General features: G+C 46.6%; 1 long non-coding RNA gene across 2 annotated transcripts; it reads left to right on the top strand.

Annotated features, from left to right (window-relative positions):
* The first annotated feature begins 11,974 nt into the window (after window positions 1-11,974).
* On the top strand, window positions 11,975-62,883 carry LOC119437119 (uncharacterized). Of its 2 annotated transcripts, none has more exons than XR_007464853.1 (3): window positions 11,975-12,093; window positions 16,843-16,979; window positions 62,745-62,883. It is a non-coding gene; the product is annotated as an uncharacterized LOC119437119 (long non-coding RNA). The 2 variants fall into 2 exon arrangements; XR_005189228.2 differs by lacking the exon at window positions 62,745-62,883 and adding an exon at window positions 38,684-38,785.
* The last annotated feature ends 9,206 nt before the right edge of the window (window positions 62,884-72,089 follow it).

Here is a 72,089-nt window from a genome sequence, read left to right as displayed (position 1 = left end):
TAAACCTCTTTTTTAAACCTGCACACAGGAACCTTACCCGTTAAAACATGGTTAGAAGTTAGGGAATAATTTGTTCCGTAGGGTACCAACTGTTTATTATGTCAAAAACCAGAGACCATTGAACACGTGTTTTTAGATTGCTGGAGCGGGGTGTTCTGGGACATCTTACAGAGAACTCAGAAAAAAGAGTTGCCGTTAAATCCGCATGGAATTCGTTATCTCACGGTTGAAAATACGATGACGTGCCTTTTTATCTTGTTATGCTCCTGGGCGTGCACAGCATATGGCGAACGCGGACGGCTGCATACAATGCAGATATTGATGCAGACCCGTTCGCGAACATTGTTGCGAATCTGTGTCCCATTTTATCGAAGTTCAGAAGGTGCAGACGTTTGTACCGGAGTGGGTTCCAATATTGGAACTTTTGTTGCACATGCCGAAATACTGATGACGTGTAGTCAGCAAACAGCTGACGGTTCACCGATATATGATTCTGTCATTCTGTTCTTCTGCGCTCGTAAGATCTGTGACATGCGAGACAATAAAGAAACAAAAAAGGTGTGTATAGCCTAGTGGGTATGACGTCGCCTTCGGCCCATGAGTAACCGGGTTCAAATCCCTCCCCTTCAAGAAAGTTTATATTGTTTTTTTTCTTTCTCTTTCGCTCTTATTTTCTCTTTCTCTCGCCCATAGCAAGTTGTGTTACAATCATCGGTACAATGCAAGCATATGGTCCCCATAAATGCATGTTCTGCAAGCGTGGGTGTATAACGCAGTGGTTGTGATGCTCGCCTTCGAACCGTGGGTATCCGGGCTCGAATCCCGCCTCAACAAGAAAGTTCATTTTGTTTTGTTTATTTCTATCGCTCACTGTTTGTCTCTCTTTCTCTCTACATCTCCTCTCTCGCCACTCTCCAGCCACCTGTGGCTGGCCCTGAGCAACGCTCGGCACGGTTCAACCTCGGTCTTAAACAGCTCCGCTGTTAAAACGAAAAGCAGTAGCCTTTGGGAAAGAAATGAAAAGTGCTGGTGTCAATAAAGCAAAAATTCAGTGTAGTTGTTCAAAATGGGCAAAAACAGCTCCTGAAGCAACATAACGGAACCAGGGCCCGTATTCATAAAAACGTCTGACGTTAGTGAATCTGATAAGAACAAAACTATGCAATAGTGACAGCAAACATATAGTTAAAAGGAAAATAAGGTCTAAAGTTCTAAAAAAGTTAACGAAAGAAATGCGGGGGAACCCATCGCACGATGGCTGTCGATGGTAATGCGTTATCATTGAATCACAATATAGTCATACAACGTATTACCACCGGCTAAACGAGTTTTATATGAGGCGTGTACAGCAGCGAGACTCCTCTTTCGCACCTTCCTAAGAACACTCGGCGCCATCTAGCGCCGCCGCCGCGAAGCCTGGAGTGGCATCCGAAATGCATGGCGCACCGATGCGTGCGAACGCTGAGAAAGGCGTCATGCGACAACCGGGCTCCTCTCTCGCGCTTTTTCTTCTTCTTCTTTCTGGGGTTTTACGTGCCAAAGCCAGTTCTCCTGGACACGCTGCGCCATCTAGTGGCGCCGCCGAGAAGTCCGCGCGTGGCCTCCGAGACTAGAAACGTGGCGCACCGGTGCCTCTGAACGCTGAAAATGGTTGCCTCGCTTGTCGCGCACTCACTAGCACATAGGCAGTGGCCCAAGTTGGCGAGTCATTCATTGAAGAGCGGGACACACACATCGCATTCATGGTGCAGCTCGCATAAATTATTTGCGGGAAAGGCGCTAATTGAAAGAAAAAATGGAGGACGCTTAAGCTTCTCCTTTAAGAGTGGAACGCGATAGCGTTATCGGGCCCCGTTCGCATCGCATTTTTCTTTATGAGTAGGCTTCACTGCAGCACGCAACGTGGGAAAGCTATAGCTTACAAAGACCAAGCTTACACTGATTTCCTTAAAGTCGGTTTCACGTTTAAGCACAAATGCATTGCTTGGAAGACATTTCTACAGGGGCAATATAATCCGTCTTATATCAAAATGTGAAGGCCATAGGAGCTTTTATTATTTTAGTGTTTGCTCTTGCCCCGAGGCGCGCGTGTTTCCAAAACGCATTAGGCAGGCTAAGTCCCAGGTTGACCTGCCGAGGAGGCGAGCGCCATCTGGATGATGTTTTTGCAAGTAAGCTACCCGGGCGCATCGCTGTTCTATAATAGAAATGCTGGAAAGGGGGTTTGTGTGTGAGTTTCCTCGTAACAGAATTATGCTTTCTCGTACATTCTCTTTCTTCCCTCTTTCTTTCACTCTTCCCCTTCCCTCAACGCAGAGTTGGCTAGAGCAATGTACCTCAGGCCGACCTCTCTGCATTTCGATTTATTAAACTTCTCTCTCTCTCTCTCTCTCTCTCAAATTACATTCCGACGCAATCATGTCTGCAGATTGTGGTTAAGTCGTACTTTACGATTTTTCTGACGGATTTTACTTTGAGAAATTCAATTAGTTCACTAACAATTCCGCGTCACACGGAGGACCTGCGTGGTCAGGATGGTTTGGGATGATTTTCTCAGCAGAGGAGCAGCCGACACCGGATTTCCTGCGACACGGGGCCCTTAACGCTATTGCGTTAAAAACGTCACATACCCAGCTTATTTATGGCGCAGCCTGCAAATGCGTCGGGTTGCTGTTCTTGAGGAACCCTTGTGACGTGGGTTCGATTCCGCTCAGCATGGGATAAATTTAAGAGATTTTTTTCATCATCACTGGGCGACACATTTTAGTGGCACATCCCTGGTGACCCAAGTTGACGTCAAAAACGTTCACTGAAGAGCGACACACACCAACTGACACATACCCAGGGAGCCAAGTTGGCATCAAAGAGGTTCATTGAAGACCGGCACAAACCGATTGGCGCATACCCAATACTCCAAGTCGTCGTCAAAGAGTTTCTTCGAACAGCGGCACCTACCCAGTCCCGCGTCTATAGTGACCCCTGTCGGCGGGAAAGAGGTTCGTTGGAGAGCGGCACGTATGTACACATTGCCACATAGGCGGTGACCTAAGCTAGGCAAAGGTTGGGTTCGAACCTTGTTACCTCAGCACAGCAGCCGATGCGCTACCCATTCGACCACTGACTACCCAGGGACCCAGGTAGGCGGGAAAATGATTAGATGCAAACATACAAACGTGCCTAGGTACAAAGATACAAACATAGACAGATAGATAGACCCCGGAAAGTGCATGAAGTACCCAAAAAATGCGAACGCATTAAAAAGCTTTGTGGATGCGGCCCCGGATGTGACTACGCTTTGTGCGTCTCTTTTCTCAACGTCTCATATTTTACACGCGCTGTTTAGAGTGTGCTATAATACGGTCGAGTGGGACGAGCGGCTGTTGCGGCGCATGCTTTGCAGTGAGGCGCCCGACGTGGAAAAATACTGTGGCGGCGCTGCGATCGAAGTGGATTGGGCCACATCAAGCTCTCATACCAACGCGCGATACTGCTCGGCAGGGTCATTCGTGCTACTGCGCGCTTTGGTATTTGCGATCAGACCACTGGAATTGTGTTCATAATTGCATATGACATGTATTTATGCCTTAAGAATAAATGCCTTTTTTTCTCTTTATTTTATTTTGTAATGCCGATCGGTGATTGCGCGTGCATGCGGACGCAGTGTCGGCTTTCACTCTACTATATTATTGTACGGTTCCCTTTGGAGAACAATATTTTTCTCGTTCTTCAAGTAAGTAAGTAACTAACTACTTTATTTACAGTAAGCAATTTACAAAGCTCACTGCAGGGGCTAAAGGCAATCAAGCCTGACAAAGGTCCCTGTCCCTGGGCAGTTCGTGGCGGTTCACACGCTTCGAGCTCAACACAGTAAAAAAAAAAAAAATGCAGTACATCAGTTTCAGGAAAATGGACAACTAGCAACATGCAAGAGTACACATAACAAATCACATAAACAAGAGAAGAAGTTTACATAACATCTTTAAATAATTGTACAGAAGAGGTCGCGCACGCCAAAATACAGAGCTACACAAAATAAATTTAAAAAATTGGAAACGTAGAATGCATGAGGATGTAATGAAATTACATTATACATGAAAACACTCAGAATACTAATTCGTGAATGATTTAAGCATTGGTCGAGGCATGAAAATCCACAAGTCAATGTTGATACTGTATACATGTGGTAAATAATAAGTTCTTTGGCTTGTTTTAAAGGCAGCACTACTAGCTTTAAAGTTGAATCTGTCTGCAAGGATATTCAAAACACGATGTGTCTGGTACGCAGCACTTTGTTTTCTATAATTAGTTCTTACTTTAGGTGCTCGTTTCCTTCGTTCTCGTAAACAGTAGTACTGTTTTTCGATGCGGCTTTGTTCATATTGTTTATTTTGTTGAATTACTTGCAGCAATAAAATAGTACAAATGATCCACCCTGAGCATGGAATGTTCTATGAACAGGGGAGCAGTTGGGCAGGTCTTGTAATTTTCCCCTGTACTTTTCGAAACAGCGCAATATTTTCTTTTGCATAGTAGTAAGTCTATGGTAATTTATTTGCGATGTCGTTCCCGAGACTAATATCCCATAAGTTACCTTAGAATGAAAGATTGCATAGAGTACATATTTAGTTTTAACCTTAGTGGGATTAAGTGTATTGTTTTGTGAAAACAACCAACTATTCGCGCTAATGCGGTAATCAGGTGATTTACATGTGTGTTCCAGTTTAATTCCTCCTAAACCACACACCAAGAAATTTTTGTTCCCTGACATGTGTAATACAATTTCCTTCAAATGTCACACATATTTTACTTATAGGCTTGTTTATAGGTCGGAATATGATATAGGTTGTTTCTTTTTGGCATTTAAGCGTAGCTTATTTTGCCTTAACCATTTTGAAAGATGCCTTAAATAGTTATTTACATTGCCTTCAAGTGATATTAAATTGTTTGATGAAAAGAAAACGTTTGTATCATCAGCGTACATAATAACTTCAGGGTAATCAGGAATTTCTACAATATCATTTATATAAGCAAGTAACAATAGTGGCCCCAGTATGGAACCTTGGGGGACTCCTTGGTTTAACTTTATCTTTGTGGACATTGTGCTATTAATTTGCACGAATTGATAACGATCTTCAAGGTAACTTTTGAAGAGTTGAAGTGCGACTTGATGCACGCCATACCTCGACAATTTATGAATTAAGAGTCGGAATTGTATGGAGTCAAGTGCTTTTTGAAGATCCAGAAAGAGCCCAAGAGTATATTTTTTCTTTTCCATATGTTAGATTATCTTATCTTTGATATACAATAGAGCTTGTTCCGTTGACTTATTTTCTTGAAACCCATATCGACTCTTTGTTATTATTTGATAATTATCAAAAAAGGATGCAAGTCTATCGTAAATTACTCCTTCAAATATTTTTGATATTGTTGGAAGCACAGATATTGGTCGATAGTTTGCTACAGTATTGATATCACCACCTTTATGTACTGCAGTGACTTTTGTCACCTTTAACTGTTCCGGAAACACACCTGCAGTGAGGGTGAGGTTAATAATATAGGCCAATACATCACATATCAATGGTAATATTAATTTCAACTCAGTAGAGCCTATTTTATCAATCCCTGATGCAACATTATTTTTAAGTTTTCTGATTAATATTTCTACTTCAACCTGATCCGTGGGTACCAAAAAAACTAGAATTGGCACAATAGACTTATCAGCAGTTGGGGCATTTTACGTACTTCCATCGGTTGCAACATAGGAGCTCGCGTTTACAAAGTGTTCGTCAATGACATGGACCAACCTTTCGCCGCTGAGGGTTTCGTCATTGATTATTAGGTCCTGTGTCCTATGACAGCCTTTATTCCTGTTCGTAAGGTCATTTATGACTTCCCATAATTTCCTCTGATCATTGTAAATTTTTTCAAATAATTTTTCATAGTAGTTCATTTTAGCCTTCCTTATGTCTGAAGTTAAAACATTTCTATATGTCTTGTATATAGTGAACGCATCTGTCTCTCTCGAGTGGATGGAATCGTGGTACAACTTATTCTTTATTTGAATGCACCGGTAAAGATCAGAATTTATCCAAGGCTTTCTGCACTTTTATTTCCATCACGCGAGAACTTATGAAGTGGAAATGCTGCGTCATAACTAGCACGCAGCAGCTTTAGGAAGGTGTTAAAAGCTTCATCAGGGTTACCTTGCCTAGAAACAGTGCTCCAATCTAGGTTCTAAATTAAGTGAAAAAAATGTTACCGAGTTTTGCTATTTTTAGTTCGATGAAGAAATGTCTGGATTTTCGGCATGCAGAGGTGAGGAGTAGATGATGCCGGAAAGATCATGGGCATATGATCACATATGTCATACGAAAAAAAATCCGGTTCTAATGTTCTGCGAATTTAAATTTGAATCACATATATCAAGCAGAGCAGCGCTTACTGATGTAATCCTAGTAGGTATTGTTATAAAATGTGCACTTCCATATGTAAGCAAAAGCGTTTCAAAATCTTTTGCGGATCATTGGAGCGTAGGTCAATATTTATATCGCCAATAATTGTGCAAGGAGTATTCCAGAGAACAGTTGACGATAGCACAACATCCAAGAACTGAATTTTTTTTTTGTGGCCACGTCGTGGGCTATATACACCGACTACTAAAAATGGTCCAATACACATGGTCTTGCATTCAAAATCATCATTTATGACATAATATTTATCAAGCAGTTCACAAGAAAGCGCATCCTTAAAATAAATAGCAAGGCCTCCACGTTTTTGCTGTTCACGACAAAGGATTTCATTTCGATAACCTGGAAAGAACGGTGCATCTTCTTTATAAGTAATCCATGTCTCTAAGAAAACCAGCACATCAAACCCAATTGATATAGACCATAGAAAAACAGCAATGTCATCGACTTTTCTTTTAATGGTTCGGCAATTTATATGTAATGTAGAAAACAAGTTCTTGCTGGAGTGGAATTCACTGTTAAAGTGTGCAGCATTATAATGCTTGCGGTTATTAACAAGATCAGTCATAATAAACCGTTTTCAATTTTGTATTTCACATTGCATGTTCGATTCCCAATTGTAGTCAGGCTTGCCTCATCCTCAATGTGTATTACTCGTGAACCTTCATCTTTGCGTGCTAGCACTTTGCCGCCAGATGTCCAGACAAATTTCCAGCCAGTTTCTTTCTTTTATTGCGATGGCAATTATATGGACTCTCCAAGCGGATTTCTGCCGTCGGCGTCGCCGTGAGGTTCCGTATGACGTCCAACGGCGATGAAATCATGGCCGCGCACCGTATGCTGCATGTGCGAATGAAAGCGCGCATTCACGAGTGAACGCACGGTGGAGAGCAAACTCGCGTTCTTCGCCGTGCTCCCTGAAGGGCTGCAGAATTAAGCGTCTCTTTCCTCATTTAGAATCACCATATATATATATATATATATATATATATATAAGCAAACGCGACTTATTCCGTCGCGCGAAATGCCGTGGGGGGACGGGAGGGAGGGAGGGGAGGCGACGATTAGCTGCGGCACCAAATGCGTATTTATATGAAACGTTGCGAGGCGAGAAGGTGGTAAAGACTTCCGACGCTGCTCGACGAGTGTCCCGTTCTGATCTCGTCGAAAACTTCCGAGCCGCCCCCAGAGGCACCGGCAACAGTCACCAACGCCGCGCGCGCTCGGTGCGAACGCGGGCAAAACGCCGACGGCGTCGACAACAGTTCTGCGCGTTGCTGGTGCTTCTGCATGTCTAAGTTTTTACAGCTGATAAAACTACTATCCTTACTCCGTATTGCTCTCTACTAAGATGCTATCGCCATTGATGCTTCGCCTTTCGGGTGAAACTGCGACATTTTTTCTGTATTATCGCTGCAAGCAAAGCCTTGCCCCTCTAGTCAAATGCTCATTTACAAAAATGGAGATTTTCTTTTTATCCTCGAACACAGAACTATCAAGCCTTGTCGTTCTACACTTTGCCAGAACATCGTCGCGTTTTGTTCTTTTGACAAAACGCACGATTATTTTCTGCACACCTGGTTTAGGAGTGTGAATCCAGTGGCATGTGTCGATGTCAGCCAGATCAATTGTCGTGCCGACAGCTTCCCCTATCTTTGTTACAACAGCCACTGGATCATTTCCCACCGGGGCACCTTTTATCTCAAGATTATTTAGGCGCTGATACTGCTCCAGCACATCGCATTTTTGCGAGTTTCTCATTTTCTGCTTTTAGTTCCATGTTTTTTTCTGATAAGCTCTTGCATTTCGACTCGCATTTATATAATATCAGTGGCTGCATCTTTCTCCTCCCTGTAAGTATCAGAGCAAAATTTTATGCTGTCTTTAATTCCCTCATCTCAATTCTGAAATCACGCTTGAAGTTTTCAAACGCTTTCGACAGCTCTTTAAGATTTTTTACCTGCAGTTGCGTCCTTCTCTGCATATTTTCCGGCATTCTTTGCGGAGTCTTTCCCCATTAGCAAAGTAAATACACTTCTCGCAAAACAAATACACTTCACACTGTGTTCGGCAGCAGTGCACAAGAAAAGGAGCAAATTTAAAATCAAGTAACACTAATTCTCACCTTCAAAAGCAGAAGGTGTGTTACGATTTGTACGGTCTGTGCACCGCCGCCAAACTGCGTGGCCCACTCGGTGAAGCCGTCCTTTTATGCGTTTTCCACGGCCAGCTGGCGTTGCGGCCACGTGAAGATCCAAGCGCCGGCCCAGGACCACGGTGACCAAACTTGCAACGGAGCGTCCGTCCACGAAGTTGATAAGGGCGGTTTCTGTGAGCCGAGCTAAGGACAACGAGCTGCAAAAGCAGATGGTGTGTTACGATTTGTACGGTCTGTGCACCAACACCGAACTGCTGCGAGCAGCATGTATCTCTCGTGTGTATTGTTGTGAATATAGTTTTCCATCGGTAGGTCTTGCGAAACGCAGACGGAGAAACATATGTAACCTTTCTGCTTGCCGCTTCAAACAAATAAAACATATCTGCCCCATCCGGCGCCTTGTACTCAGATTTACGGGAAGTATTGTTATCGAAAAACAAAAACTGCAGCGCAACATTCCATTCAAGTTTCCGCCTTCCTCGCGTAACAGAATGCGGAGTAATTGGTACGGGGTCATTTATTGCGGTCGGACCTCGAGCGCCGAAAGCAGTTTTAGTTAGTCATTATATATCCTATTCTTTGGCCGTAAGCCGTACGTGGACTTTTTCTCCCAGTCGATACTTCAAAAAAAAAAAAAAAGAAAGGCGGTGCGGTAGCTTAATTAGTGGCATTATAGTGGATACGGCGTTGCGCTGCTGAACTGGAGCTCGCGGGTTCAATCTAGGTCGCGGAATTCGGTGGGAACGAAATGAAAAAAACACTCGTGTACTTCTATTTAGGAGCACATTAAAAAACCCCAGACGGGGAAAACTAAACCAGGTGCCTCATAATCATATCGTGGTTTTGCCACGTAAAACCAAAGAGTTTGTTGAAAGTTAAAAAAAAGTAGGTGGCTACGTTCTTTGGCTTTTTTATAGGGTGTAAACAAAATAATTATTACGAGAAAAACATGTTAAGCTTACCCTATATTTTATACATAAATGTAATGCCGTTCCTAAATGTATGACCGCTCAACTCAGCAGCTTGTATATTATATATAAACGGCTGCTTTGAGTTATCCAGTGCACTATCATAACGACCGTAATGAAACAATTAAAGGAACGGCATGTCTCACATACACGTAGAGATATGTGCAGATCTGTTGCGTTCGTTGAGAGAGAGAGATAAAACTTTATTTTGTCCATGATGGGGTCTGGGGGCGGCGGGGGTTGGGAGACTAACCCCCAGGCCTCCCCTTCCTCAGACGGCGGCCAGCCCTTGTTTTCTGGCGGCGTCTTCGGCCATCCGGACGGCCCAGAGCTGCTCTTCTGGGTCCAAGCTGAGCAGCAAAGTCGTTCGTTGAAGAAGATAAGTGTGGTACCACACGGGGCACCCAGTTTTACTGGGTTGCATACAAACATGGTGAGACTGTCAAAAAACGTTTTCCTTGTCTGAATCAAGTTAGCAGATTTACAGGCTGCCCCAAAACGGAACGTGCGTATTGAATGACAGCTAAAAACTTGTTAAGCAGGACTTTTAACACCAGTGCGTTAATTCTCCCCGGAACTTCGCCTATGCGCAACAGCCATGACTCTCCGGCAACACAATCATTCGGAATAACAGTCCTCACTTGCATCGGTCCCTCACCTTTGAGTCTTCAATAGTGCTTTTATGCGTTACATTCGAATGCGAACGACTATTCGGCATCGTACAGTATATCAATGACACTTGCATATATATATGAGGTGTTTTGCCTGCTATGAATATTATTCCTCCGAATGAGAGTTTTATGTGCAGTATTCGCTAATAAGTCTGTTTGTTACTGCAAACACGTGCGCTTATTCCGGTCAATAGTTCTCACTTTTGCAATTAGTGCATGCATTTAGAATATTTAAAAACATTCCCTTACATATATATATATATATATATATATATATATATATATATATATATATCGTGAATATATATGTCGATATGTACCCTTTGTTTTAATTACCTAGAAAGGCATAGGTCGTTCTTCGCGCCACGCAGCTAATAAGCCTGGTTTATTTCAGTCCTAATATTGTTTTTCTTCGATCATTGTCTCTGATCAATGTTCCACCAACAAGAAGCGCGCGTAAATTGGCACGATATCAAATAAAATTTCTTGCGTAGCTTCATGTTGCAGATATGAGGCTTATGACCAGTTACTTTTGGAAGACAGTGTTAAAAACAGCAGTTCACTTGGCTAAAACTACACTTGGTACAGCCGTAATGAGTCATGGGTGCACCAAAGCAACTAAAACATTTAAAAAAATGTACTGCATTGACATTCTGCGAAAAAAACTGGGCGTCCCCCAGCGTCCGTGTAGCGAATTCGCTCTCGCTAGAAGACGACGCCCTTGACAACGACAGCAAAATTGAAGACGTCGTGTAGTATAATCCATGCCTCAAATGTATATGTTTGGAAAAATGGTGTAAATATATCTTTGCAGTTGAAATAAACAACTATTTTAAGAGCGTACTATGCGCAATCGGACTCGGCGCCCGCAGCGAAAGTACGTTGAATATGCCGCGGAGTGCGTCTCTGCTCCAAACCAGTTCGCTCGCAGCGCCCTCGCACAATTTTTCCAATATTCTACGCAGCTTTGTATGTACTTTGCACCCACGGGTGTGTAAGGCTGCATAGTTTAATCTGGAATAGATGATAAAGTCCCGTTTCAAGAATGCGATGGCTGCGACTACAAGAGACGCACTTTCCTCTTGACAAAAGTGATTTGACATGATCTGCGCGGGCGTCACGTCGCATAGCAACAAACTATAATGGTACAAGTATGCCCCGTGGCCTGCAAACAGCCTGCAACGCAGCATGTTACATCACCACACCTGTTGCATTTTCATTGCGCTTGTTTCTTCGTTTCTTTCGGCAACTTTAGGCGCGCGGATTTCTTATATCTTCTAAGAGGTGTGAAGACGATCAAAAAAGAAAACAAAATTCTTAGGTTGGGTGTGCGTTTTTATAAAGGCAGTAAATGGGTGCAGTCGGTTATGATCGCACCTCCAGACCATCTGCGTTTATAGAGTGCCTGTACGAATGCTGCAAGAAAGGGATCAGCTGAAGCTAGCCGACCACCAGCTGGCCAGTCTCTCTGTCTTCTGCTTTATTTTTCTTGTCTTTTTCCTAGTCGCAAAATTAAGTACGTTCTATCGCTGAGTGCATATAATACGCGATTTCACGAGAAGGCAATTGTAGCTCGTTCCAGACTCCCTTTATTCGTTAAACGTTGAAGGCCGTACGTTTTTGTCTGTACGCTGTTACAAAATAAACGGATTCTGAATACGGGACACGCTCAGGGAGAAAGCTGTGCCTCTCGCACTCTCTATTTAGCGATCTCTCTATGGCATGACTGACCTTTTTTAAGTCAGACAGCCCTCGGAAATAATGACTTACCAATTGGTGATTTTCGCCACTCTCCTAGCGTTATCCTGCTCAAAGACGGACGAGATAAAGTGAGCAATGTCTTTCATTTGTTCTTGGCGAGCTAGTACCTTTTATATTGTTTACGAAGCATAGCACGCTTGTGCCATCATGACCAATATCGTTCCTTTGCATGAGTCGTTGTACAACGCTAAACAATGAAAACGATTTGTAGACGCCCCACAAAAAAGGTGGCAGAGGCCAAAAAAGGTTTGGTAACTGCCACGTGGAAGAACTATAAGCAATAAAGTATTGATCGCGTAGCATTTTAGAATATGGAGCCCAAAGTGGACATATGCGGCATTGAAGAAACCTTGCGCTGCGCGTTTCGCATATTTCCATGTTCTCTTTCCTGTCGAACCAGAATTGGTTCGAAGAGTCGTACGGCAGCACTCTGTAGTGAGCCGTAGCAAAATGGCATTTGTCAAATATGAAAATAAAAGTTGACTTGGCTGTCCTGTGAATGACAAAAAATAAAGAAATATATACACAGGCAGACAGCCGCGATCACGAATACCATTCACAGTTGTACTAGAGGTTACGGCGTTTATGATACACTCTTCAAAAAGTTTGCAACCCTTTGTGGCTTACCTTGTCACACAACAATAGTCGCCATCTGCCTTGCTTGTGTTTCCTTTCTTGAAAACTCTGCGCTCGCGACTTTTCTTTCAAGAATGCTATGTCACGCTGACAACGCGCATGCCGTTTGGGGCCTGGAAGTACCTTGCGATGGTATTTTACTTATTTTACAGCGATGGTAGCTGGCGCCGTATCATGAATCCGTAGGTTGTTATCGCAAGGGTTAATACGTAATTCTGTCTGTAGCAATGTGGTGAGTAGTACAGCAACGCTTTGTCAGTAGCTTCGCGGTTCAGACAACGTGAACCCAATGCGCGGGTGCACGGCTGTTTTTGCATTTCGCCCACATCTAAATGCGGCCACCGCGGCCGGGATTGAGCCATCTTCGTCTCTTTTGAACTCAGTCTATGGAGCGTCACATGCATAAGTGGCCATGAAATGGGTGCTTACGTATAATTCCATTGAATACTGCTTTCGGGGTATTTAATTCTTTTCAAACTTCGACCCCTGTGTCGATGAGTATCGCTTACTGAAATTTATTTAGCAGTTTCGGAATAAGTAAATGAGCTTAGCACTAATGAAAACCTCAGTTGGATCTGCGAGTTTGGTGCCACTACAATACATGCCCGTCGTCTGGCACTCACGTAATTACAAACGTGTCCCTTGTGGTTCCTTGCTGCCACGATGCAATGCGTCAAACGGCAACAACACAACAAGTCATGTGGCTCGGTCGTTAGTTACTGTTATTCGATTGATCAATTGATTGATTGATTGATTTGAGGATAGTCGAATTTTTGCAAACTTTTCTCGCCGTCTTTTCTCCGTTTGATTGTCAAACATGAGGAAATGAGCAAATACACACTTCGAGAACACCACAAGGACTAGCACTTAGCGTCATAACTAACACTACGTGGTCAAAATTAATCCGGAGCCATCCACTGCAGCGTCCCTCTAGCCAACTGCTAAGTTCGGGACGTTAACACCCCGTGATTTAATTACATAAACATATCGTTATTTGCAGCTACACATCATCCTTTGACTGTTCTACTAATATGCTCGCAATCACCATGAAGCTATGTCTTGGCCTGATGCAACACATACGTCAGCAATGTCCCCTCTGTTCCGTATCATGGGCTCAGATTGAAAAATTCAACGCGTTCCGTTTCATGCATGCCAAGCCGCTTTTCTCCCAGCTGAGCGCCGTTTGCCCATCGGGAATCTCAATCTAGAAGGAAGTATAGTTTCTTAGTTTAGTTCATCTCAGTAACGCTATAGTATTGTTTCTAGCGCTTTGCGCATAGCGTTATACGAGCCAGACAAGATTTTGTAAAAATATAGTCAGACAAGATTGTCTGAATGTACATGACGTGGATTTGGTTCCTCCCAGCCCCGGGGAAACTCGGAGTTAATCTTTTTTTTTTGCAATTGAAGAGTTGCACATGGCCAGTGGCACATACCCGGTGACCCAAGTTGGCGTCAAAGAGGTTCTATGAAGAGCGGCACCTACCCATTGTCACACCTCCAGTCACCCAAGTTGGTCAGCCAGGAGGTCAGCCAAATTACTGCTGACAACTTAGGTGTATGCAGAAACGGGCTAACACAAATGGCCTTCAGTGCGCATTTCACATCTTACGCACTTGGAACAGGTTTCTTGAGCCTCACCACTGGGGAAACATTTTGAAGGCAATACTGGATTGACCTGGCAGTGAGGAGGTATCCGTGCTTCGCCAGGAGCTCCTCCGACAGGCGCAGTACAACAGTTGTCGACACCAAGAGACCGGCTTGAGAGGGCCTCCAATGTGCAGTCATTCCCATGTTCATTCGGCTGAACGTGGCACAAGCAAGCTCCAAGGTTCAAACTGCTTCCTTGTGCTTTGCGAGATCGAAATGGCTTAAAGCGACGATGGGGTGGCGTGATGACATCAAAGTGTACCACTTAGTCACAAGGTCAAAAAGCCATGCAGTTGTTTCTGCTTCCGGCTTCAAGACGTTTTCCTTGATTAGATACCGAATGGCAGGAGGTGCTTCGCGGAACATTAGCACTGCGATGTTTACTTCATTTTTGTGAAATGTCCGCTGCTGACGTGAAAGTCCGACAGCTCATTAGCAATATCGAGGTACTTGTTGCTATCATATTCGAGAACAGCCTTAACATGTTCCATGCTAACAGTTATTCCTGGGAAGCCATGCTCCTTTGCCGTCTATACTGCCAGGGTAAAACTGACTGCACGAAGAAGCTGACCACGAACATTTTTCAAAAAACGTGAGCAGGATCGGCCATGATATATAGCTCCCTGCCATCTAAGTGGAGGTGTGCAGCAGAGCAGACCGTTTCTGATTGTCTGTGGCTTGAAAGTCCAAGGAGGCGCCACACTGCCCCGTTCGCTCCTCCCATGTCACTTGTCACGACAAGCACTCCCAAAGAAACCTCGAAACAGAGCTCCATTAAATGAAACGCTTGCTCCTTGAAAATCCTTCCATCAGCTGAACGACCAGTGAAGTGGTAAGCGATGACTTGCTTCCATCTTGTGTTTAAAACCCCCAACCATAAACACACGGGCATGGTTGGCGACATTCGCAGTTAATTCCGGTAGAGTGGTACCTCCAAAAGACAATCGAGGGAGCGATCATGTTCGAAGTTCTGGTTGATCTCCATTTCGTCCATGAAGAGCACCCTGTCTTTCTCAATGTCTTCCATTGTTTCCGCCTTGCGTTTTAGAAAAACGGAGGCACGCGACATGTAGGCTCCCTAAGTGATAAGCGTGTACGAGCAGCAAGGCTGCATGCACGCGTCATACATGACGTATCTCTTCGGAGCCGATACGATGTGTCGCTACAGTGCTTCAATGCTAACTGCAATAACGTCGACCATCATCGTGCGATGGCTTCTGCTGGATTTTTTTAAAGAGTGTGGCACACGCCCGTTCTGAGAAATTGACCGAAAATTGGCACAACCCAATGCTGATATACCCAGTTGCACATACCAGTGGTCCACGTTTTGTCTATTCGGCCGCAGGCTCAGGGGCGCCCACCAGTGGCCCATGTTGCGTTATATTCGGGCACATACCCAGTGGTGCATAACCAATTGCACACGTTGTGGCGCGAAGAAGGTTAGATACGAACATACCACAATGTAAGTTCCCAAATAATGCTAATTGCATTAATAAGACTGGATGGATGCCACGAACACTGTAGCATACCATGCCGCTGGATCAAAGTGCGATGTTATCCTGAGGCCGTGATAGCACATCCTCGTACCGAAACCACCGCCATCGCCTGCTCTGGAATGTACTATATTTGCATAAATAGCCGACAGAGTATCGAGTAGTGTGATTTCGTTCGAAGACCGCTGACTCTGTTTGCCGCTATCGTATTGTCGCCATTTAACTGCGTGATTTGCTTTTTTTAGTACAACATCGACCAATAAGAGTTCAGTTCGCGAAATCATCCCTTGTGCTAGTGTTTTCGCACCCCTCATTGAACCGTGATAATTCGAACTATATGGTTCGGACTTTTCCTTGTCGGTTTGCTAATTTTACGGCCTCCTAGATCTCTAAACACCTTGTGTTCTGCACGAATGAATTAATGTTCTTGTGGGCTGGTCCTCTTGAATAAGTTGCGGAAACCATTCTTTATCTGCAATGAATTCTTCTCTGCTGTGTGTTTTCCCTTTACGGCTTATTGATGGTAGTAATGTATTTGGTAAGATGTTTCAAGTTTCAAGGATATCCGTTACCACCTCTCCTTCCAAACGCCATAACCATACCAAAGTGTTTGGAAACCAGACGTAAAGCCTGCCATAAGCACACCTACATGCTGACACCTTATTTAACCAGAACTAATGCTTTAGGGTATTCTTGTTTCCCACGAGCAATTGAGGACTGGAACAAATTACCAGAACATTTCATATTTACCAAAGATTTTCCGAAAGCACTACAGAACTTCTGAAGCTATTAATAAATGCAACTGCATAAACTGGTCATACGAAAAGTGTTTGTACAGCCTTTTTCACCTTTTATTTTTCTTTGTTTGTAATCATTGCATTTGAAGTTACCTTTGGTTTTGCCTTCCTGTTTGGAATTTCTAAAGTCTGCAGTATTTTGTATATAAAAAACAAGTTTGCTGCAGGTTGCCATTGTTTTCGATTTTGTTAAAAAGCACGTTATTATACTCTTACCATGCTTCTTGCGCTCTGTACATAGACCACCGGAGCCGTGTGTGGATAAGCCCTGCGCAGAGTACTGCGTGAAAGTGCTAGGAGGGCCCGAATTCAATGTCACTGGCAAGTGCGCGAAGTACGAGAATGGTACGCAGTTCTGCAGCTGCAGGCGTCGCACATGTGAGTGCTACACTTTCTTTAATGCGAAGCATTTCTTGGCGAACATATGCCACTTTGACAGTATCTATCTATCTATCTATCTATCTATCTATCTATCTATCTATCTATCTATCTATCTATCTATCTATCTATCTATCTATCTATCTATCTATCTATCTATCTATCTATCTATCTATCTATCTATCTATCTATCTATCTATTTTTCTATCTAGCCGCCTACGTCTTGGCGCTCTCATGGTCGTTTTGTTAACTCGGTATGTACCAAAATTGGCATAGTATGACAAGAGTGCATGACGAACATAAATGATAGGTTATGACATAAATGTTATGAAATGCGTGTCATGTAGGTCACGAAACAGCCGCCTAAAATGACGATGACCCAGCGAAAACCAATTAACACTCTAAAACCACTGAAATGGGTTCGGACGTGCGTACTAAGTGAAGTAAACACGAAAGAATGGTTGTAGAAGTCATAGTCATGACCATGACTTAGAAAAAATGACAATGACTTAGCGAAAAAAGTTTAACACTCAAAAATCAATGAAATGGGTTCGGATGGTGAAGTGAAGGAAAAGGCTAAAGGTAGTTGGTCGAAGTCATAGTGATGCGCATAACTAAGGCTTTCGCCTTAAAGGGACACTAAAGAGAAACCGTAAGTTGGGCTTAAATGGTAGATTATCCTTTCACGATCACAGCCATACCATTCTTACTGCAAACAGATGTTTAATAAGCGAGAAAATAGCGAAAAACTGAAGAATAGGTGCTGACGCCCCTTCGAAATTCCCGCACTACGTGATGTGACGTCGGAGATTACAAACGCAGGCCGGTCGCGATTGGTCGAGAGCGATTTATCGCTGTTAATAAAATGCAAAATGAAATATGCCTTAAACGTACATAAACAGCATTTTCCAACTTTTTAAACCGTTTCAAGCGAGGAAGTACAAGTTTAGCACAAAATTAAATAAATAAGAAAAAATAGCATGGCGAAACATGCGGCCGTGATAGTTTCGTAGTTTCGTTTTTGGTCAATGCATCGTCGCGCGCGCTTGTTCCGCTCTACGGTGTTTGGTTGCGTGTTGCGTGGCTCGAAAAACGTTGACTTCGCGGGAAACAGCCAGAAAATGCCTCGTGTGTGTAGTGTTGAGGGCTGTATAAATGGCCCAAGGCGCTTGATCAGGGGCAGCGGCAGTGTTGACTCGATTGTGTCGTTTCATGTGGCGTCGCTCGGAGAGCCCCGGCTCCCCGGCGTTCGCAATGGCTCAGTGCTCTGCCGATGATAAAACGGCAAAAGAGCCGGAGAAACCGATGGTGTGCTCTCTGCATTTCTCGCCCTCGGATTATGTGTATAATCTTGCCCTCGGGAAGTATCTTGGCGTACCCCAGAGGCCAGTCCTTTCTCGAGCAGCTGTTCCCTCAATGCGACCTTCATCAAACCTCCTACCGGTGGGGCTGCAGCAGCAAACTGGCGGCTCGGTGAGTGCTGAATGTCATTAAATAAAGCCACGAAATAACCATACCGAGTACGTGCACAACTTTCTACGCTTGTTCTGTCGGGAACATCGTCGCCTGGTGGACCGGACGCTTCGCCTCCCATCGACGAAAACGAAGCTCTGCATTCCGCCGGCGCGGCCGGCGGTTCACCGCCATCGCACGCGGAAACACCTACCGCTCGAGCACAGAGGATCATTTCGCGCTCCGTTTCACTGAATATCGCTGAAATGCAGTCCTGCTTTCCTGGCGAGCGCTTCGTTGCAAGGTTCAGCGGCAGCTACGGTATCCATCGCGGCGAACGCAAACGCAGCGACCATGCATGCAGCCATGATTCATCCAGCCCAGCGCCTCGGCCGTTTACGCAAGCGGTGACGTATCATGGCGCATTCTGATTCGCTGAGAGCAATGCAATCTGTGACGACACTGCTTCAGCGCCAAATCTGGGGTGAGAGAAATTGAGGAAGAGATATTTGGTCTTTGTTTACGAATTTCTCCGCTAATAACTCATATTTTTGCACCCAACAAAAACTGCATGCATTCCTGAAGGTCCCTCTTTTATTCCAGCTCAACTTCCTGTTTCTCTTTAGTGTCCCTTTAAGGTCCCTTAGGCGTAGCTAAAGAGACTTCTGAAGACTCATGACATGAATGCCATGACATGCGTATCATATAGGTCATAAAACAGCCACCTACGTCTTGGTGCTGTAAAGGTCGTTTCGTTAACTCGGTAGGCTCCGCGCACACTGCTTCGCATAACATCGATTCCCACAGGGCGTGGGATCTGCCGGCTTTTTTTTTTTCTTTTTCTTGTTGCGTTCGATATTATGCCTTTCTTGATCCTGTATGGCATGATTCTGAGCGTATCGTACATGCAAAGATGTTCTTGTTCTTCTTTCTGTAGTTTTACGTATCAAAACCAGTTCTGATTATGAGACACGCCGTAGTGGAGGGCTCCGGATTAATTTTGACCACGTGGGGTTCTTTAACGTGCACAACAACGCAAGCACACGGGCGTTCTTGCATTTCGCCTCCATCGAAATGCGGCCGCCGCGGCGGGGATTCGATCCCGCGATCTCGTGCTCAGTAGCGCAACAAGAAGAGAATATTCTCCTACTCTAAATTTCACGCGTTTGAACAATTGAAGAAACATGAGAAAGGACCGTGAGGGTTTGCAGAAATGTTCCCTTATTAGAATTGTTTATGACCCATATCGGTACGGTGGTTTTGTTATGATCACGCCAGCGTCCAATGACACCATTTATCACTTTGTCTACTGCCTGTCAATAAAATACAAAAGTGTTGTTCCTTGTGCGTGAGTAGCACAATGGCAGCTGAACCTTTCATATGGTCCCACTAAGTCACACCATCCCTTTTCTGTTAAGGTGTCACCCCCAGGACATGTCAATTTCACCCTTGAATTTCGCCCTTATGTTTCCTAGAAAGCATAGGGACGCACACAAGACGAACAGGTGAAGTTAAATTAAATTATGAGGTTTTACGTGCCAAAACAACGATCTGATTATAAGGCACGCCGTAGTGGGGGACTCCGGAAAATTGGACCACCTGGGGTTCTTTAACGTGCACCTAAATCTAAGTACACGGGTGTTTTCGCATTTCGCTCCTATCGAAATGCGGCCGCCGTGGCCGGGATTCGATCCCGCGACCTCATGCTCAGCAGCCCAACACCATAGCCACTCAGCAACCACGGCGGGTAACAGGCGAAGTTTTGAAGTAGTCCTGAGATTTCAGCAAAATTTCATAGGCAATGTTGTTACACTTTATTTGTTGACATATTTATTACACCTCATTGGCGATCATAATGACGTAATACATAATAGTTCAGTTCTTATACTTAATACATCATGTCCGAGATGGCTGTCCTGAAAATTAACCAGGTGTAAGCACTGCATGACGTTGGCTGGAAGGCCATTCATTAAAAATGTTTGCAGAATAAAGAAAAAATAAGTGTTCAATAGCACAGTCGCCGTCAAATGTTTACGCCACCGAGGTTCTGCGAATAAGTTCATTTTCAACGCAGCTACGCCCGCAGCCAGTAAAACTATGCAAAACTTTTGTTTACTCTAGACCAGTATACGCTGTAAAGCAGAATACCACAATGCGTGTCTCAGGCGTAGAAATATAAATATTTTTTCAGCTTCCGGCATCCGAAAGCATTTGACGCTGACTATACGTTCTAAAGGCGAGGCTGCTTTTTAGCTTATACGTGATGACAAGCGCCGAGCTCTTGATGGTGGAATATTGGAGCGTAGAATTGTAGAACTTGTGCAAGGTCAGGCGACTTCCCGACGCAAACCTAGCGATAGAAGCTTAGCATGTTTTTTTATTAACACTGATGATAAATGAATAGTCAGAGTAAATTAATGTTACTGTCAGATTCTGGACAGACTCTAGTGTAATGCATACGTTCTATATTACTGAAAGTTCTATACATTCCAAACTGCACATTCCTATTCGAATTTTGGCCTTTCTTACGCCTACCGAGTCTTTAGCAACGAGAAGAGGTAGGCAATTGCTTCTTGGGATGTAGCCGAGGCCATGGTAGATGGGATTAGTAATGCCGTATATGTGAGTAGGCTGACTGGGATTATTACATGAAGTACGCCAACGTACCTACGTTAAGTCACGCTGGAAATTACAGAGCCCTTTACTGTATATATATTAAAGTCATCTGAGAGGGTCTCTGCTAAAAAGTTTAAGAATATCAGGACTGATTAGCCTTCTGTTAAATTGTTGGAAAAAATACCGTGTACGAAGTTATATTGTGGTTTGAATTGCAACGTTATCAGCGCTCCCAAAAGAAAGTGACTGTACAAGTCCATCTTTCTCGGGCGTTCATTTCCCCTAGGTACCACCGCCTGACTCATGAACTTCATATTTTTAAATCTGCCCCAATGATGCAAGTTACGTAAGAATGAACCACCCGCCGTGGTTGCTCAGTGTCTATGGCGTTGGGCTGCTGAGCACGAGGTCGCGGGATCGAATCCCGGCCACGGCGGCCGCATTTCAATGGGGGCGAAATGCGAAAACACCAGTGTATTTAGATTTAGGTGCACGTTAAACAACCCCAGCTGGTCCAAATTTGCGGAGTCCCCCACTACGGCGTGCCTCATAATCAGATCGTGGTTTTGGCACGTAAAACCCCATAATTTAATTTCTTTAATGAACCATCACAGCTTCCCGACAAACCGTGGTACGTTGGCGCAAGTTGTCATTTGTGATAACAGTAAGAGCGACAGCCCGTCGTTAAAAATGACTTGTCACTCCCTGGCCTTTCTTTTTTTTTCTCAAGGACGCGACTAATCCGTAGAAGGGTAATCCCGACCTTGGCATGATGCTTGCGACCTTGCTTGTTCCGGACGAGCGGGTTTTTTGGGTGTATCTCAGGCGCTTGGCATCGAAAGGCGTAAACCTTTAAACAGCGAAAGGCTTTCACGGTCACTTCGGTAGCTGCACGGAAAGCGCGGACAATCAATCAATCCACTTTCAACACACGCGCTCTGAACCAAGACACACATTTGCGAGAAATAGGCTCCTATATTACCCATAGCGAGAAATGTATCCACAATTACACCTCATTATCCCGATGTGTTTATCAGCCGCACTCCGCTGCCTGTATTCAGTATCATGACAAAAAATATTTTTTCTGCAGTGTCAGTAGCCTAAACGTAAAACAGGAAATTCAAGCCATCACGTCAGCTGTCATATATCATAAATTGCAAGAAAAAAAAACTGAAACTATACTTCATAATACTCGCACTGCAAACTTTGATGCATCTGATTCATTTCAATTTCCTATCTGTTCCAGGGTAGAAATATGCTGTTCAGATAGTAAGCACAGGTGATTTTGCAAAATTTGATAACAATTTTGTCCTCCAACTTATGTTCCTATTTGTCATGCACATTTCTCTCTATCAAATATATGGTCGAAACATCACTAAGTGGAATTGTGAATCATTTAAAGTTAAACTGGCTTCTTCACATGTAGGGGAAATGCCGTAGGAACTTGAGAATGTAATAATACACAAGCATTTGTTTGCATAAACTTCCTGGCTATAGGCATGTAATGAAAAGCTCAAATGTATTACACGGCTGTGTCTTCTCGCAACATTTTCATCCACTGCATTTATAAAACAATGTACGTTCTTTTTATTTGAGCGCGTAAGTCCAAAAACACATAGAAACTTACTTAACAAAGCGATATAAGCTTCAAGAGCTCGTTGATTAGGTTGTCATTTGAGCAAAGAAGACGAGAGACTTTCATGCACAGACAAAATAAGCGGCTAAGAGCGACGACTGATTAGTTATTTCAGAAGGAAAAACTGAATTTAGCTATGTAGTGTTAAACTATGTAGCTTTAAATAATGCACACATTTTATACTCGCCAGACAGGGGTCATTGGAGATAGCTGGGAGAGGCCTTCGTCCTGCCATGGACATAAAAATATGCTGATAATGATGATGATGAAACATTGCCGGTGGTGACCAACGCTAATCCAAGAAATGCTTTTTACAGTTTAATGATTTATTTATTTGCGCCGTCAGCGCTCGAAGGCATTACAGAAGGGAGTGGGTTGAGCAGGCTAAACAAATAATGCAATAATTAAAAAGTAACTTTATAATCATATTGTTTTAGCTGGTTGTGAGTGGAAAAAACTGCAGTGCGCACCAGGAAGGCAGCTCTACAATTACACCTTATTACCGGATATTACAAAGAATTAAAAAGGAACATAGTAATTAACAAATTCAGACTACACAACCTCTACGCTAGTTGATGTTGCATGAAACTTGCGTTTATTAGTACTCTTTAGTATTTCTTTGAGGAGACGACTCCATTCAAGGGCTGTGCGAGGCAAGAAAGAGCTTAAGCAAGTTAATGTGACTAAATCTGATACGTATATTGTACAGCTGATCAATATGATGCGATATACGCTGTGACGGGGATACAGTCGTACCCGGATATATCAAACCAACTTATAACGAATTATTCTGTATATCGAACAGCTGTAAAATCCCCTTGAAAATTCCATGCAAATGTATCGGGCTGGTGCACGCGTATATACTCGTAGAACGCCCGTTCACCAGCACCTTCGATATATCGAACGCGGCGCCACGCAGAAGACCTCATAGTGCACTTCTTTGTGCATTTTGAGGTAATCTACCATCTAGAGATAGAGAAGAGAATGTGCAGTCAGTTGAGCCCCGTCGAGCTGTTCGGCTAGCTCGCAAGCTACCTCGAATGTCAACATTCCTTCTATCCGATTTTCGAGGCGTCGTCTTGTGGGTTCAGTGCCTATTCATGAGTTTATTTTCCGCAAGCGATGGCCGCTACTAGTGTAAAAAAAAGAATCAGCTTGGACTTTTCAATGAAGTTGAAAGTGATCCAGGAATTTTTTTGCGGGTAAATAAAGTGGGCTTGCTTTTTTTCCCCCGAGTTGCGTGGAGTGAGCTGCTCTCGGACGCACCAATCGCTAAGCCACCGTTTGCCTCAGGGCCTATTATTTTATAGATCGAATTACCTATATATCGAACTTTTTTGTGATCCCCTTCAGATTCGATATATCCGGGTACGACTGTATCAGTTTAAGGGTTACAAATTGAAGTTTAGTTTTATTTGAGGTTAGAGTAGCTATTCGATGATAAGTTCAGCATATAAAACGAGTAGAGTAATTTCGAGTTCTAATGAGGTAATAAATATAATGGAATTTCACACATTGGATGCATATTCAAATTTTGTTCATATTAGTGTTTTCTATAGTAGTAACTTGAGAGAGGATGGTGACATATTATAAATGTAGCGGAGCAAATAACCCAACGTTGGAACCGCAGTGCTACTAATGTCGATATACCAGGTGAGATTAGCGGTAATAGGTTGACCAGATAAGATTAGCGGTACTATTAACACTTAAGTACTTCATGAATATACAGGCTCTAACTCCGTTTTAAGTACGTCGAAGAGCTGTTTTGAATGGGAGTTGCTCAGATGATGTTGCTGTTACGTCTGGTGTGCCGCAAGGCTCCATGTTGGGGCCGATTCTTTCTTTTTTTAATGCGAAAACATTATATGTCTCATTACGCGAAAAACCGACGTCAATTGTAGTCGGCGGCGCGATCGAATGACGGTACCAAAAATGGCCAACGGCAAAGAGTAAAAAACACGTCACAAATGCTCTAATTGACGACAAATTTAGCCGGGAGGTTCCTATAAACAAAGTAAATTAATTCATTTGAAAGGAAAAACACGTGAATTTTCATCTGGGTGGGAATTGAGCTCCGGCCACCGGGGCGCGAGTCGAGCGCGCTCCCCCGACGCCACAGCTGCTCCACGGTTGCAATTCACTAAAGGTGCGCATATAGTGCGTGCGTCATTGCACACGTCACGTCGAAGTCATCTGGCTGACTAAACGTGGGGCCTAGTGCGTGCGTCGTTAGGCACATGACGGCGCAGCCAATGGGTAGGGGGTGGCGCCACGTCATGAGTGTATAAAATAGCTAAATGAAATAAAATGTATTAATGTCCAACTGAACGCCGCGGAGCGCTCCTTCGAGCTATGAACTCGTGGGCAAGCGAGTGCGTTCAGACGTTTGGCGTGTTTTCATTTGGCCTCGGCGCTGTTATAACGCAGGGGAGAGCTTGCGCGGACACGGAACGTGTGGAATAGGGAGCCTACATGCAAGCGCTGCTTGCATGTAGCTGCTTGCATGTAGGCTCCCTAGTGCGTAAAAGCCATTTATTTCACCAAAGGGACTATATCGCTTTCGCTTACCCACACGTAAGCAGTTCTAACGCGATAGCGTTAAGGGCCCCGTGTCACAGAAAATCCGGCGTCGGCAACCGGCGTCGGCGTGCGATGTCGGCGGGTGGCGGAGAAAATCATCCCCAACTACGCAGGCCCTCCTAATATATTTAGGTACATATATATGCCACGCCTTCTTATATGATATGTGGCATATGCGGGTTATATTGCCACACCATTCTATCATTAATGTTGCTCATACCTTGTCTTGCATTCTTGGCTAAGCTATTCCTCGGGATTTTGAGAATGACAATCCACAAACAAATGTCATAAAACAAAACACCCACAGCGCATGCCTTTTATGTTAAATCTTCTCAGACTGAAATATTAAAAGTACGAAACAAAAGCGGAAACCTGAAAATTATGCAATTTTTTTTGGCGCGGCTGTGCAATATCTCCGGGATCGCCCCACGCAAGAGGCTGTGTTTCTACCAGAAAGCTCGCCTTCGTGCATAGCGTTCGCCGCCAGTGTTTCCCGGTAACCTTTACGGTTACTTAAGCTGCAGTTGTCAGGAAGCGTGAGAAGCAGTCAGGGATCTTTGAATGCTATCGCATTCCACTCTTAAATAAATGTCTCTACCGTATTTCTTGTTTTGTTTTTATTAACAGTATGTGTGATGTTATCGAAACTGAGATACAATTTTAGTGGATGATTGTGTACTGTGTACAAGGGCATGTAATAAGGCATTGTTTTTATTGGCGGCCGACTTGAAGCACGTATGAAAATGGCGTGTCACTAATAGCGTGTCTCTGAACATAAACAATTATGTACACATTAACTTCACTAGAAAAATATAACAAAATTAGATATAAGTATTTGTTAAGTGGCGGAGAAATAAAAAATAATTCACCAGTAAAATATTTAGGTCTTATGCTGTCAGAGGGTGGCTCTTGGTCATAACATGTTAATACCATAGTTAGAAATGCAGGGCGTGCCCTTCACTTCTTGCAACAAAGTTTAAAATATGTACGTAATGACGTAAAAGAATCAGCGTATCAAACAAGTTTTACCAATTTTAAAGTAGGCATGCCCTGTGTGAGATCCGTTTTCTGATGTGCATATTAATGCATCATTGCGTGCACGTTATAGAACCCCAGGTGGTCTAAATTATTCCGGAGTCCCCCACTACGGCGTGCCTCATAATCACATCGTAGTTGTGCATGTAAAGCCCAAGAATTTTTTTTGCATAATAATGCGCTAGAAAAAATCCAATCCGTCGCGACACTATTCGTCCTGGGGAGATACAACCGCTTTCTAAGTGTAAGAGGGGAAAAGAACTTGACTGGATCCTTTTGCTTGAACAGGGAAGTAGGTTACGCCTTAAGCTGTTTTACTCAATCTTTCATAATTATATGGGAATCTGCTCATCAGACTATCAGAAGTAGAGTATCTGACTATCTGATCATATTTTCGCACGGGCCGGTTTTTGAGGTCCGGGCCTGGCCCGAGCCCGAAAGTACCATGCGTTGGCCGGCCCGGTTCTGTTCGACCCTTTTGCCTATACGAAGCTAGGTCGAGTTCTCGATTATTGCGAAGATACTGTCATATGACCAACGGCCGCCGGGTGGTCTTCAAGCTGCATCAAAGCAGGTTTTCACCCTGCATCCCTTTTTGCTGGTAACTTTATAATTTAACTGTGAGAGAAATAAACATTTCATTACTAGCCGAACACGCACAGATTAATATGTGAATATTTGGTATGAAAACAAACCATACAATAGACAATTAGGAAAATAGGGAGCGATCACGCTGGCAACAACCACCGGGAGTGGCAGAACTCCTGCTTACATTTAGGGAGGAAGTTACAGAAAAGCACATCGTTTGATCACTATGCTCGTGCTTTAAAGTGTGCGGCAACGTACTATAGCGAAGGCATAGGTGAACACTACCGTACTAACCTCAGCCAGCCATTTCATATCACTTTTGAATCTCATATAGTCATTCAGATGTACAGTGATGGAAGGCGAGCCAATAATTTTGGCGCGAATGTAAATTTAAATACGCTGGTCTACTGGCTTTCAGGAATACCAGAATATACGGCCAGAAGCTTTTTTCGTTAAACAGAAATTGGTGACCCCGCAAGGCTAACGCTCATCATATTTTCACACGGGACATGCCATTTTTATTGCTTTCTTTGGCTTCGTTATAATGATGTCAGTTTGTCCGTCGACAATTTAGGCATTCTTGTTTCGAAATATATGCAAGTTTGGACTCTGTCTACTTGTGTTTCCGTACTGTGCATGTAAAGCGTAGGCAACGTAGGTATTTTTTGTGTTTTTTTCGCCATCATATTAAAATATGACCTGCTTGTTTATTCACGTAAATTCGCAGACAACGCACCTAGTGCTACAAAAAACATATACAAGGCTGAGAACACGAGGGTTGAGCCACTTAATGAGTGGAAATAGCATTTAACATAAACATTTACTGAGACAATAAATTGTTCTGCATTTATGTTTTGTTTTTCACATCCCTCTCACCAATGTTGAGAAATTTCGCAGCTTCCACATATACTTAAAGTATTTATCTAGGAACACTGGGCGCTTGAAAGTCTCAATTTAATTAGTAGGACTAACTGTGCAATAAACTACGGCGGAAACTCAACTCACTTGAAAATATAACGAAGAAAAATAATGAAAACCAGTAGTGAGTTGTCCTTTGCCTTAACACACAAAAAAGTTGTAAATGAACTTTTCAGAATTTATTTGGTACAATTTTATTTAAGTACTCTAAGAACTTCTTGAAAACGTATTTAATTTTTGTTTTCCATTAAAAAGATCACGCGGAAAATCTACATATTTTTGTGCAGCAACGAAATATTGCAGCCGACTCTGCCTCTAGGCACGTCTTCCGCTCTAGAAGAATGTAACGAGCTGTACTGAAACTCATCTCATTGACTCCCGTTAAGGATAGCTTGGATATCTGGGACCAATCCAATAGTTTCCAATTTTTAGCGCGATTGCAATGCATATATTTTTCTAACTGTTTGTCAGTTTGATTCGACTCTGTGATGTCTAGCAACTCGTGAAGTTTGCCTTTCGCCGCTATTCCCACCCATCCAAATGCGCATCCCCTTGTTGATAGGCAGCGCCGCTGTCGAAATTACACCGCTACCTCCATCAAAGATCGGGTAATCCGTCACACGCCTGAGCACGATCACCTCTTGGAATTCGAGGTGTTAATAAGCTGGGAACAATGTGGACCACAGTTTTTTAGTGTCGCGAAGACGAAAGAATTCCGACAGAACCCAAGTTAAGATGACTATCAAAGTTAATGCGATTAACATTCACACAATGTAGCGAACGAGAAGCGACACACCGTGTCAGCTAAGACACCTCTATTTAGAATACGTAGTGTTTCTCATGATGTTTCAAGTAATTCAGCTATATGCGACCATATACTGTCTCCCTGATTGACCCGCTTTGTTATCACCATCGCTCGCCAAGGTTATGTCACGACGGTAGAACAAGCACCGCAGGCCGACGGTGCATGCAGTGACGACGATGGAATTACGAAGAAGGAATGATGTCGTTTGAACGACGAAGGCATATGAGCATGACGACGGCATGACGATGATGGGATGATTCTGAAGTGATGACATGACATGACAAGAACTTTATTTGAGTCCCGAGAAATTGACATCTAGGCGAGCCGAAGGCTCCCCCAGATTAAGTCGGTGGCTCCGCCCACGATGGGACCGGGAGACCAAGTCCCGTCGCGATGTCGTGGGCCCTCTGGACAGCCTGGAGTTGAATTTGAAGATTGCTGCTCTTGAGGGATTCCTCCCATTGATCTTTCGTGATGGGTGGAGAGGCGTTAAGAGCTGGGCACAACCAGAGCATGTGATCAAAAGAGCATGAGTCATGACCACATTTGGAGCAAGACTGTGAGTGGTCAGGGTCTATCCTGTTAAGGGACCGGGGAGTGGGATACGAACCGGTTTGCAGAAGTCTGAGTGTGCTAGCCCGAGGTTTGTTCAATTTGGGGTGGGGGGGGGGTCGAAATGTCTTCCTGCCGAGACGATAATATGAAACAATTTCGTGGAAAGTACATAATGGATCTTTGTGGATGTTGACCTCGTTCCGAGCCTGGCTACCCCCGACAGCGCGGTACGTGAAATCGCGCGCCATCCGGTGGGCCTGCTCGTTAGGATTACGTCCGAGCGGGTTAACTGAGGCATCTATATGGGCTGGGAACCACGAGATGTGGTATCCTCCTTCGCTGCTCTCCCGAGTTCTTTGATGTGCTTTGTTCACAATATTGTTCGCCTGTTCAGACACGAGTGCGGCCGAGAAGGATCTAACTGCTGTGCGTGAGTCCGAGATGACAGGGGGAACTTTTGCGCTGTGAAAAGCCAGAACAATCGCAGCTTCCTCCGCCACATTGGCAAACTTAGTATAGACAGAAGCTGCATTAAGCAGGTTGCCCTCCGCGTCTACAACCGATAGAGCGAACTTATCCCTACTGTCATATCTGGCAGCATCGACAAAGAGGGCCCCTAGTTTGTGCTGATTGACCTTTTTAAGGATCGACTTGGCTCTCGCGAATCTTCTACCCTCGTTATGCACTGGGTGGATCTTTCGCGGGACCCGATCAACCATGATGCCAGTTCTGGCTTGCTGGGTCAGGCTAATTTTTGTCCCCGGTTCATGTCTGGGTTGGATACCCGCTTCTAAAATCTTGATCCCTGGCTTAGAGGACGACAGTCTCATTATTTGAGCCACTGTGTGAGCTTCTATTAGCTCATCGATAGTGTTGTGGAGTCCTAGCTCCAGCAGCTTCTCGGTGCTCGTGGACTGCGGAAGGCCAAGCACGCGCTTGATACCGGTTCTGATTAGAGAGTCGAGTTTGGCCTTTTCCGCCTTACCCCAATTAAGGTACGGCGCGATGTAAGTAACATGACTTAAGAAGAATTCCTGGTAAGCTCTGAGCACATTGTCCTCTTTGAGACCGCCTCTCCGATTTGAGATGCGGGCTAAAAGTCTCAGGGCATTACTAACCTGTCCAGTGAGCCTGTTGAGGGCCGTCGAGTTACAGCCCTTAGCATCAATGTGGAGACCTGCAATCTTGACCGAGTCCATCCTTGGTATGGGATGTCCATTCTTAGCTCGAATTTCTATCGGCAGAGTTTTCAGAGGCTCAAGGTTTCGGACCCATTGTCTGGACTGTCGGTGTAACAGTAGTTCTGATTTAGCGGAGGAGAGTTCAAGGCCCGTGCTGGAAAGAAAGTTTTCCGTTGCCTCCAACGCGCTTTGTAACGAGTGTTCGAGCCTGGCAAGCGAGCCGCCAGGCGCCCAGATCGTGATGTCGTCCGCATATATGGCGTGACGCATGTTCGGGATTGCAGCGAGGCAAGTGGAGAGTTTGTGCATGGCTATATTAAATAAGAGTGGGGAGAGGACCGAGCCCTGCGGGGAGCCGCAGTTGCCTAGCTGGTAGGGCCCTCCCGAGACCGTGCCTAGTTGGAGGTGTGCCTTGCGATCCGCGAGAAAAGACTTGGTGTAGTCATGAAAACGCTGACCCAGGTTAAGAGAGGAAATCTCTGTTAGGATGTGTCTATGCGCGACCCTGTCGAAGGCCTTGGAGAGGTCTAGTGCCAGGATCCCTCTCACGTCACGAGTCATGTTATCAAAGATTTCACTCTTAAGCAAAAGCATAGCGTCCTGTGTGGACAACGCCTGTCTAAAGCCAATTAGTTTGTGTCTAAAGAGCCCCTTATTCTCAATATGCTCAGTGATCCTGTTGTGTATCGCGTGCTTCGCAACCTTAGCGATGCATGATGTAAGGGAGATGGGCCGCAGGTTGTTTATAAGTGGGGGTTTGCCTGAAGTGATGGCGATAAATAATTGAGACACACTTACGATGCCATGACGACGGTGGCCTAATCTCGATTGATTGACGATAGCACAATAATAGCCGAATGAAATAGAAATTATGCTGATGGAATGTAAGGTGGTATGACGACCACAGCATTTTAATTTTTAGCCAACCAGACACGCCTCTGAATAACATCCCTGCATTCTCCCTTTATTCTCTCCTCTTCCTTCCCAAGCCGCTCTACAAACCTATCCCCTGCCGTTGAGCCCAGGACGCCAGTGCTCCAGCTCATTAGGTCACGATCGCACGCTTACAAACATATTGCCACGAGACAGTGAAGGGGCTGCTACTGTAGGTCGGACGAAGACGACGGCGACGAAGTAGCCAGAGGCGCGTGACAGCCTTGCATCCGTCGCCGCTGCTTGTCCAAACCTTGTATATAGCAATACTCCCTAAATAAACGTTATCCGCGTAACATCTTTTGGTGGAGGTGCGGGGTAAATCTGTCAAGGTGCCAGCTCCGTCAACCAAGCACGGAACTTAGAAGCGGTCGCCGTCTTGGTTGCTCCGCGATGACCAGTGAAGTGCCGACGGTGCAGCAGCCACCGGCTCCTGTGATTCTTTTGCACCCACAAGACCCGGGAACCTTTTCTGGCACAGATGGCTTGGATGTCGAAGACTGGATCGACATGTACGAACGCGTCAGCAACCACAACAGGTGGGACCCCACGGTTATGTTAGCCAACGCAATATTCTATCTCAAAGGAACAGCACGCGTGTGGTACCGGACGCATGAAGAAGATCTTATAAGTTGGGACGCTTGCAAGGCGAAGCTGCGTGAGTTGCCTGGCAGATCATTTGGCCGACAGCAGGCCGCTAAAAAGGAGTTGAGATCTCGTATCCAGAAGACCACTGAATCGTACATTTCGTACATACCGGACGTACTGGGCCGTTGTCGAAAAGTTGACGCAAAAATGGCCGAAGATGACAAGATATCGCATATTTTGAAAGGAATAGCCGACGACGCGTTTAATCTACTGGTGTGTAAGGACTGTACGACGGTGGACGCCATAGTTAAGGAATGCCAGCGCTTTGAACAAGGGAAGAGTCACCGCATCACCCGCCAGTTCCTTCAGCTACCTAACACCGCCGCCACATCATCATGCGAAGACCCACCGACGCCTGTACAGGCTACAGCGTCAGAAGATGTAACGCGTATTGTCCGCCCCGAACTCGATGCTCTAGCTCCTACGGCCATTCTTCCAGACGTTCAGTCAGCCAACCTGCCCACCGTGTCACTCATACAAGCAGTCGTCCGCCAGGAGTTCGCGAACATGGGATTATCATCGGCCGTCTGTTCCATCCGTACATCCGAACGTACCCCTGCAAATGTCACCCAGAACCAGGTCTACCCTTCGCGCTACAGAAACCCGGCTGACTAGAGGACGGCAGACGACCGACCCATATGTTTCAACTGCTCTCGCGTTAGGCACATTGCCCGTGACTGCCGCAGTAGCTGGTCGTTGCCTTCAAACTGGAGCACTGGATCTTGGCGTCGTCCTGGAGGCAACATTCGACGGTTTTCCCTCGCTCTGATCCACATGCTTGCGATGCTTCCGATACCGCCGTTCCACACTCCAGGTTTAGCCGCTCACCGTCCCCACAAGGCCGTCGATCTCGATCGCCACGACCATACCGGTCATCGTCCCCTGCACGGCCTGGCACCTACGCTTCGGAAAACTAAGCCGTGCAGCTTCCGGAGGTGACGCTGCATCAGTGACCCGATATACAAATCCTCTGTTGACTGTACCTACGCGCCGAAACCTTCTGGACATTCGAGTGGACGACGTCACCGTTACGGCCCTCATAGACACCGGAGCGCAGATTTCAATAATGAGCGCTGCTCTCCATACTCAGCTCCGCAAAGTGATTACGCCCGCAATTCAGAGCACAGTACGGGTCGCTGATGGCAGCTCGTCTGCCGTTCTTGGTATGTGCACCGCCCGAGTGTGCATTGCTGGCCATCAGACCATTGGTTTGTTTGCCGTGCTTGCGCAGTGTCCCCACGACGTGATCCTCGGCCTAGACATTCTCTTGACGCACTCAGCCCTTATCGACTGCTCCACAGGTGTCCTTCAACTGGAACTCCCTTTTGATGCCCACGTAATATCGGACACTCCCAGCGCCTTATGTTCTGTCGAGTTCCTCCACCTGTCACCACAAGCCTCCCATTAAGTCCCTCTCCTCCTGTGTGCGATCGTGAATACGTTGTTTCCCTGATTCTCGATGTGGTCCTGATGCACTGTGTCGTTCTCCCGCACACTGTGGTTACCGTACGTGACAACAGAACCTGCCTGCTGCTTTTAAACTTTGGTTTTTCTACCCACGTGCTACCTGCTGGTATCGCGCATGCCACCGTGTCGTCGTTGCAGGAATGCGCGATTTCTGTGTTAGCCGTCGACGGCCCTCGAACTGTTTCCGGCTCTCTCACAGCCAACTCGTCGCTATGTGCCAATTTCGAGATAATGATATCAGCCGACCTCCCGCATACGCAAGCAGAAGATCTTCGCCGGGTCTTGCTGTCGTATACCGATATCTTTGATCTCGAAAATCGCCCTTTAGGCCAGAGAACAGTTATTCAGCACTCCATCCACACCGGTGATGCTCAACCGGTTCACCGGCGCCCTTATCGCGTTTCCGCTGCGGAACGCGCCACGATCCAAAAGGAAGTCATAAAATGCTGGCCAAGAACATCATCGAACCGTCCTTGAGACCTTGGGCCGCTCCTGTTGTGCTGGTCAAGAAAAAGTACAACACCTGGCGATTTTGTGTTGATTATCGACACCTCAACAAGATCACGAAAAAGGACGTCCAGCGCCGTGACTCGGCTTTACAGTCTATCATCGACCGTCTCAACTCCGCCACACCCGACCCTTCACTCCACTTGTTGTTCCTTCAGGACGACACCTTATACCGCCATAATATGCATCCTGAGGGCCCTGAACGCCTCCTTGTCGTGCCTGCCCATCAGATGTCCCATCAGATGTGCCTGCCCATCAGATGTCCTTCACCAGCTTCACGATGAGCCCACTGCTGGTCACCTTGGTGTCACCCGCACTTATGATCGTGTCAGGCGCCGTTTCTTCTGGCCTGGTCTCTATCGCTCCGTCCAACGATATGTCGCTAGCTACGACAAATGCCAGCCCCGCAAGAGGCCAGCTATGTTACCTGCCGGTCTGCTTCATCCTATAGACATTCCCACCGAACCATTCTTTCATGTTGGGCTCGACCTTCATGGCCCCTTTCCAACCTCGACATCAGGCAACAAGTGGGTCGCCGTCGCGACCGACTACGCGACGCGATACGCCATTACCCGTGCCCTCCCAACCAGCTGCGCTACGGATATCGCCGACTTTCTCCTTCATGACATCAGCCTACATCATGGTGCTCCTCGACAGCTTCTGACCGATCAAGGCCGATAGTTTTTGTCTCGCGTCATCGATGACATCCTTCGTTCCTGCTTTACCCACCTGAAGCTCACAACTGCTTATCACCCGCAGACGAATGGACTCACAGAGCGCCTGAACCGAACTCTGACCAATACGCTTTCAATGTACGTCTCCGCCGATCACCGCGATTGGGACGCTACTTTGCCGTACGTTACTTTCGCCTACAACTCGTCCCGACATGACACCACTGGCTACTCCCCGTTTTATCTCCTGTATGGACGCGAACCTTCTCTGCCTCTCGATACTTTACTTCCTGTCAGCTCAACCACCACGTACGTTCGCGACGCCATAGCGCGCGCCGACACAGCTCGCCAGATCGCTCGTGAACGGCTCACAGTGTCTCAGGCTTCCCAAAAAGCCCTGTATGATAGTCGCCACAGAGACGTTTCTTAGTCCCCAGGCGCCCTCGTGCTACTGTGGTCTCCGTCCCGCCGCATCGGTCTCTCCGAAAAGCTATTGTCCCGCTACGATGGTCCCTACAGGGTGTTACGTCAAGTCACCGACGTTACTTATGAGATCGAGCCAGTCACCGCGCCAGCGCCGTCTACGCCCCCGCACTCTGCTATCGTGCACGTTGCGAGACTTAAGCCGTGCGTAACTGGACCCTCTGGTCCATCGTAGCAAGACCGGGTCGGCGCTCCCGCCGTGGGGGGGGGGGGGGGGGGGGGGGGGGGCGTGTAGTGCCACGAGACGGTGAAGGGGCTGCTACTGTCGGTTGGACGACGACGACGGCGACGAAGTAGCCAGAGGCGCGTGACAGCCTTGCATCCGTCGCCGCTGCTTGTCTAAACCTTGTATATAGCAATACTCCCTAAATAAATGTTATCCCCGTAACAATATCTTACCAACAAGTCTATCTTTCAAGCTCGAACTTAAGGGGAACATTGAGCTTGGGGCCCCCATTCAAATACATGGGAAATCGGCAATCATTTCTCAGAGCAACCACAGCACCAAATCTGCTTAGTTATGTTGAGTTTAGAAAAACAGTAAAAGTGTAGTAATTTCAGGAAGGGATATTTTATTTAGGCTGTCTACTTTTTTACGTAAAATTTTATAGGATTGCAAAATTTCGAAAAATAAAACTTGACACATAGCACTCTGTACCTCTGCAACTAAAACGATATCGGAATTCTGTAAACTGCACGTAATAATACATCCAAAGCGGTCAGCAATCATATATCATAGACCACCCTGAAATACACCACTAAGTTGTGAATGTTGCATTTGCAAAACCCTTCCAATCATTATAACAAATTCGCGTAAGTTTTAAGGTACAGCAAAAACAAAATGTTAGCTTTTGATGCTCCAACGGGTGCAGTTTATAGAAATGCCATACTTGTTTTTCATGACTGAGTTGCTGATTTGTAAACTTCATGCTTCTATTTGTTTTCCAAATTTAACAATATCCTGCAATTCTTATGAAGAATTACACTATCTAAACGAAAATTCTATTTGCTGCAGTCTCTGCAATTTAACTTTCTCTCTTAAATGCAACTAATTTCCTTCAAATTGGTTCACTGGTTTTCTCATAAAAGCATTCCTGCGTTTTACATGTACTTGAGTATCCGGCATCGAAGATAGGCCCGAGCTAAAGCTTCCTCTTAAGCAATGGATCACGCCAGTTCTATAGGAAACTCATGAAACAGAACCCCGACGTATACGCAAGACCGTGGCCACTGTGGTGCACAAATAAAAAGTCCGTTAAAGAAGAAAAACTATTCAACGGAAGCTTCGCTGGAGCTTTTATCTGGGCCAGACATCTCACCGGAATGCGGACGAGCTTTCTAGCCAGGTGTCTAGCAAAAGCGTCGATTCATTGTCAGTAGAGCAAATAGCTGGCCGTCTTCGAGATAACACTGATATATAAGCGCACTCGTTTCCAAGTGCCGAAGTGAAGCGATAGTCTTAGGATGTGCTTCTTTTTATTGCGTTTTCTTTAGTTGTGCCCCATGCGTCACTTCCCGCTGTGAAATTCCCGCTGTGACGTATGACGTCACAGCGGGAATTTTGAATTCTTTAAGGTCGATACGCCACGTGGTGGCAGAAAAAGGAAACTGAACGAAATGTCCCAAATTCCTGGCTATGTGCCGCTGCGATCGGTAGCGATGCACATTTTTAAAACGTAGTAATAAATTACACGCTTTACGCGGAGCGCTTAAATGTATACCTTAATGATCTGAACGGCCTACCCTAGCCACTGAGTACATTAAAAGAATCCCTTTCAGGAGCGCCTGCCGCTCAGAACGACCTGCTCAACCCCACCAGCTCGGTTGAAATGAACGGAAGGAACTGTGCCACTGTGTAATCGTGGCGTTTATGCAGATTATACGTATGTCGAGCACATGAGGAGCCTTGAGAACTGTGATAGTTTGATCACCGGCATATATCCTAAAAATATATTCGCACAACAGAATGATAGGTGGTATCTAAATCCGCGCTCCTTCGACGACTCTAAGTAGCAGAAGATTGTGCTTTTTGTAGCGGCATGCGCCGGAAGCGATTGCAGATGCCGGAAACTAGTCACGACCGCCATGTTTTGGACATCACTTATTGCACGAACGAGCATGGCGTGGCTGAGCTGTGTGCGGCGTGATTGGGCGGCACGGAGCTACGTCACGCTATAATAATCGGAATTCTGTCCGTCGCGCAGCATCAACACGTTTCTGGGAGCACATAGCCGCGTGTGTTTTTAGAAGTTTCGTATAGTGCCGTCAATAAGTGTGGGTTTAGGCTAGATGGCCAGACGGTGACAAATTAACTCACGGTGGCAAATTAACAGCCCGAGTAGAAGCCGATGGACAAAGAAAACGCCACAACGTTTGCACTATCGATTTCAGGGCCATCGTCTTCTGCTGACACTGTTCATTAATTCGCTGCACTATACCGCTTGCCGTTTACCGGGCCAACCGCCACCTTACCTGGCTTTGCTCATCTCAATCCGCGCCGAGTGTGCACCTGGCAGAGGCTGCGTAAGAGCTATAGCATGTGCATGGTACAGTGTGGCACATGAATGGCCGAGGCTCTGAGGCTGTAACCGCAATATTCAGGGCCCTTATTCATAAAAAGCTCTGACGCTAAAATTGTTCCTAAGGCCAAATTCCACCCAATCTTGATGTTGTACGTATTCTTAGCAAAGTTAGCCGGCAAATGGCAAATATTCCTTATGAACGCAAAGCTTTGTGAACGCCGCACCTGATGTGATGCTACGTGCGGCGGCCGTGCAGGCAAGTACAAGGAATGACGCAGGTGATAAGTGCGTATTGTTCTGGTATAGGGCTCCTGTAGGTAGCCCTCCTTGACAATAGTCACATACAGGGGACTCTATAGAGATATATTGCGCTTGGAAACTTCACGCATTCTAACGCGATTTCACTGTAACATTTCTGTTGTATTACGCATACTCACCGTAATATTTACGCACTTTATGAGTCGAATTCGCTCGTTTTTAGCCCAGAATTATCAAGATATTCCAGTTCGCCCGGCTACTGTGTATGTGCGCGACTGCGTCAGTGTCACTCCCAAGGGATGACGAGTAGTTAGTTGTTCCGAGATCCAGAAGGATGTCTGTGTTGCTCAACTGCAATTGTAAAAAAACTCCGCCAAATGCCGCCGATAGGGGCGGAAATAGCCGCGCCTTGGTGGTGGCGGCACTTTATCGGAGTTTAGCGGTGTCATGTTCGACATGAGCAATATCGACTATAGTTTGCAGTATTTGACGTTCGCGCATTTCATTGGTTCGAAATGGCCGATAATTTGATGTTATAGTTAAAGCCACATGGACCACGTGGTTTAACTAAAAAAATCGAGCTCTCCATTTCCCTTAGTTTTCTCTCCCATAAGTTACAGTATCGCAGGTTACAGGTTGTCATAAAGATTTCGCCGAAATGAAGCGCTTTCTCTATTCAGAATTTATCTCTGTTCTTCCTTCCGGGAGCACGTGGGGTCAATTTAGCGGCAGTTGGTGACGTTTGTCTTCGTCTTTTAAATATGCATTCTGTTGTGTGATGTTTTCGCTTGTGTCTCGACTGTGAGTATTCTGGGCAGCTTCCGACAGACCGACGACGCTTGTGCGCAGATTGCACTGAGGAAGCGTGCTCAAGGTCCTGCTACTCGTACCACCTCGGCAAGCCTAACCTGCGGGCAGAATGCGAGAAGTACTTGTGCCGATGCATCTGGGAAGATCGTGAGCAGACCAGTTCCCCATTTTACTATAGTTATCTGCATCCATGTAAGAAAGTAAAATGCAAAGTATAAGTTATGCATCTCGAAAGCCGCATCCAGCGGCGCCCTCATTCCCTGTGCATTCGCCGCATTTTAACCCTTAGCAATCTTTCATTGATTCTGCTGCGTCAGGACGCCTTCTCTTGTCAGTCACCGATTCCGACTCTCAGAAGGAATGTCTAGCCATCCACGGGGAAGCCATAGACATTGATGCTATGTGTGCTCGTACCTATCGTCACGATGACCACTATCCCGCGAACTGCATGGCTCGTTGGCGCCCGTCGGCGCAACCGCGCAAACGCGCTCGTGCCACTGCTGACGCGTTCGTCGTCGTCGTCGTCGTTGTCGTCTCCGTCCACAGCTGGCTTCGTTGCCGCTCATCATTCCAGTGTAGAATTTAACTTCTCTTCTGTCGTCGTAATGGGGAGGCCGTGTTTACGTGGGTATGAGCCATTGTTTAAGGGGGTATGAGCCATCCATTGTTTTCATTTCATTTCATTTATTATCACCTTAAAGCCCGCGAAGGCATTACACAAGGGGGGAGGGGGGGAGGGCACTACGAACAAGTGTAAGAGTGGTTACGTGCAAAACAACCACAAAAAAAGAAATATTGCTGATTTTCTACGACTTGAAACCATCAAACAAAATTAGGGCATAAAAGAAGCAACACGGCAATACATTCGCGACCATAAGAACAATACACTAGGTGGAAGGGTTGACAAGGGCAGACTATTCTGAGTAGTTTATGATGGGTTCTTAAACGATGTACGCTGGGGATAGAAAGTTACTGAAAGTGATTTGTTAGGTATTCACAAATGTTTTTGCGGTCAGTACAGGTAATGAAGTGGTCAGGGAGCGCATTCCAGAAAACGATTGCATCAGGAAAGAAAGAAGTGGTCATGGCAGATGAGCGGCCGGGTAAACGGGCTATGGCAGAGCTGTGGCTTATGCGAGAGGAAGTTCGCAATGGGGGTTTAAAAAGGTGGTGCCTTGAGCGTGGATTGCAAAAGAATGAGTGAAACAAACAAAGACGGCGATATGATGCGGCGTGACTTCAGTGTTGGCAGACCTATTGTTTGCTTCAAGGAAGTGACACTAGCGTACCGTGAATATTGTGAAGTGATGAAACGGGTGGCTTGGTTTTGAACGGATTCCAATGATGCGGCTAGGTAATCTTGAGATGGATGCCAGACAGCGGAAGCAAATTCGAGTTGTGGACGGACTAATGTGACGTATGCCAACTTTTTTACTTCTGGGGATGCCTTTTTCTAATTTCTTTGTAGATACTCCAGTGAGCGGGTAGCTTTGCGACGTTTTGTTTCGATATGCGTTATCCAAGAGAGCGATGACGTCCAAATAAGACCAAGGTACTTGTAAGATGAAGTGGTGCTCACGTGACGGACTCACGTACGTGACGGACAAATTTAATAACAGGTGATACGCGAATGTGTGTGCGTACCTATCGTCATGAATACTACACGCTAATCTCGAGCTAGCGTCTGCCAGTGCTGATATAGTACAGTAGTTCGTCCAGTGTAGGAACGATTGGTAACGAACGAATTTTATTTAACTTCTTCCAATGTTTAAGCTGGTCAATCTCCAAACTGATCAAAGAGGCGCAAGAGTACTCTGAAGAACTTGAAAGAAAGAACTGGCATGAAAGATGTATACCAACTCGAATCCCGGGCATGGCGGCCGCATTTCGATGGGAGCGAAATGCAGAAAACACCCGTGTACCTAGATTTAGATGCACGTTAAAGAACGTCAGGTGGTCCAAATTAATCCGGAGTACCCCACTACGCCGTGCCTCATAATCATATGGTGGTTTTGGCAAGTAAACCCCCATAATTTTGTAGCGATAGCTACATTACGCCAGGTCTTCGCCTCTTCGCCGTCGCCGCACTTTGAGCCGTGGCTGCGCTGTGACATCACACCACGACCCTCGATTCTCCAGCAACTCGGCTCGTCGCGGTCGCCGCCCGGCCACCGCTCCTGGTGTTGGTAAATAAGCCCCTCTATATCAAAAGTAGCGCCATTCTTAGATCTTGCCGCCACCGCGCTCACCCCGTCGTTTCCTCCTCGCGGCCTCCTCTCGCCCCAACCTCCTCTGCTCCACCCTTGGCCAATCCGTGTCACGTGTAAGCACTCGTCACGCTTTTGTATATTTTTTCTTTCCAGCGCGCCCCGACCGCCATTCTGTGCTGTACGCACAAACTGTACGTACGAAAGTGCTGTACGCACAAACGGATCAAACGTGTTAGGGACAAGAACTTCGTTGTGATGGCATGCTGCTGCTCCTTCAGTTGCCGCAACTGAAGTTGCCGCATCCGGCGAGCGCAAATGCTTGCGGCACACTTGGTATTTGCGCCGTCTCACATCATCGCGTTGCTACATCCAAAACAGCATTATTAAGGCCAGTTACTGACTGACGAAGCAAAATCGCGCCTCAAAAACTGCTCTGCAGGGCGCAATCGCAGTTTTCCACGGATTTAATCTGGTAGCATGTAAGCCATTGTCTGCTACGGCAGGGTCGACATCAGCGGCGCCACTGTCGAGATCGCGCCTCGATCGCGTTGGCCGCGCCGAGCGCGACAGTGGAACGGAGGAGGGAAGTGGTTGGCGCTACTTTTTATATTGACCCTTTTCGCGGAGCAGTTTGTTTTAGAGAAACGAGATGGCGCTCACGGCGGCGCGCCATACGTCTCCTCAGCGACCACGCACGAATACGAAACCATTACCGCTTCTACCTTGCTTCTGTGCGATCAGCTGTCGGAAATGCAACTGAGTTATCGCAAACACACTGTGCTCCAATCATGCTAGATTGAATCATGTGGATTGAAGACGTGTGCAGTAGTTGGCTGCAATAATAGTGACTGGCTTGTTAAGGAATATAATTAATCTGTGTGGCCAAGTTCGCGGACCGCTGCTGCCACTGTCCGAACGCGTTACCGGCACTTTGTGATGTACGGCTTTCCTCGAGGATATAGAAATTTGCTCATCCGCCAGCCTTGCATCGCTAACCTTCAAAGAAAGGGCTTCATCCCCAGAACGTCGGCAAGAGTGACTACCACTCATTAAACAATGACAAAGGGAGTAGCGCCGCTTCCTGTCATAGTAAGTTTCGCGCACGTTATCTATACACATCTGTCCCAAATAGCAGGAAAATTTACGCCCACTCTATCGCCGACGTATCAAGAATAAGTGAATGGGCGCACGCTTGAAAATATGCGCACTGTATACGCACAATAAACGACGGACTACATTGATGGCGCACGAATGGTCGAAGCTGAATGCTTCGTGACGGTCCACAAGAGTAAGCGAGTTACTAGCTGTAATATATATTTGCTACAAGGTATTACAATGTACAAAACAGCTACGTTTCAAGCCTTGTGCTCAGCAAGAACAAATCTATCGGAACTGAGCATACCCGCGAGCGATTAGGCAGAAAATAATCAGATAGTGGCCGCACCGAGGAACTCCACTGAGTCAGAAACTGACAAGCCACTGCTTCAAAATATTTGCCGAATAAAGAACAAAGAGCAAAACACACTAACCCTGACTGAATTCATGAGCGGAATATTTGGAGAGCTTGGAATACATATTTAGCCCAGCTTTTAGAACAAGCACCATATACGCTGCTTGCGCCGTTTGGACTATATATCTTAATCAGCTCCCAAAGCGCTTTAGCATGTTCTCTGAAGCGGTGATCAAAGCTTCGTGTCGTCCACCTAGTCACCGTCTGCAATATCTCCGAAAACAGAGGTTTTATTAAGCCGCGCTGGCGTCATACACTTCCATCGTAAACAAGGAGGCAACGCAGGCAGTTGAGGCAAGCAATGGACGCGTCACCACGTGATCAAACATGGCAGCGGCCACGGGATCGCCGCGAAAAGGGTCAATAAAGGGGTTTTAGCCGTTGGGCGCTTGCCGCGCCCTCTGTGTGACGTCACACCAAGGGCCTCGATTCTATGGCGACTCGGCTCGTCGCGGTCGCCGCGCGGCCACCGCTCCTACAGGGGCGCGTCCACTGTTGCCTGGCAACCGCCACAGCTGGCGCGCTGCCGCGCCCTCTGTGTGACGTCAAACCGCGGGCCTCGATTCGCCGGCAACTCGCCTCGTCGCGGCCGCCGTGCGGCTACAATAGTGCGGCCACCGCTCCTGCCGTTGGTAAAACCCTTATATATAAAAAGTAGCGCCAACCACTCCCCTCCTCCTCCGTTCCGCTGTCGCGCTCGGCGCGGCCAGCGCAATCGAAGCGCGATATCGACAGTGGCGCCGCCTACGTCGGGCCTGCCGCGGCAGACGATAGATAACGCGCTACCAGAGGAAATACGCGGAAAACTTCGATCGCGCCCTGCGGAGCAGTTTTTGAGGCGCGATTTTGCTTCGTCCGTCAGTTACTGGACTTAATAATGCCGTTTTGGAAGTAGCAACGTGACGATGCGAGACGGCGCAAATACCAAGTGTGCAGCAAGCGTTTGCGCTCGCCGGATGGTAAACAAAAAAAAAAAACATTTTGCCCTCGCCTTGTCGGTTTCGGTAACTTAAGGCGCAGCAGCATGCCATCACAACGAAGTTCTTGTCCCTAAAGGTGCATTCACACGACCGGACGGAGGAGGAATTTTCGCAGCGGATGGCGTATCACGTGACGCGCGCGTCATCAAAAAGTGCGGCCCTCGCCTAGTCCGGGCTCCTTCGCTCGCGGTCCGGATTGAAAATGCTCGCCGGTATTTCCATCCGTCCGTTTGGCGGTCGTCTGACGTCAATTCAGCGTAGTCATCGTCAAATCTGTCAACATTGTTGTCAGCTTGAAGCCACGTGTGTTGATGTGCAGTAGTGACCGCACGTGCTTTTGCTGTGGTGCAGCGAGAAAGGCGAGTCATGGGACGGTATTTTGTAGCGATGCCTTTAAAGTAATAATGCCTTTTCACGCTTATCGCGCTTTGTCAGTGGTCAGAGCGACAGTCCGCTTGCGTTATCAACGGGATCAGCCGGCCGTGAGCGGTGGAAGATAAGACTATTCTAAAATAAGTCATAAGACATCGCCACAAACTCGCGGCCATGGTTGCGCGCGCATTTCTATTTACTCAGACCGCGCAGCCTGCGCGACCTCAACATGAGTGAGGTGCACAAGAAAACGCTAAGTGACGAGGCAACCGTCACTTTTTGGCTCTTGTTGAGGGATTCACAGCGCTATGGAATATAGAGCATGCCGAGTATGCAAACGCGCAGCTGCTAATAAGCGTTGGAGCCGAGAGTAAGCACGCGGATTCCGCAAACGGCGCTCCGGCTGTGCGAATGCGACCCAACTCGGCTGCGCCGGATTCAAGTGATGACGTCATTGTTTGTCCGCGGAGCAGGCGGGATTTTGCCCTCGCGTGTGTATCCACCTTAAGACGTTTGATCCGTTTGTGCGTACAGCACTTTCGTCGCACAGGCCCGAGAATGGCGGTCGGAGCGCGCTGGAAAGAAAAAAAAGATCTACAAAAGCGCAACGCCTGCTTCCACGTGACACGGATTGGCCAATAGGGGAGCGGAGGAGGCTGGGGCGACAGGAGGCGGCGAGGAGGAAACGCCGGGGTGAGCGCGGTGGCAGCAAGACATAAGAATGGCGCTACTTTTTATATATAGGGGTTTTAGCCGTTGGACGCTCGCTGCGCCCTCTCTATGACGTCACACCCCGCGCTCCGCAGCTGTGATAACCGGGAGTATAAAATGGGAGAGCTCGCGTCGCCGCAGCCATAGTTGAGGCCGCAGTATGGACGGTGAGAAGTCGACCAGCCTGAAGGAGGCCAGGGATTGCTGTAGAAATGAAGTGAAGAGGAGACAGCGCGCTGAAGAGATTCAAGAGGAGCATGCCGAACGGTTGGCCAAACGCCGTGAAAGCGATGCCGCTAGACGGGCTCCCTTAGCCTCTAACGATGAATCTACAGCGCCGACCTCTGATAATGAATGCTGCTTGAATTCTGCGTCTCTGAAGGCAGCCCGCCTTGCAGCCCGCCCCGCTTTACCCGTTGGTTGACCACAACGTCTCTGCTTTCTTAGTCTAGTGGGAAACCACTAAGTTGGGAAACCACTAACTACAACATGTCTAACCACAAGCGAAGCCTAAGCGCAGCCGGGGGTCTGTAGCTATCGCTACTCGATTAGGTTTAACGAGAGTTAAACCACAGCCATTTTTTAAACATGTAACAAGCTTCAAGGGACCCTAAGCACCAAGCGCACCTGGGCGGTACTAAATACTCTCATATCCAAGAAGGAGAACAAGAACGCCGCAAAACAGAAAGGGCAGAGACTCATACAGAAACACCCGGAGAAAGAGGAAGACATTATCAAAGAAGTGAAGGAGAAGTTCATTGGTACGGAGCGGACCATAACTGGAGATTCGCACTTTGACGAGTATCGAGGCAACCCAAACATACAACTGGATCGGCCCTTCACAGAAGCAGAGATCGAGAGGGTCCTGAGCAAGCTCACCCGAAACACGCCGCCGGGTATACGTCCGAATATACATCAAGACACTCTAGAACCTAGATGGACCCTCTGTAGACGCACTCTTAAAGCACATCAACGAGTGCTGGGAACGGGGTAAAGTACCACCGGAATGGAAACATGCCGAGGTAACCATGATTCCTAAACCCAACAAGCTTATCAGTGTACAGAACCTGCGACCTATATCCCTCACCTCGTGTGCTGGAAAACTCTGCGAGCACATGGTGCACAACCGGATGATCGAACATATCGAAGACAACGGATATGTCCCAAACACAATGTTCGGATTTAGAGATCACCTGTTGACGCAAGACGTGTTACTGCAGATCAAAGAAAAACTGATAAACAAACTGGACACGCATAGCAAGAAAGCCATCCTCGCACTAGACTTGAAAAGGGCTTTCGACGACGTGTCACACGAAGCCATATTGCAACACCTCAACTTTTATAACTGCGTAGACAAGATGTATGATTACATCCAAGATTTTCTGAAAGAACCGACAGCCACAGTAGGAATAGGCAACTTACACTCCAAGAAATTTGAAATACCGCGAAAGGGAACTCCACAAGGCTCCGTCATTCCGCTGATGCTATTCCATCTGGCGATGAGCTCGCTATCGAAACAACTGAAGCAAATAGAAAGGATTGGTCACGTAATGTGTGCTGACGACCTTACCATCTGGACTACGGGAGGGTCGACAGGTAAACGGCAAGACGCTCTGCAAGAAGCGGAATTGACACAACGGAAAAGTACCTGGAAGCATGTGGACTGACGTGCGCACCAGAAAAGTCGCAGCTCTTGGTGCTAAGAAAGCCCACAAGAGGCCGACAACCGCAGCAGATACCAGACCCGGAAGGTGGCAGGCATCATCATTCCGTAGGTTACGACGCTCCGCATCCTCGAACTCATGATTCAAAAGGACGGGGCCGCGGGAGCAGAGTTGGAAAAAAATTCAGAGACCACGTACGACGGAACGTGCGGGTAGACCCCTTAGCGAGGAACATGCACCCGGAGTTCAACGAAGGCAGAAGACGCGCTAGAGCCAAGGCACTAACGGACGTACACGCGGAAGACCCCGGTGCCAGATACGTGGAAGCAGCCGAATATGCCGGCCGCAACGGCTTCGCAATCGCGGTGGTCGACTCCGGAGGCAACGTGCGGGCGACCGCCAGCACATCGAGCAAGCAAGTGGAGGAAGCAGAAGAAATAGCCATCGCCCTGGCCATCGTAGACCGAGAATGCCACACGATCCTCAGCGACTCCAGACAGGTGGTGAGGAACTACGCCAAAGGAAGAATTGCCACAACGGCGGCACGCATCCTGTTCCAACAGGCAGGCCGCGACAAGAGGACTCGAATCAAGTGGTTCTCGGCGCACGCAGGTCAGGCCTCGGAGAAGAATGCCAACCGCAACGAAACGGCACGCGCCCGAGCTCGAGGATTAACCGACCGCGCCCAAGGCAACGGCCGCCCGCTGTGGTTCAGCGCCAAAGACAGGATGACCTGCTATAACGAATTGACCAAGGCCTTTCGACCTGCCACCCTGCAAAGGGCTGAGCAGGTCGCAGGCCGTGATGTTCAGGCTATCACAAACGATAACACTTCTTAGCCCGGCGCTACTGCATAGGATGTACCCATAATCGCACCCCGATGACAAGTGCAGAGCGTGCCGCAGGGAGACGGCCACATTCGAGCACATGCTATGGGATGGCTCCAAACATCCAAGCGAAGCTAACTCGGGACGTATACCGCCGCAGCTCGAGGAAGCGACGCGGAGCGACGACCAAGTAAAACCACTCCAGGCCGTCCAGCAGGTCATCGAGGCGCTGGCTAGGCAGGAGCCTGGCGAGCCGGCAACGGCGAGCGGGGATCCTCGCAGAGCACACGCCAAGATGACGACGTAGACCACGTCCGAAGCGCGCGTGCGCGCTTTACTGCAGGCTCAATCAACGTTTTCCCAATCCAATCAGAGAACAGTGCAACAAATATAACCCACCTTATCAAAAGAGTGACGAGCAAAAGTCACGGACTCAAGGAAGAAGACTCCACGGGAATGATACAAGCATTGATCACGAGCATCGTCACGTACGGGACCCCATACGTTGACATCCAGCATAGTCAACGAGACAAAATCAACGCCCTCATCAGAAAAGCCTAAAAAACTGCCATAGGCCGATCGCCCTCCACGTCCACAGTGAAACTACTCAAAATGGGACTGCACAACACATGGGAAGAGCTCGTGCAAGCGCACAACGTCAACCAGTGGGAGAAACTCTGGGCTACCGGGCTACCGGTAGCCCAGAGTTCTGGGCTATCAAAAATCTGGGCTACCAAGTCAAGGATGAGACGCACCTACCTCAGCGTATCCCACACGAGATCAGAGACAAGCTACACATAAATACCATACCCAGAAACATGCTTCCCGAGTAAGACAAGGAAAGGAGACAGGTGAGAATATAAGCGCCCAAGCAAATACTCGAGCGCGCCAACAACAAAGAAGAAAACGTGAAATACACAGGCGCATGCGCCGTACAGAACAAACGACCGATTTGCAATCAGCGTGGTCGACGAGAATGGCGAATAACTTACAGCCACATCCATATGTGCCAAGGACGCGAGTACAGTGGAAGAGATGGACATAGCCCTGGCCATCGCAACATGCAAGAAGACCCTGATTACCGTGGTGACGGACTCGCAAGAAGCATGCAGAAGATATGTGAACAGAAGGATCGGAAAGGAACAGGCTTCAAGTCTTGAGAAACCCCAAGATAGAAGAAGCAAACATCCGCTGGACGCAGGGACACGAGTCTCTCGCGGGGAACCAGACGGCGCACGCCGCAGCTCGAGATCATGCACGCCGAGCCATCTCCGACACGCAAAGAACATGTACTAACGGCTGCCACGAAGAGGATGAACGGATATCCAACAAGTACTCGGAGATCTTGGCGCACTACACGAAGCAGAGGAGTCACTACTCGCCCGCACATAAGAGGATGAGTAGGGAACAAGCGGTGACTGGGAGAAGACTCTAGGCTGGAACCTACCCGCATGGAACACTGCTGCGCGCCATGTATCCGGGGACCTACGGACGGGACTGCAAATTCTGCCCGCCGGACACGCCCAACACCTTGCACCACATGGTGCTGGGATGCAGGAATAACCCATACGTACCACTGTCATCACCACCACCAGGCGATAACAACCAGAAATAAGCGGAAGCAGATGAAGAATCGGAAGACCAGTGGTGACGCAAGACCCTGAAAACCAGCTACGATTTGTTAACAGGGCTCTGGCGGCGGCAGCGAGCCATGGCTACCTGGACTGAGGAGGTCACCCACCTTTGGGCTCAAGAAGCCCGGTCTAACAATAAAGTTCACGTCTCTCTCTCTCTGCCTTGCGACTTCAAATAACTGTTCTCGAATTCCCTTGCATATTCTGTCAATGTAAATTCGTTCTGTGGCAGAATTTAGATTCATTTTCCCTCCTCATTTCTACCACCCTATTGCTATAAGAATATTACAAATAACAATGGGGTAGGCACTCACCAAGTGAATGCCAGTGGTGCCGCGGTAATGTGCTGCAGCAAAGTCAGAGGCTTCACCAAAGCGCGTATAGTGTTGGCGCCTTGCGAGTTCATGTTCGTCAACATGCACCTAAAGGTGCCATCGATGAGCAAGGAGAGCTCGTACATTGCACCACATGCAAGTAGGACCACGAATTTGCTGTCGCAATTCCTTTCAGCAGTAGATTACAGGACATATTTGATATTTTTATTTGTATAATGCATGTGTATACACCGTACAAGGAAACAATGAAAATAGCTGAGCATGAGGTCGTGGGATCGAATCTCGACCGCGGCGGCCGCATTTCGATGGAGGCCAAATGGAAAAACGCCCGTGTGCTTACGTTGTAGTGCACGTTAAAGAACCCTAGGTGGTCAAAATTAGTCCGGAGCCCTCCACTACGGCGTGCCTCAGAAATGGTTTGGGTACGTTAAACCCCCGAAAGAAGAACAAAGAAATCTGGGCTTTTAGGGACCAGAACAATGATTTAATTATTAGTCACACAATAGCGTAGGTCTCCGGATTAATTCAGACATCGTGTTTTTTTTTTGTTTTTTTTTTTTACGTGGGCCCAATGCACTGTAAACGAGAACTTTGTTTTCGTTTTTTTTTTTCTTCTCGATTTTTTTTCACCACCATCAGAATGCGGCCGCCTGCTTGTACACAGCAGAGCAACGCCACAGTCACTATGACTACATTGGAGATGTCGCGTTACCGAGGCTAATCTGACGCAACGTCGTCCGTTATTAGGAGCATCGAAACGGAGTGAGGTGACATCAGGTTAAAATAGACGTGTAGGCTTGCACGCTATGTACACCTATCGTAGAATAGTAATTGAACCGGGGCTGGAAACACCTGTGGTCGTTTCGACATCGGGGTGCGCGAGGAATGAACGCGTCTCGTTCGCCGCGGGCGCTCGTGAAACATACTCGTTCACTTGCGGTGTTTTCTTTTCTTTGGGTGCGCGTGTTTGCGCTCCTTCTTTTGTTTCAAGAAAGAGGAAGTTGCAGACACCATCAAAACTACCCTTTGAGCATTTGCATAAAAGGGAGCCCGAAATGTTGTTGTCCAATCGGAACGCACATATACACTCAGCTATATGGCGATCCAGCGTTTCAGAGGCTTTCTTAACAGCTCTGGCTGTTTTGGATGGGATCACTCTCTTTTTTATTGGAAGTGACAGTGTAGCCTGATATTATCTATCGGGACCACTGCCATCTTCTTTTACGTAGGACGACGTGGGCGACGCTCCGTCGTGGGTAGTCCCGGCATTGCACTCTCGTCGGGACGAAAGCCCTTCGTAACCAATGCCAAAAACAGACCGACCATTCAAGCACAGTCCGCTTGCCTGTGTCGGTCATTGCGTGATTTCAAGGCGTCCGCAATTCATGCGAGTCTCTTATCGCATTTTCGGGTCCATCTGAGTGCGCATCCTGTCCGACCTTTTCAATGTCGCAGGGCTGCGACGCAGCTTGTGGTTGCACTGCATATAGCATCGGTAAACATTATTAAATACGCACAATCGGCAGGATCGGCTCTGATTATGCGAGAAAAGGCTAAAATAGCCGTAACAGGTTAGGTATAAAGTAATGACATTTGAAATGAAACGTTTCAGCCTTACAGTAATCCCTGTCGCCAGATATGAAAGAAGCTGGTATATTACGGTGGCACAACACACGTAAAGCAAATAAAAAAGGCGGGTAGTTCGTACGGTGGCGCCACGTACAGTGTACTTTACAGACATGTTATTCATGACCTACACCTTGAAAAAAAAAGAAAGCTTCTTGTAATTACTACTTGGTTGTCACACTGTTTACTACCTCGGTAGAACTGCAGTTGGTTTAACTAGAGTGTACTAGAATACGGTCGAGTGGAACGAGCGGCTGGGGCGCCACATGCTTTGCAGTGAGGCGCCCGACCTGGAAAAATACTGTGGCGGCGCTGCGATCGAAGTGGATTAGGCCGAATCAAGGTCGCGCCGTTGGAAACTGCTGGTGATACAGCTCGGCAGGTTCATTCGTACTACTTCGCGCGCTGATATTTGCGTTCAGACCGCTCAAATGGTGTACATAATTGCACATGACATGTATTTATGACTTAAGAATAAATTCCTTGCTTTCTATTCTTTATTTTATTTTATGTTTTAATGCCGCTCCGTGATGCGCATGCATTGCGGCCGCATTGTCGGCTTTCATTCTACTATGTTATTGTATGGTTCCCTTTGGAGAACAAATATTTTTCTCGTTCTACAAGCAGCATGTATCTCTCGTGTGTGTTGTTGGACATATAGTTTTCCATCAACAGGTCTTGCGAAACGCAGACGGAGAAACATATGTAACCTTCCTGCTTGCCGCTTGAAACAAGTATACAGCATATCTGCCCCATCCGGCGCCTTGTACTCAGATTTACGGGAAGCATTGCTATAGATTAAAAAAAAAAGAAGAGTAAACTGCAGCGCAACATTCCATGCAAGTTTCCGTCTTCCTCGCCTAACAGAATGCGGAGTAATTGGTACGGGGTCATTTATTGCTGTCGGACCTCAAGCGCCGAAAACGGTTTTAGTTAGTCATTCTATATGCTCATCTTTGGCCGTGAGCCGAACGTGGAAACTTTTTTCCAGTCAATACTTCAAAAAAGAAAAACAAGAAGGAAAGAAAGAAAGCCTAATTAGTGTCTACATGGCGTTGGGCTGCTAAACTCCATGGAGCTCGCGGGTTCAATCGATGTCCCGGAATTCGACTGGAACGAAATGGAAAAACACTCGTGTACTTATATTTAGGTGCGCGTTAAAGAAGCCCAGGTGGTGAAAACTAAACCTCATAATCATATCGTGGTTTTGCCACGTAAACGTAAGAATTTATTTAAATTAAAAAAAAAGATAGAGAAAAGCATGTGGCTACGTTCTTCGGCTTTTTTCTAGGGGTGTAAACAAAATAAATTATTCTCTAGTCTGATTACCGAGAAAAACATGTTACGCTTCTCCTATATTTCATACATAAATTTAATGCCGTTCCCAAAGCTATGACCGCTCAACTCAGCAGCTTGTAGATCATAAACGGCTGTTTTTATGTTATCCGGTGCACTATCATAACGACCATAATGAAACAATTAAACGAACGGCATGTCTCACATACACGTAGAGATATGTGCAGATCTGTTGCGTTCGTTGAAGAAGATAAGTGTGGTACCACATGGGGCACCGAGTTTTAATGGGTTGCAAACTTGATGAGACTGTCAAAAAAAGTTTTCCATGTCTGAATCAAGTTAGCAGGTTTACAGGCTACCTTTTCATTTAATTACCTAGATGATAGCTAGGAACTTGTTAAGCAGGACTTAGGAACACCCGTGCGTTATTTCTCTCAGGAACTGCGCCTCTGCGCAACAGCCACGACTTCCCGGCAGCACAATCATTCGGAATAAGTCATCACTTGCATCGGTCACTCACCTTTGAGACTTCAGTGGTGCTGTTATATTCGGCGTCGTACAGTATATCTATAACACTTGCGTGTATATATATATATATATATATATATATATATATATATATATATATATATATATATATATATATACCCCTGTACATGCCCGCCGTTTCTGATACCTGTACATGAGCCATCAGATGTGTCGACACTCACGACGCCACTAAATCCCGTCAGTCACGCTCGCATGCTTTTTTGTTAATACGTTTTCAAATCCCACTCCATGCACGCCCAACTTTGTACCCCTGTACATGCCCGTCGTTTCTGATATACCTTGACATGAGCCATCAGATGTGTCGACACTCACGACGCCACTAAATCCCGTCAGTCACGCCCGCATGCTTTTTGTTAATACGTTTTCAAATCCCACTTCCTGCACGCCCCAACTTTGTACCCCTGTACAAACACGCCCAACTTTGTACCCCTGTACGTGCCCGTCGTTTCTGATATTCCTTGACATGAGTCATCAGATGTGTAGACACTCACGACGCCACTAAATCCTGTCAGTGATGCCCGCATGCTCTTTGTTAATACGTTTTCAATATTCCCACTCCATACACGCCCAACTTTGTACCCCTGTATAGCACCACTGTACATGCCCATCGTTTTGATGATTTTGACATGGGTCATTGCACATGTTGACATCCATGACGACGCGAAATCTGTGCACACCTGTGGTCATGGGCTACTCACGATTTAGGAGCTTGTTTTCACAGCCTTGTTGTATTCACTTTTTTTAATAATTCCACTCTGTGCACGCGCAGTTTTCCATTTACGTGTTCGTTGTATTCTTCTTTACTTTGTATATATATTTTTTCTTTCCACTTTGTATTTTTTTCTTGTCTCTTTTCACCCTTATGGCAAAAAGGTATAAATTGAGCTCTGTATGCTTGTACACGCACTCTTGATGAAGGCCGGACCCCGGCCGAAACGTCAGTAAAGTCTTGTTATGTTTTTCCTACGTGCTTCTATTTTTTGAACTGTATATATATATATATATATATATATATATATATATATATATATATATATATATATATACGGTTCAGCCTGCTATGAATATTATTTCTGTGCAGTATTCACTAATACGTGTGTTTGTTACTGCTAACACGTGCGCTTATTCCGGTCGGGAGTTCTCACTTTTTCAATTAGTGCATTTAAAATATTTGTTATTTTTTCCCTTACACATATATCGTGAATATATATGTCTATGTACCCTTTGATTTAATTGCCTATAAATACATTCGCCATTCTTCGCGCCACGCAGTTAATGAACCTGGTTTATTTCACTCTAATATTGTTTCCTTCAATCATTTTTCCTGATAATATCCACCAATAAAAATCGCGCGTAAAATGACGCGATATCAATAATAAAATGTTCTTACGTAGCTTAATTCATGTTGCCGAGATACCAGTTACCTTTGAATACAGTAAAAACAGCGGTTCACTTGGCTAAAACTGCATTTGGTACCGGCCGTCATGAGTCATGAGCGCACCAGAGCAACTAAAACATTAAAAAATGTACTGCACAGACGTTCTGGGAGAAAAACTGGGCGTCCGCCAGTGTCCGCCTAGCGAACACGCGCTCGCTAGCAGACGAGGCGCTTGCCAACGACAGCAAAATTGAAGACGTCGCGTTATATAATCCATGCCTCAAATATATATGTTTGGCTAAATGGTGTAAACATAAATTTGCAGTTGAAATACAGCACTATTTTAAGAGCGTACTACCGTAATCGGCCTCGGCAGCCGCAGCGAAAGTACCTTGACGATGCCGCGGAGCGCGTCTCCGCCCCAATCCAGTTCGCTCGCAGCGCCCTCGCACGATTTTTCCACACGTGGCGCCTAAGCGGTAGAGCGCCGTTAGGCCCACTCGACCATTGTCTAGTATACTCTAGTATAACGGTAGAGTTGGTTTCTAGCCTATAAGAAAGTTCTAGCCTATAACAAAGATATCGGACTCACTCTGGAAAATGCTAGTGCTGGTCCGATACAAAGCGTTGTAGGGTATAAACTTTGTATCTGGTGGTGCTGTGTTTGGAATTGGTAGCTGAGACCCATTAGTAACAGTGACTGCCTTGTTTAGTCAGTAATGCTACCAACTCTACCGTTACCAACTGCAGTTGTAGCAAGGTAGCAAATAGTGTGGCAACCAAGTAATAAATGCAATGGTCCTTTTTGATGCGAAAGCATCAAGCGAAAAAGCGGGCGTCCGTAGCAGCGAAACGGCACCTAAATTCGCATTGGCTGGGAAACGAGACGAATTACACCGTAAACGAAGTAAGGGAGTGGAAGAACGCCGCAAAAACGAGCGAAAAGGCAGAGGCACATCGCGCTCTCCCCTCACACAGGGGAGAGCCCGCTCTGCTCCGTCGAAGCTTGCATGCGCGGACCGAGTTCTTCATCAGGCGTGCCGCATTCAGCCATAGCAGAACCTGTGCACACGCACTTCCCCTGAGTTGGAATTCGATGCGCTTAATGTACTCGGCCATGTAGTACGGTGCGAACGTAGAAACTAAAAAGAAAACCCGCACCAATTTAATCACAAAACTTAACATACCCCGCAGCAAAACTCGAATGACCGTTCAGCGGCATTCAATTGGACATTAATGCTTTCGCATTAACAACTCATAAGAAGTGCTTAAGTGTCCTCGGATGTTTTTTTAAAACAAAATGCTCTATTATGCATTGATGCATAAAATAACTGGATTGCCCAAGTCAGGTGGTCACAGAGACGCGTTCGTACCACTGCTCCCGCGTTCGTTATTCTCGTCGTCTTCCACAACTGGCAGGCTTTTGCCTTCACGGTTTACAAACGTGTAACACTTATTTTCGCGCGCCCCTGACTGCCTTTCTTATTCCCATTTGCAGACAAGCCGCTATCCTGCGGTTTTCTTTGCAGATTTTCGTCGGGAAGGATTTGTCTGCCCTGCTCACCCACTGCAAAGAGAAATTTCCACGGCTGATATATTGATTACATTTTAAGGTCTGAAAACATCGCGGGGTAGAGATCCGAAATAATCTTGACAGTTGGACTTCGTAATGCGATTAGCATTCTTTGGGAACTATACCCACTTTCCCGTTTGTCCATTTGCACCTAACCTCTTTCGCCCAATGACGTTGTCTACTAGCTTGAGCCTGTGTGCTGGCTGTTGCCTCGCCGAGCAGACAACATGGGTCGTTGGGTACGTGGCCGAATACACAACTTTCTGATGGGTGCTGTTTGGACAAGTAGACAACTTGGGTCGCTGGATATGTGCCACTGTGTATTTGCACGAATTTTTACAGGGGAACTACTTCGGTTTTTACCATGCCAGGCAAGTGGTCGTTTTTTGATTTATCTGAGCCTTAACTCACGCGTGAAGTAGCCTAGCCGGTAAAGGAACGCAAAAATGATTTCAAGTAAGCAAGAAGCTCTGCATCGAAACTGGATCGGGAAGCCAAACGAGCTGGTTCTCAAGACCTCAAAGGTGACGTCAGAGAGCGTCATCTTGAGAACTTCTGTTCAAGTGTTCAATGAATAATAAACGCACTTGCACTTCGTGACCCATGTTAACAGCAAAGATAATACAAAAAGTCACAAGACGTCGGCAATTCCTCCTGCTCTGAACTCAATTATAGCGACAGCAGCCCACTCTCGCAGCAGACACCGCCCCCCTGTCAAGAACAACATACACTTTGCGATAACGGAGAAGGTCGCCTCTTTCCCCTTGCCTGTTGCGGCCTCCGAAATACATGCACAGACGCCAGCGCTCTCAGGGTCTGCGTGGCGCCTGAAGTTTCACACAAAGCATAGCGAATGTGAGTGTTGCGTGATAGCTCTGCGGTTACCCCATGGAACTCCAAAGCACGCAGTGCCGCAAGGGCCCGAGTTCGATCCACAGTGGCCGGCCGGTAAAGCGTTATTCTTCGTCGTCATAAGGTGAGGGTGAATCTAACGATGATGAGGTGACCTGGCGACGACGGTGTTTAAGGAAAGGGTAAACGCACACAGACAATCCATTTCCGAGCTGTCTTTACTGCTGCCACAAGAAAAGATTGCGTTGTGAATGGCTACCTTTTTTGCCGAAAGATTCGCTCCAGCAGATGAGTTGAAGGCAGTTGCTCATGACCAAGTAGGAGCCCTACCAACTTTATAGCCCATTTAATTTTGGATTCACAGAAAAAATTAAATCTCGTGCTTTCTAAGACGTTTTCGTTAGCATTTAAAGATAAAGCTGGAAAACCTCGCTGATAAATAAAAATCCGTATCTAGTGAATTTTGGACACTGTACATTTGGTTCTGCTTCGACCAAGGCTGAAATTTTCTGCTACTTTGACACGTACTTAAAAAATGCTGCTTTTTTGTTTCAGATGACCTTTTTTTTTAAAGAAAACTCATGAATTCGATGAATTGGTTACGGTTAGCTCAACAGCTCATGGAAATTGAAGAAGTAGTTGCGTTCATTGAGGCAGATCGAGGTGCATGTTGCGCTTGGAGCACGTGTGTCTATTACATTTAAGCCATTCCCATCTTTCCCGCGTGTTTTTACAAGTGGCCAGTGCCCTGCGCTGTGATCCTTACGACGGTTTTGTTGGATGTACCTTAATGGTCCCCACATTCTCTGCCACATAGAAGGCCCTTCAAGGACGATGACTGCACGCTGTTCTGGTTTGGAACAGTACCCTTTCCTTGTTTGAACATGCTACCTCACCAAAAAAAGAAAAAAAAAGAAAGCAAGAAAAGGCGAAGACCACCGATAGATGAAAGTCAAGTGATAGCTTCATTGAAGAAACCTGCTCAGATGTAAAGTTGTGTGTGATGCGAGCGTGCGTGTGACGACTACTGCCAGACAACGGCGGCGACGATGGCACGAAGGTGATGGAATTATGACGACGGCATGACATTGCTTCTTGGATTCTCTCATTCGTTCACGCCTCTTTTCCTATGCAGCTCAGGTTTCGGCGGCGTCATCCTCGCGCCACCTGCGAGCCTAGCACTTGCCACGAGAGGGCACCGTCTTCATTCGCTATATGACGTCACTCTTCTTGCTCTCGATGATCAAAATTTATATTCCTGATTGGCTTATCTTTCTTCCTTTTTTAATTTTTTACACACTGGTATTGTGTTACCGTTGTAGCTCTAGTGTACAAAATATTGAGGACAGGGACATGGTGAGGCACAGACAAGCACCTTCAGTCCCTGGTTTCCCTTTCTTTCTTTTGCCATTCTCGTATGTTTGTCTGTATTCCAAATGCGTAAGAACCGAATATTTGTAAAGAAAAGGGAAAGTGAGTCTGAAAAAAACTGTAACTGATCTCACGAGCTCGCGCAGTGCTTCGGGGTGAGATCTCCCGACCACGGCAAGTGAGGGGAGTAGGCATAGAAAGCTCATATATACCTTTAAACATTTCTGAGACACTAAATCAGAGTCTTCCCGTTCTCACCTTAAGGTGAGATACCCTGCCACAGCGGTATCTCAGATTGTTCGATGAGGGGTTGTCTTCGTCCACTTCGTGCCATCGTTTATATATTCGTGGGAGGTACACGTTCGGAGCGAGAGCAGTTTTACTTTTCCTCGTACTCGCTGCTACTTCTGCTCGTTTACATTTTTATAAATGCCGTGCCTTGAATATTGCATCTTGTCGACTTCGTTGTGGCCTTGCGTTTCCAGAACGGGCTTGATCCTTAAAGAGACAGTGTATCCGTTATATGAAATGACTACAGCAGCCTGCCATAGTTCAAACCATTTTCTGAACGATGCACCTGCGCACAAAAGTAAGCAAAGTATGCGCGCGTCACGCACAACAGTCAGTGATCACTGTATTGCAGAAGTAGAACCTATAAAACTGAACATTCAAACACTGCTTGCATTACCACAACGGATGTCCATGCTCTCAATGATCACCTCATTTAACCAGTGCTGCTAAATCGCGTTCTTTTTATTGCGATAGCAATTATATACGGACACTGCAAGTGCATTCCTGCCGTCTTCATCGCCGTCGCCATGATCTTCTGTATAAAGTCCAAACGCGATAGCATCGTCGCCGCGTGCCGTACGCTGTATGTGCGAGTAGAAACTTGCGAGGGTCTACCAACGATCGCGGCTCAATCTCACGCGTGCGAGGGAGGAAGGCGGGGCGCACCGCCTTCCTCCCTCGCGCCGCCTTCTGTCACGCGCGAGGCATGGGGGGGGGGGGGGGGTATATTCTGGCAGCTGCTCTTTACAAGGCGGCCGCGCGGCCGCCTTATCTTGAAAGCGATCTTGCGACGTAGCCAAAGTGGCCTCATCTTCTAAGCAATCTGCGATATGGACAAAGTACGCGCAGTGCCGGTAGCTTCGTATGCGCTGTGCTTTCGACGTTTCGTTTGCGTTGAAGCGAGAGACAGCACGAAGGTCAATTCGGTCGCTGCTGCTGCCGCGCTTCCGCACTCCAACGTTTTGACAGCGAGCTTGTTAATTTAGTTAGCGAATGTTTACAGGTTTATACTGCCGATAAAACTACTATTCTAACCTCTTCTTCTTCGTTCTGGGGTTTTACGTGCCAAAACCAGTTTAGATTGTGAGGCATGCCGTATTGGAGGGCTCCGGATTAATTTTGACCTCCTGGGGTTCTTTAACGTGCACTACAACGCAAGCACACAGGCGTTTTGCATTTCGCCTCCATAGAAATGTGGCCGCCGCGGCCGGGATTCGATCCCGCGATCTCGTGCTCAGCAGCGCAACGCCTTAGCTGACTGAGCCACCGCGGCGGGTATCCTAACCTCGTATAGCTGTCTGCTAATTTGCTATCGCAATCAATGCTTCGCCTTTCGGGCAAAACTGCGTCTTTTTTATATTTGTTTACTCCTGGCGTGTTCCATCTCCACCTAACCGAGGTGGTACACGAGAAGGCGTTGCCGCGAATATTTAAAAGAAAAAAAGAGAACACGGAAATCGAGGCATTCCGCTGCTAAACCCGCATTTTTATATGTTTATGATTGACGACATAATATTGAAGTGCACAAGAAAAAAAAGTTTTTTTTTTTCTTTCGGAAAAGCGTGAAGTTGTACGTGGTTGGCTCCAGCCTCGTTAGCGCGATGCCTGCTCGTTTCTCACTCAGCTTACTACTATGAGGTGACGCTGAAACGAAGATGTGGGTAGAGTGGCGGGGGCTAAAGACAGCTTCGCAAGAGGTTGGCACCTGCGCTGACGTCACAACTGGCAGGTACAGGGTGGCTAGTAGAACTCAGCCTCTCAGATCATGCATCGGTTGTGCACACGTCAATTTTTATTATTGTATCTGATGTATTTCTGTATTATTTACAGTGTACACATTGCATTTACGCTTCGCCTTTTCTGTCCACCCTATGTAATGACCTAACGGACCCTTCGCGTACTCATAAAAAGAAATATTACTTTGCGGGAAAATTACCGCAATTCTCATTCACGCCTTAGGCGCACAGCCCATCAGGTCCAGCAGAACTTTCAGTACTAATTTATCTGAGATGTGCATGGACCAAACAAAGAGCCGATGTTGCTATTTGACGCGTATTTTAATCAAACTACCCTAGCGTTTTTGCTTTGCGTATTCATCGGAATCCGCGGTTGGGCATCGATCCCGCGGCCTCGTGCTCAGCAGTAGAACGCAATTTAGCCACCAATAGTGATTGCATGTACCGTCGTCATGCCATGGTCTTGCGTTGTCGTTGTCCCCATCCTGCTGCAGTCGTCGTTGTCGTCATATACGATGCCATGTGATTGGTGACCTTACTCCGTCGTCACCGTCATGTCATCATCGTCTCGCAATTGGCGTCGTTATTCCGTCACGTTGGTCACGCCGTCCTGGGTCGCCATGCTATTGTCGCCGTCGGGTTGCCGCATGCCGTCGGGTTATCATGTTGCCGTCGTCGTTGTCTCCATCATGGTTCGTAGCCGTCGTCCGTTGTTGTTGTCGTTGTTGTATCGCCGACTTCGTCACGCCATCTAAGTGGTCTTGTCATCCTCGTCCTGCCGTTGACGTCGTCGTCGTCATGTCACCGTCTTCGTGACGCTTCATCGCCATCGACATTGTATTTGCTGTCGTGCCGTATACGTCGTCATCAAACCACCGTCACCGTTCGCTCCTCTGGTCGACGGCGTGGAACACACACACACACACACACACACACACACACACACACACACAAACACACACGCACGCACACGCACACGCACACGCACACGCACACGCACACGCACACGCACGCACGCACGCACGCACGCACGCACGCACACACACACACGCACGCACGCACGCACGCACACGTATACGCACGCAACTGGCCTCCTTACACGGAAAAGTGATTTTAGTAACATTTTGCGCAACTCCAAGTGAGGCTAGATAGCATGATAATTTCACGCAATGCGAGCACTTGTGCGGAGCGCGGCTCTTTAAATGGATAAAATTCACAAGCTCACTTATGAACTGTAAAAGTTCTAACGTCAGCTGCAAAACCGCGTTGACCGCGCCTTCGCCCTTGCATTTCTCCGACAGATGGTCTTCTGATTTGCATGCCAAGGACGAAGTTTCCGCCACATGTGGCGTTGTCCGCTAAAGCGCTGGTAATTTTTTATGAACAGACAAGTAATTACATTGTATCAATCCAACAGTAATTTATACCAATAGTCAAGCAATTTAGGTACCTGGGCGTATACATAAACGAAGGAAAAACATACTCAAACATTCACCATGATAATCTGGGGATGAAACTAAAGTAGAATGCAGCTTTAATTAAACATAGAGTACTTTAGAACTACAATAAATATGAGAGGGGGCGCGAAATTCGGTAAGTAGTAATGGCGCCAGCACTAACGTTCGCAAATGTCATTATGTGTCTAAAATCAGCGATCTTGTCAGAGTTTAAGTTAACCAAAGGTCGGTGGGCCCACTGGCATTGGGGGCCCACGGAAAAACCACAAATAAGGTAGCGCAGGGTGGCACGGGTTGGACCTCATTTCAATTCACAGAAGCGCCGACCCAAATTAGTTTTTCAGAAAGACTCAGAAACATGGATGAAAAGAACATGGGCGGATAAAGTGCACAAATATCTGTACCTCAAAAGCGTGGACACGGAATGGTGGATGTGGTCACAAAATTTGGCAAACAATTAAGTACAAGTTGATTGGAAATGTAAATGGACAACCCGGAGTCACCAAAAAGAGAGTGAGAGAAACAGAGACGGTAAATTGGACGCAAAGGAAAGAAACAAAAGGACCATTTAGATTTACAAATACAAGAAAGAAATCAGGACGTAAAATCTCTACGAACACACAAATGGCAGTGCTTCGTTATTTGAGGCCCGAGCTGGGTGCCCTTATCACAAAGGCATACCAGAGGACATTTCCGCAACAGGATCAGGCATGTGTCTATTGCAGCAAATCTACGGAAACGACGAAGCTCACATCGTAATGGAATGCCAAGATATTTAATCAGCAATTAAGACCCGTAGAAAACGTCCACCATCCAGAAGCGCAGTGATTCAATGCAAATGGAAGCATTAATTACTGGCAGCAGTCGAGATAAGCAAGAGACGTTTAGAGTATTGGTTGGAACAGAAACTTGGAAGAGATGAATAAAGGCGAGGTAGTTACAGGCATAAGTAACTGTACAACACAGATTATGGAGGTTTTAATGAAGATATAAAAATATCAAAGAGAGATAGGCGACATGCTAGACTGCCAAAAGACGTAGTAAAATCTGTTAAACTCAAGCACAGTAGGTGAGTATTTTTGGCCACCCCGTTTCGAAGGGGGATGCCTTTTAAAATATTCATCATCCTCGTCGTTGTCGTCATCATCTGGCGGCGTACGTCGCACAACGGATGTATGGTCTCTATGGTTTATTAGTTTTGCGGAATGAAAGCAATATAATTAATGTTAAGATTAGAGGTTATTTATGAGCAGTTTTCTCATCAGCTGCTTTTGCTTCAAAATCCACGTGGCGGTTACGTGCGCAATAGTGGCTGACCGCGGGCGTGTTGGTAAAGTTGCATGCTTGGTTAGCAGCGTGACGATCTACATTTAAGCGAGAACCTGTCACTTCTCTCGCTTCCATGTAGATCGTCGCGCTGGTAACCAAATATGAAAGATTACGTACGATCATTAACGTTGCAAAGTTCCATGGTTTCAAAATTATTCCGGGCACTACCTACCTAGTTACACAAATCATTGATGTGACGATTATAAACAATCAAGACCTCCCTTCAGTGCCGCATGTAAAAAGAATTCACAGTCATCAGGCAGTTTTTTAGCACAATTCAAGACCTTGTTACATTACCACTGAACGGGGTTGTAAATTTTGGCTTGAGTGAAAATTTATCAGCTTCCCATATGTTCGTTGGTTCGCGCGTGTATAGAAAATAAATTCTGCTCCTTTCAGATACCACCGGATCGAAACGTAGCCGCCTACACCGACCCTCAGTTCCAGCTAGGAGTATGAGGCAGAAAAGACAAGCTGAGACTGCGAAAAAGGAAAGACCCAGTACGGTTGTGTGGTCTTGATTAACTTCGGTCCAGATCCTTCCAATTCTTCCTGATCACTCAGCTGTTTCCTTTTCGGGCGCTGCTCCGTGCCGCAACGTCGCCCGTTATTAGATATCAACTTGGCGAACACGAGCACATTTAAGAACTCGGAAGTTGCTCAAGCGAGAGCTCGTGCCAGTCTCGGAGAAAGGTAGATAAATAAAAAAAAAGAAAAAAAAAACGCCGGCCCTTCCACTCCTTGAACATGGATGATAAGCGAAGCTTATGACCATCACAAGAAATGGAGGGCATACGTACCCGTTCACAGTGCGAAACGCAGGCAGTTTTCTCCTGATTAAAGATTCCTTACACGTAACGCAAACTCTACATTCACCAAGGTCCTCTCCCCTAGTAGCGTAATGTTCATTGAACACTTCCAATGCGTTGTGACGCTGTTCGTCGGAGCGGATCACTGACGAGGGACAAGTTGTTGTCGAACACAAACGCTTGCGTTCGCTGTCTCGAGTTTGCTCGGCGGCGTGGTTAGCAGCATCCGCCCGCCATTGCAGCTTGCGATTCTTCAAAATTAGATTGCTTCGAAATTAAATCTGTCCGTCACGTAAGACAATGAATGGCTCATACCCCCGTTAACGCGGCCTCCCCCTTACGATGACAGAAGAGAAGTGAAATTCTACGCTGGAATGATGAGCGGCAACGGAGCCAGCTGTGGAAGAAGACGACGATCGAGTCACTGCTGATAATGATAGTTTCTGCGAACACACACGGACGTTCAGGCTAGACATAAACAATGTTCACTGCATGACATGTTGACCGCTAATCAAGGACAAAGACAGAGAAAGAGAAACACAAAACGACGACACGGGCGGTGTCTATATATCGCCCGTGTCATCGTTTTGTGTTTCTCTTTCTCTGTCTTTGTCCTTGATTAGCGGTCAACATGTCATGCAGTAAACACCAACTAGGCCATACTCACGTTTTTCTGATAAACAAGGTGCGCTTGTAAAAAAATGTTAAAGAGGTCAACCAAAGCAGCCTCCGGCTTACTGCTGAACAATGGAGTATCGGAGATGCAACCGGAATGCGTGTGATTCCACCCGAGAGCACTTTTTTTTGTATTTGGCATTTGAGGGTGTTCCTGTTCGCTCAACGGAATTCATTATTTGATGCGCTGTGCCCCCCCCCCCCCCCCCCCGGCCTTGCACTGCGACCTTTGAGCGTAACTTTATAGAGCGACACACGAATCATAGTTATGATCGCGATCGACATCATCACGATTTCGCGCCTAAACAAAGATGTTTAATGACGCCACGGCAGCGCACGGTTTTTGATAGCACCCGCAGTTCCAGCATTACCTCTGGCACAACCAACTCACCTGCGCAAACCGGCACCAACATGTCTCAAATTGTTATTAACGAGTCGAGAATTCTTACATAACTAAAGAGACTATAAACTTCGTCCGGATCGGATCACAATGGATTTAGTAACAAGGCACCCACGAATGCGTCACGGGGTCTCTCTCGAGTATTGTCCCCAATATTCAGACAATGACTTTACACGGGTTCCATCCCTCAAGACTGGCGATCGAGTAGCTAAAGTCATCGTTTTTTTTTTTTTTTTTTGAAAATCCGGCTTGCATTCCTCACATCTTAACTACGGACCAATATCATTAACCGGCACAATTTGCAAGCTTATGGAACTCCTTATTCATTCGCAAGTTATAAACTATCTCGAAGATCACAGTTTCATATTTAAATGCCAGCGCGGCTTTGGAAAACACACCGCTCACTGGATTTCTTTTCTTCACGACTTCTATTCATCTATTGACGCCGGATTCCATCTATTGACGCCTAGACTTGTCCTAAGCTTTCGATCTTGTGCCTCATTACAGACTTCTGCCTAAACTTTCAGAAATTAATGTTCATCGCCATATTTTGGAATGGATAACGGATTTCTTAGCATCTAGACTACAGTACAATTTGGCGAACAACCCTAACTCTAGTTTTAGTCACGTGACGTCCGGAGCCACTCCTCCTCAATAGAACACACTTGGGCCACTGGTGTTTCTTGTGTATATTAATTATTTTCCTATAACTATGCTTCGTCCCGCATTAGACTTTTTGTCGGATATTGTGTGCTTTATCGTAACATTTCTTGTGATAACAATCACGTAACTCTCCAAAATGATTAGACGCAATTAACACATGGTGTAAGTCCTTCTTAATGCCCCCAAATTTTACTAAAACTAAATTTATGTCTTTTATCAACCAAGCCACCCGAGTCCCCACTAGGTATCATTTAGAACGTAGTAGTGTGGAACTCGTCTCAACCTATCTTAGCGTTAATTTTCATAACGACTTAATGTGGACCCACCACACTTACTCCACCCTTGCAGCTGCTGATCGCTCTCATAGCATCATCAAACGCAACTTAAAGCAGTCTCCTGTTGACATACGTAAACTTGCTTACACTACACTAATTCGCCCGAAGCTCGAATATGCATCTGCAATATAAGATACGGGTCAGGCATACACCGTCAACGACGTTGAATATGTGCAAAGCCGGGTGGCTCGCTTCATCTTTTCCGATTATTCGCCTGATACTAGAGATACATCATTAAAAGCACGTGCCGATTTACAAGACCTATCCCTATGACACAAATCAGCGCGTCTTTGCCTGCTTCACAAACTTTATCTTCATACTTCTCTTAAAGACGATTGTCTGTTGTCTTTCCACGCCGTGATCAGCATGTCAAAATCAATTAGCGCATACCGTGCCACATGTTACAATATTCACGATATTTGATACCCTGGACCATCATTGAATGGTACAGGTTGCCTTCTGATATTTATTTATTTATTCAAAATACCCCCAAAGGCCCTCATTATGAGGGTATTACATTGCCACTGAACCTGTGAAATTTCGCGACACTGTTAATTAGTTGCCTTTTTATTAGTTTTCTGTTTGTTATCAGTTTCTGTTAAATACGTCTATCAATAAGTGAGCTTGCATATTTTCGCCAAATGATAGTGCTCTGTGCCAATGTTTGATTTAATAATCTTATAATATTTTCCCGCTCATTCTTTCTTTATAGCTGAATTGTGTTAGCATCCTTTTGTTCTGTACTTCGAGTTATTGTTTTTTGCGACTGCTACTTTGTAAAAATTTTTGTGTTTGTAAAGCCCCCCCCCCCTTCCACCACTACGTGAAACCCTCAAATGGGGGCCCCTTTTAAGGTGACTCTGAATAAATAAAATATGAACATACAGAACGCGATTCATTCTAAGAATACTGGATTGAAATCCGGCGCAACTGTTTGCGTGCACCGCCAGTATGGTGGCTCAACCATCATGTATGATCGAAAGTACATGAATTTGCATGAACTTCCTTCTTCTGGTTCCGACCGACCTCCGTGAAGCTAAGTTTTCATCACAAATTTACATTGCTGCAAGTGTTAGGCTTCTAAAATAGAACCCCCCCCCCCCCCCCCCCCTTTCGGAATATTGAAAATAATAACCCGGGCATGTAGCTGCTCGGATCATTTTTATAGGCATAGCGGCACACGGAACTGGTAAGTACTGAGAATAAGTTGTCTGCAAATCGCACCCCAACCTTTTTTCCTGTCAGTGACAGCTCCGTCAGAGCAATGGACACCAATTTGAGGTAGCATCGAAAGTAGGGAAAGTAAATGTAATAACGACTTTGCGCTGGCGGCACGGCTTACTAGCAGTAGAAAAACCTGCCAAAAAGTGACATACGAGCATTTTATTTTTACAAAGCGCTGACCAACTTCAATTACCGTCCGATGAGACAAAGTTTTCCATCTGCGCCAGTTTTGCATAGCCTCTGAGACTGTGTCAGTCCGTTGTGCTTCCACAACCAGATAGTGTTACGGATGATCGATGTTTCTTTACAGATGATGACCAGTATGGATGAGAGGTCGCCACGATGTCGCCACTGAAATGTAGCCGTGGCTGCCACTGAGCTCTTAGTTCTCCACTTTTTCTGTCTCCTCCTTTTCGCCACGTTTCAATCCCCCTTTCGCAGACGAAGCCCACTGGGAGAGTCACTGTTCTGTGGCGGGGTAGTAGCGCTTAAGGCGTGCAACATGAGCAAGCTGGGTTTTCTTGGAACGCGTATCTGTAGACAAAACCCGTGCAACCACGTAAGTTAGGTCGCTCAGGCAATCTTAAACAACGAAAGGGCCGACATAATGTGACAAGAGCTTGCTGCACAAGCCACGCTTGCGTTGTGGGGTCCATAGCAACACTATGTCACCTTTTTCAAAATAAATGGCTTGATGGGAACTATCATACCGATCCTTCGAGCGGTTTTGCGATGCTAATGTGCGGACGCGCGCTATTCGGCGGGCTTCCTTGGCGAAGCAAAGTGTCTTGGCGACGGAATCCTCAGCGTCCAGAGAAAACGGCAGAATCGTGTCGAGGAAGCTCCGCGGCAATCGAGCGTAAAGCAGACAGAAAGGTAGATGAAAAAGAGCGGTAGATGACGGTACTGCTGCGGTCTCTGTGTAGCGTGTAAGATGGTCTAAACAAACGATGATCCATCGATTGTTATTTGATGACCGTGGGAATAGGCCCAGCACGTCCACGCCAACTTGCTCAAAAGGTGCCTGAGGGTTAATCAACGGCTGCAAAAGACCTAGTTGGGTGGTTGAAGGTCGTTTCCGCCGTTGGCATTGGTCACAACTAGCCACATATTGCTTTGTTGTTTGACGCATGTGAGGCCAGTAAAAGCGCTCTTGCACAAGCTGTAGCGTACAGGCGAATCCAACATAACCTGATGTTGGATCATCATGTATGGAATGTAGCACAGCACTACGGAGACTCTCCGGGACTACAAGAAGAAAGCGGGCGCCACTTGCACATACAACAAGCTGTCACGTATAGAAAAACCACTACTGGATTTCGGATTCAGGGCCATCACGAAAAGAGGTTCCAGACTGACGCCGTTGCGTCGATCCTCCGGGAAGACGGCCGCGTCCGGAAATTCAGGTGCAATAGCGGCCAGACAGCCATCGAAAGTGTCTTCTTCAGAATTTGCTGTTGGCAGTAGTAAGCGGGAAAGACAATCGGCGCCAGCATGCCGGCGGCCGCTTCTGTATTTCACTACAAAGTCATACTGTTGCAGTCATAAGGCCCACCGTGCTAGACAACCAGACGAATCCCGATTGCTGACCAGCCAGCAGAATGAATGGTGATCAGTGACTATGCTGAATCGGCAACCATAGATGTAACAGCAAAATTTCTGAACAGCAAAAACAGCTGCAAGGCATTCCTGCTCAGTGACTGTGTAGTTTCACTCAGCATTGCTTAAGCAACGACTGGCATAGGCAACAACGTGTTCGGCGTCGTTTCGTCGTTGAAAAAGCACTGCCCCAATACCTATTCCGCTGGCATCAGTATGAGTTTCGGTAGGGGAACACGGATCAAACTGACGCAGGGTGGGGTCGGACGTAAGCAAGAACTTAAGTGGACGGAACGTTGACTCACATTCTGTGTCCAGTCGAACGATACATCCTTTTGCAACATTAACATTAACATAATTCCCAACATACGCGTCAACGGGTGCACAACGTCAGCGAATTTCGGGACAAAACGACGTAAATAAGAACAGAGTCCCTGGAAACTGCGCAGTTTCCGCGCTGACTGCGGAGGCTTGAAGGCACTCACCGCTTCAATCTTGCGGGGGTCAGGTCTGACCCCATCTTTGTCGACTAGATGACCGAGGACCAATGTCTGTCGCTCCCCAAACCTACACTTTTCAGAGATGAGAATCAAATCAGCTTTCTCCATGCATTTCAGAACCAGGCTAAGGCGCTCGTTATGCTCTTCAAAAGTGCCGCCGAAAATAACGTCATCCAGGTAGCAAAGACATATTTCCCACTTTAGTCCGCGGAGAATTGCGTCCATGAATCTCTCGAACGTGGCGGGTGCATTACAGAGTCCGAACGGCAAAACGTTAAATTCGAATAAACCGTCTGGAGTAACAAAGGCGGTCTTCTCTTTGTCGACGGGATCCACAGGTGTCTGCCAATAGCCTGAACGTAGATCGAGGGACGAAAAGTAGGAGGCAGAATGTAGGCAGTCTATTACGTCATCAATTCGTGGGAGTGGGTACACAGCCTTCTGGGTAATCGCATTCAGTCGCCTATAAAACACAAAATCTTCACGAGCCATCTTTTTTCTTCACCAGGATGACAGTTGCGGCCCACGGGCTTGATGATTCTTGAATGACATTTTTGCAGCGAAGATGTTAAGGGCTCAGTCTCCGATGCACTGGGATGCACAGCACAAAAGTTCCCCTTATCATCTTCTCGGACTCACGCACAGCAGTTAGATCCTTCTCGGCCGCACTAGTGTCTGAACAGGCGAACCATATTGTGAACAAAGCACTTCAAAGAAATCGGGAGAGCAGCGAAGGAGGATACCACATCTCGTGGTTCCCAGCCCATATAGATGCCTCAGTTAACCCGCTCGGATGTAATCCTAACGAGCAGGCCCACCGGATAGCGCGCGATTTCACGTACCGCGCTGTCAGGGGTAGCCAGGCTCGGAACGAGGTCAACATCCACAAAGATCCATTATGTACCTTCCACGAAATTGTTTCCCATTATCGTCTCGGCAGGAGGAAATTTCCACCCCCCCACCCCAAATTGAACAAACCTCAGGCTAGCACACTCAGACTTCTGCAAACCCGTTCGTATCCCACTCCCCGGTCCCTTAACAAGATAGACCCTGACCATTCACAGTCGTGCTCCAAATGTGGTCATGACTCATGCTCTTTTGATCACATGCTCTGGTTGTGCCCAGCCCTTAACGCCTCTCCACCCATCACGAAAGAGCAATGGGAGGAATCCCTCAAGAGCAGCAATCTTCAAATCCAACACCAGGCTGTCCAGAGGGCCCACGACATCGCGACGGGACTTGGTCTCCCGGTCCCATCGTGGGCGGAGCCACCGACTTAATCTGGGGGAGCCTTCGGCTCGCCTAGATCTTAGTTCCTCAGGACTGAAATAAAGTTCTTGTCATGTCATGTCAGTCTCCGATGGCCGTGTCCATGTGTAGAAAAAAACTATCATTGGCTCGAGCATTTTTTGTTTCGCACTTTTAATATTTCAGTCTCAGAAGATTTAACATAAAAGGCATGTGCTGCCGGTGTTTCTCAAAATTCTGAGGAGCTGTATAAACTTGGACATGTAGCAGCAGCATCAACGCGCAGAACTGTTGTCGACGGCGGCAGCGTTTTGCCGGCGTTCGTACTGAACGCGCGCGGCGTTGGTAACGTGTTTATGAAGAACGTGCCAACCTTTGCCGTACACCCTATGGCAGTCGCTACGGTACACCCTATACCGTAGCGACCATAAGGCCATGGCTCCTGTGTTCACAAAATAAATGAAAACCACCAGATCATATATATTTCTCATTCTTTAATATAGTTCAAATAACTAATTACACTATCACATGTTAATAGTCATAATTGCGAATACATAATTCCCACAATAATACCGCTTCGATGGTCTTCCATCTCCACCACAGTGGAAGGGCTGGCAGTTTTTCCTCAGCATCTCTTGTACCTGGTCTGCAATAATCTTGCGCTCTGATGAAGACACTCGGTAGGGCTTCTGCCGAAAAGGATGTGCCGATCCTGTGTCAATGCGATGACGAGCACGCGAGGATGGGATAGTTGTACGGTGCTCATCTTGAGAGAAGTCGAACACGGAAGCATACTGGGATAGCAGTTGCACTAAGGTGTCCCGTTCACGTGAAGACAAAGACTTGCTGACCATGTGTAGAATTTCTACTCGTAAGGGCAAGCGGCTCGTCCTTCAGTGGAATCCTGGTCCCTGACGATCATCGATGAACTGCACATGACGTCGTCGAAGACGGCAATCTTCATGTGTTCGGGAACACGCACAGGGACGGCAGAACAATTTAACGCCCACAAAAACGCGCTACCATTGTTCACAGATACGATACTATTAGGTACCAGTAGGTTTTTCTGCCCACAAGAGTCGCTAAAGGGTTGTACCACGGCGTCAAATGAAGCATTTGTACAAGATGCGATGACGTATATTGGTGCTAAAGACAACGGAGGCAGCGTCACTCCCTCAGCAACGGCTAATGTCTTTTCCAGCCGGTCGTTGATCCTCGAGGTCTGATAAAAGGGATACTGGCAGGCGTCGACTCCAGGTTTTCCGCTATTTATAGAAAGCTCACCGGCACCACAATTGACTTAAGCCCCGCAGGTCTGCAGAAAGTCTATCCCTAATATAACATCGTGAGTGCAGCGTTCCAAAATAGCAAATTCGGTTAAATTACACTTGTCCGCCAATAACACATTCACAGCACAAACACCAAGGGGACGCAATTTTTACCGCTTACTCCGCGGAATCTAGCATGCGTGTGGGGGGAAAACATCACTTTGCGTCGAAGCCGGTTCTTGAAAGGAAAGGCTCATAACTGATCTCATAGCTTCGGTGTACACCAAGGCCATTGTGCATATACCATCAATTATCACTTCCACTTAGTTTCTCATCATTGTAACCGGTGGAGGTATCTGCGCCGTGTCGAGTCAGGCGACCTTACCTCCATCAGCCACGCAGTCTAGATTCCCGACGGTGGTGGTGAGAATGAACGTCACCTCGGTGAAGGGGAGCGACGTTGACGTGAAGACGGTGGAGTGAGACTGCGGTCTGAAACGGGCGAGTCGCTGTGGTGATTCCGTCATGGACTCTTGATGGGGAAGGTCGTCGACGAAGTAAAGGAGCGTGGAGGCCAGGAATTGTCGAAGTTACGACGTTCGGTACCATAGGACGTAGGCTGTGACTCGTACCACCTCGGTGCCCAATGATGTTGCCGACAGAATCGAGGGATGTGTCCTGTGACACCAAAGCTATAACACACGGGAGGCTCGCGGCTAACGTTCGGGTAGGATGGGTATGTCCGTGGCTGCGAGTAGGCCGTCGCTGAACAACGGGCATATCCCTCAGCACGCTCGTTGCCGGTTTCCCGGTGGTAGTTCTGTTGCGTTCTCATTGGCCTTCTCGAGCGGTACTCCTCGACACTCGTTACAGCGATGGAAAGGGGAGCTGGTGGAGGATTGTACGGATGTTGACTATCACGGAACTCAGTGTTCAATTCCGTGCAACGACATAGTCCCTCTCTAACAATCTGTCTAATGGTCGTCGCGAGATCGACTGATGGGATGTCGTCTTCAATGCTTG

This window comes from Dermacentor silvarum, chromosome 1 (assembly GCF_013339745.2).
Source record: "Dermacentor silvarum isolate Dsil-2018 chromosome 1, BIME_Dsil_1.4, whole genome shotgun sequence".
Classification (NCBI taxonomy): Eukaryota; Metazoa; Arthropoda; class Arachnida; order Ixodida; family Ixodidae; genus Dermacentor; species Dermacentor silvarum.
Note: the sequence above shows the minus strand (reverse complement) of the source record. Positions and strands in the feature narration are given on the sequence as shown.